The following is a 60,948-nucleotide window of genomic DNA, read 5'->3' on the forward strand; positions in this document are numbered from 1 at the left end:
CTGATACATTCTATCGTTTCAAAAAGCTTGGCAATGATGATAAAAGTCCAGGAAGTGAATAAAAACGTATGATGAACACTTTCAATAGCCGTAAGGTTATCAAAAACCGAGTTCAATGAAATTCGCTTATTTCCTTAAGAAGGATCACTCGTGAACTTGGAATAAAGGGCCGATCAGTGCAAGGAACAGCAAAATCAGAAATTGGACTAAAGTCTTACAAGATCCAAAAAATTCAGCTTCTCGCTGAAGAAAACAAACTCGTACGGCTCCAAAGACGCCGAAAGCTTTTGAAACGGGCTGCAAGTCAGCGTTGAGAGAGATTCCTTTTCACTAAAAAGAAGCTCTTTAACGACCAAAAGCTCATAACTCCTAGAACTATAGAATTTAGTCTGTAGACACTCCAGACATTTCAGCAATTGTTGAACATCGCAAATATCCGAAGTCGGTAATGGTCTAGGGCCGAATTTGCGCAAGCGGCAAAACATCTCAGTTTTTTTTTTTTTTTTTGTGGATAAGGGCGTTAAAATAAATTAAAAACTGTACCAGAGGGACATTTTAGAAGCTATTGTATTTCCGTGGGTAAAACGCACTTCGGCAATGTAAAGTGGGAGTTTCAACAAGACTCCACACCAACTCACAAGGCTAAAAGGACAGAAGAGTGGTACAAGGCGCATTTTCCGGACGTGATATCATCCGGAGAGTGGGCACAATACTCGCCGAATCTCAATCCCATGATTACAGTATCTGGTCCATTTTGGAGTCTACAACTTGCATTAAACCACTTAAAAGTTTGGATTCTCTAAAACAATTGCTTCGGCGGGAATGAGATTGATTAAAGGCAGAAGACTTGCGGCCCATTGCTGAACATTTCAATAAGCGTTTGCGCCTCTGCATCACTGGAAAAGGCAACAAATTAAATTTATTATTACAAATTATTGAAACAAATTAAATTTATTTATTAATAAAAGTCTACTCTTATTATTATTTGCTACAATTTGTTAATTTATTTATTTTTAATCAAGTTATATGAAAAATGGTTTGTCCGTATTTTTCTGCCGCATATGCAATATAATTGATGAAGTTGTCAATGGCCTCATCTTGCAATAATTTAAATATTTTGTATTGTTAGATTTTATCGTTTAGTTAAATTTCAACTGCACAATATTTGTAGGAAATTCATGCTTCGATTTTATGCTTTTCCAGTTTTATTATTTTTTATGTAATAATAGTTTCGCTTTGATGAACTGTATAAGAAGTATAAATTAAATTCTCTTATTTTGAGGATTCATACAATTGACATTTGTATGAACTTTTAATTAAAATTTAATTATAAATTTGAATTTAGGACACTAAACATCCAATTTGAAAACTATTAAAAATCTTTTTCTGACATTTGTCAATGTTTTGTAAAATTTTGTGAATTAGAAATGATAAGAATTTTGCTAAAATCTTCTCATTATATCTTCTAAAATGTTGATCAAATCTAAACCTTGGAAAAAATTCCAATCAAACTCGAATCTATATTAAATCTAAGGGGTATTAAATAACCTTTTAGTGCGCCATTTGTTGACTAGGACACAGCTGAAAATTTTGATATTTTACCTTCGATATTTTACCTTTGATATTTTACCTTAAATTAGTTGTACGTCATTATATCTCGGTAATATAAAAATAATAAATAACTGCATATGTATACACATAATAATTTTCTACAAACTAAATTTGCAATATAACAAATTATCTATTGCGGCAACTCGAATTGTACAAACTCCTACTTATTACAGTAAATACCATTTCTTCCGATTCTTGGTAAATTAAAAATGTCCTATATCAAGATATATATATATATGCCAAATTACTATCGTGAACCTTTTCTCTCTTTTCTCTTCATTTTATCTTCTGATTATGTAAAACCTATATTCGTCAAACAGAAAAACCCTCTTTAAATCTGTTCCTGATTTGTTGGGGGCAGACGTCGTAAGTATGGTTTTTGTTAATAGATAATGCGATGGCCTTAATTGAAATTGAAATCATTAACTGCTTGACTTCCTATTTTCTTCTCAATTTGAATATTAACCATTGACTTGCAATTTTTTTTAATCTCTACCAATTACAATACTTTCAAGTCAGTAGGTTAAACAAAGTTTCCTTCATGAAGCAAATATCCCATTAAGATGCCATCAAGTAAATTTTCAAGTCTACTGTACAGTGTTGATGTAATACCTTAATATGATACTAGACATCTTAATTTTAGGCCATGGCCTAATGATGAAAACGATTCTAAAAAGAAATAAGTTCACGTAAAAGAGTCGTAATAGTATCTATCATTCCATGGTACATCACAATCATATGAAAAATGTAATAGTGATTGTCGTCTAAAATTTAATTCCACATTTTCATAAGTTTATTGTGATGCCATGCCTTTTGCAAGATAAGCACTGAATTTTAATATTAAATCTCTGATTCCTGGAGAGTTATAATACAGTTATGGGTTTTATAGTACAGTCTTGAGTACAGTTATAGGTTTGTTGACAAATGGTTCGGTGAAATGTATTCGTCCACTGAGAATTAGAAAATTATTTTAGAATTCACCAAACTTAACTCGTTCAAAATTTAACTCGTGTTTCTATCCATTATAATATGAAACTATCTAGTTTCTAAGCAATTCGTCACTGTCAAAATGAATAGCAGACATTTCTCCCTCTAATCCACCCTTAATGATAGTAACTTACACCCCTCCTTTGAATAATAGACCATCCCAAAACCATTCCACCAGTATAGAACTTACTCGGCCGGGTTAGTATAAAAAAAGTTAAATTATCTGAATGCACTGAATTTTTTCAAATGATCTTGAATTGCATCAATTAAGAATGATACAGATGTTCATTAAAAAAGTGGAACAACTGTGAAAATTTCTTATTTATCACTGCATATTCACATAATTGGTTTCGATGGAAATGACATCGAGAGCATAGGTATCAACAAACTGGTTAATCTAGTTAATTGCATAGTTCATTAGTTACTGTCTCTAAATTCTTCCATTACTTCTTTTTCTTTTTGCTCAATTGATTTATTACCATACTAGCCGCCTTTGGCGACCAGCCGGTTCGCCAATCTTAATGTTCGTTAAAATTTTAATAATTAAATATTTTATACAATTTCTACTTTAATAGCTTCTTCATTAAAATATTTTAAAACTTCAAATTTTGATTGTCATATAATTCATTCATAATATTATAAAGGCCTTCAGTCATAACGTAATATGTATCTCTCTCATTTTCTGTTAGCACCCGTAGAATTTATGCTTTAAATTAAAGTGGAAAGAATTAATCTTCAATTAATATAATAATATTTTTTACTGAAAGCAAGCATTTTTTTATAATCTGATTACTGAAAATCGAGTCACTGAGCGTTTAAACTTTATGGGCACTAAAGAATATCTTTTTTAATTTATGTAATATCTCAAGAGTTTGTCAACAAAATTTTCTTAGATTCATTATGAGCAGATCGATTAATTAACAATGTTTAAATTTAAATGCATCAAACACTAAGAAAATAAAACGAATCGTTTAAAATAAACGGTTGAAAACAGGTTTTAAAAAAACTACTTAAAAAACGATGTACTTAAAACTGTAAGCATATACAAAAAATATATAACTAACATAAATACAATTTACTTACAAAAGCATGCGACTAACTCAAAAATAATTTAAATCATCCATTGATAACGGTTGTCATGGCAACAATCAGAACAGAATGCGCATGCGTGAATTTTCTTCCCCAGTTACGTAACGCAAATACGTGATTTTTTCTACGCCAGTTGGGGTAACGCTATGCGGATTAAAATTTTTAATTTCCTTTATTCTCTTTTATTTTAATTCAAAAGTACTTCAGAATGAATCTGAAAGATCGATTAATTAACAATGTTTAATTTTAAATGCATCAAACATTAAGAAAATAAACAGAATCGATTGAAATAATCCGCCGAAAAATTTTAACCCTAGCCTCATTACTGTTGGGAGAAAAAAAAATTGAAGCCTTTCTCATTTGGCGGTGGGGAAAATGGAAGATTTTTTTGGCGGGAAAGTTAGTTTTTAATTAATAATTAAAATTCTAATTAAAAATTCGAAAAAAGGAACCCCAGGTGCACATTCCCAACCTCTAAGGTATACATGTACCAAATTTGGTAGCTGTAGGTCAAACGGTCTGGCCTGTAGAGCGCCAACACACACATTGAGCTTTATTATAAGTATAGATTATCATTACTCTTGATCAGCAGTTTGCAAGTAAATAAAACAGAAATCTAAAAAATAATTCAATATAATAGTTAATTTAGTTTTTTAAGAAATCAATTTATAATTCATTTAAATAGTTAACTCCATTCTAGTAATTAATTACCACTCAATTAATTAGTTAATTCATACTTTAATGTAGAATTAATTCGTACATGTTATTTATATATTCATTGGTTTTATGCTGAGTGTTCAATCTTAAATTTCTTTGATTACGTAGAGGATATTTTTCGAATATCCTTATAATGATTCCTTCTTTTTCCTCTTTGCTGTTATGTTTATGTAAAATGAGCATTTTGAGCCTCTGGTTAGAAAAATCGCCATATGATAATGTGCCAGACACAATTCATTTGCATTAGTTCGTTTTGAATATATCAGCCATTGCGTAACAAAATGGCTGTTCATCATTCGGTTTTTCGTACAGCAGTTCTTATTAATAGTATTTTTTGTGTCAATGAGTGATTTTCATATGCCTCATCACGCAGTTTATAGATCGCATACCAATCAACAAATACTGGCATTTCAGAAACAGGACTTAAAAGTAATATGCAGTCCATCAAGAAGTTTCAGTCAACTCACGATTCTAAACTTCACAATTTTTCCATATGCTTACAAAATTTGATTCTGCTCAGCTTCTTCGTTTAAAAAATACATTTCAGTATTTTTTTTCAGTATAATTTATTATTTCTTCAACTAATAAAGTCTAAAATTCGATAATATTCTATTATCGCATATATCGGTATATTTTCTCATCTAAAATTCGATTTTCTCAGTTTATTTATCAACACTTTAAATTGAATTTCATATTCCTAGCATGTTGCGTTTATGTGTAATCACGTTTTAACATCTAAAAATAGAGAGGCTGAAATGCACTATCTTCTAATAAAACTGGAATTTCAAAATTTAACACAGACATACAAATCTTATAATTAAACATGTACAAAATTTCATCCATTCAGCTTTTTATATTTATGGTGTAAATTGGGGGATAAAATAATCAGACCTTTTTTAGACGGATTTTATCCAAAAAATTTTTCAAATTAATTATTCTAAAGTAAAAAGCTCAAAATAGTTTTCAACTTTCTAACACACTGCATTTTTCAGTTAGCGTGCTCGCAGTCATATGAATACAATTTCAAACATACTTTTCTCCCCCCCCCAGCTTAGAGCGGTTTGAATTGTGAAAATTCTCTGAAATCTTGAAGTCAATTGATTTGAAGACTACAACTCTTTGTCCTGTATAATTTATATAAGGGCCAAATAAAAAAAATGTTTTCCAAATATTATTTTATCATCATAAAAACTAAGCTCGTTCAGTCCTTTAATCAAATAAGCGGAATTTCATCCCATTAATTAACTTTTACTTGCGTAATATTTTTGTAATTTAAAAGTTTATTATTATCTTTAAATTTATTGCCTTATTAAGTTTAAATTATAAAATCAACAAATAAATTTTTTAATATTGAACTTTTCCTTAGAGCATTCAAATAATTAAAATATTGTTGAAATATAGGTGAAAGTCAAATGTGTAAGGTTTTTTTTATTATAAGAAAATCACAATAAATCTCCCATCTGATTAATAATCGTTTCCTCCTGAAAATAAAATTTCCTCATTTTAATGAATACCTTATTTAAATTTATAGGCTAAAATGTCTTTAAAATAATCGCATCTTGCTAACCAGCGATAAAAAAAATTGTCTAAATAATAACGTATTTCTTTCGCCATAAAAATTGAGATAATTTATTTCTTAGAACAGGACTAACTAAAAAGGCGGAAGGATTGATGAATGTAAAGGCAATGAAAGAGTTTCAACATTTCAATAAAAGGAAGACAAAAATACATATTCAGAATTTGAAAAGTAACGCTTATATTAAGGATAATTTGAATCGTGTTCTAAGAACCTCAATCAGATTTATTCTTCCGAAAGTCCTTTGAATAAAAATGGCTTTTTTTATGCTATTAGTAAGCTGATTCTCTTTGAGCTGTTCCTTTTTTGAGTGGAGTTTTCAACAAACAATATTAAGTATCTCTCCACAACTACTGAGAATTTTGGAAAGAAACATAAGAAAGGCCTGCTGGATGAATTTATTGAAAAATCTTGATTTCTGTAATGGAAAATTTTCTAATTATTAGTTAACTAACTCGACTAATCTGTTTTTCTACTAAAACAAATCTGTCCTTGAAGGTCATTTCCATCGATACCAAACTTCCGAAGATGCGATAATAAATAGCAAAATTATAATGGTGTTCTTTTGTTGTTGTTGTTGTTGACGACTGTACAAAATTAGTAAAATACATAGTAAATAAGCAGAACAATATAAGATAATGCGACTTATATGACTAACAAAAGTTACATAAAATTTGAAAATATTAGCGAGTAATAATTCCGTTAAAGAACCAGTTGGACAGTAAAGGCGTGTAGTAAAAAATATTCTGTGATTTGTATATTGTTAACTCCTCATCTGCTTCTAAAATTAATTTATTTTCTGTTCCTCTTGTGATTGTAGAAACTTTTAGGGTAAGAATTCAAAATGATTACAAAAATATTATTATAAGTATTACAAAAGTAAAAATAGTAGGCATTTTTGAGGAAAGAAAATATAAAGTAAAAGAATATCAAATGATTAAATCAACCCATCTATTATTTGTTCCCAATTCAGTATCATCTCTTTTATATATCTGAAAATGCATGTTTCGAGGGAGTTCTAAGCAAAATACATCTATTAGAAATTTCAGGACCCCAAAAAATGATTTTATCATAATTAATTCGAAATAAGTCAAGGACCGACTTTTATAACAGGACATCTGATTTAGAGGAATTTGATTTACATGAATTCCCCGTATTAAAGCAATTTGAGATCAAATTTTAGACGAAATTCTAATTTTGTTAATCGTGGATAGTTGACAATGACTTTACTAGGGTCGGTGATCCAACTATCTAATTTTCCTGGTCACACCAAGATACAGAATATGAATTTGCAAAATAATTTCAGATTGATTCAGACTTTGATTGAAATTAAATTTTGCCGTCTAGGGTAAAGTGTAAATTGGAGAATAGTAATAGGCCGGCTTAAATTTGGTGTAATATTGCAAGGCATAGCATGGTTGAGAAAGAAGGTTTTGCATTCTATCATCTTAATCATCACTATTCAAAACCAACTAAACAGATGTGCGTTTTAGAAATTCATTCCTAAAATGCATTTAACAACGAATTGATAGAACTTAAATTGGTTGGTTTATCTCCAATGAAAACACGATTGAGGGACATTTTTTTCTCTTAGAGTTCTTCAGAAAGAAAGTTTTAGCATTCAAAAGATGCCACACTTTCCCTTTAATACGATTCACAACCTCGGTTGCAATACTTTATTATCACTTATAGTGTCTTATCCTAAAAAATATATTTATATTAGTATATTGTTATAATCTATATATTTAAAGTAATTAGCAAACAAAAAAATTAGTTCCTTAATCCCTATTATTGATCCCATTTCACTAACAATTATTTCATTTGAAAGTTCGTGACCCATAGATATGTCATCAATTATCCCCTTCTCTTTTCTACTTTTGTGAGAATCTCAAAATAAAACCTTGATACAGACTTCAGCATCAACTACTAGATCAATTTCTCAAATTAATTTTGCTGCGTTATATGACTAACCAGGATATTCTATGTTTATATAATAGAATATAATTCAAAATTAAATTTTTTGTTTAAATAAAGTGTATAGCAATTCTTCAAAACTGTTTGATATGATTAAATTAATGCTATTACTATAAAGGACTCAAATGGCAGTTAGTTTATACATGTATACTACTATGATCACAAAAGTATTGACAAAAACGTAATGGATCTCAGGTTACTATATAATTTCAATTATTTGGCTAATATTATCAAATTCAAATTTATTCTGGAAGTAGGCTTATAGATAAAAACTCAAAATCAAAAAAAAAAATTCTATTAGTTCTAAAACCGTAAAGCAAATAAGTGCTCCAAATTAAAAAAGATATGTGGAAAAAACTCTATTCATTTTGCATAAGAGCAAAAGAAAAGAAAAAAAGAATTGTGATTGTTTTCGTATTCAAGAGTTTTTTTTTTTTTTCCTGACGAAATTGAAATCATTTGTTTTCTAATGGAATGGTTTTTATCCCTGCTTTGCTTATAAATTTTGCACATAATGATGCTTTGCCGTTTTATAAGATTTTATCAATTCTATGAATTATAATAAAGCCACTTATATTGTAAGATCGCTCAATCACAAAAATTTTACTAAGAAAAAGATTAAATCAGTCGATAAAAAAATGTAAACATTTCTATATTCAATGCGCACTTTTTTTCGAAAACATCTGTTTTTAAATTTTTGTAATTATTTATGCAATTTAAATGCCTATCTACCTAGTTAAAAAACAAAGAAATTTTAATAGAGTAATTTTTTTAAAAATACAACTATTTTTGCGAAAATATTATTTATTGTGAACAATATTAAATAGAAATAGATAATATGATTTACCTATTAAAGTTTCATTAAAAATACATAATTTGGATACTACAAAGCTTTTTATAGGAAATTCCCATTTGGCAATGTCATTCAATGAGCAAAAATTCAAATTTATCGAAAATAATGGTCTTATCGAGTATTTAAAAAGTAAGGAATATAAATAAAGTAATTTTCACTAAAGAACAAATTTGATTATTTATTTATTTATTTATTTATTGTAGTCGAAATGAATATACTGAAAAATGAAATGCCTGTAACATTCACTGAATCTTAGAATAAAGACACAAAATATCTTAACCTTATCCAGGATTCGAAAGCTGTCACACAAGCCAACACTAATAAAATCGGTTGACGTTCTTTAATGTAGCGCCACATTATAAACGGTCAAATAAAATGTCGCCACCAAGAAAATTATATTCTACCTATATTCTAAATTTTTAAGAATAAATATTTTAATTAGTATGTAATATTTTAATAATATTTAATTTTAATACTTGTATAAATATTTTAATTTGTAATGCATAAATAAAATAGTCGAATAGATTAATTTATATTTATATTTTATTTAATAATTATACGTATTTAATTTAATAATTATTTTTTTAATTTAAATTTATATTTTGTTATTTTAAAATTTTAATTCGCTTTAGTAATATTCCTATTCTCATGATATTTTTTTAATCGATTTCTTTTTACAGTATTCTTAATTTAATTAATTTTTAACCTAAAACAAGGACGAAACAAAACTATAGCAGCGTCAGATTCTGATAGGTATATTCTAAATAAATTAGAATTTTAATCACATATTAATATAAATAAAAGTAATTGTGTATGTTTATACATGCATGTATATTCTACAACTCCTCCAAAACGACTGGACCAATTTTTACACATTTATTCTTAAAGAAAGAGAACAAATTCTCTCACCTTTTTAAAGTTCAAAAGTTAATTAAATATTCAATTAGTTATAAATTAATCGAAATTTTGCCATTTTTCTGTACTAGCTTAAAATTCAAAATTCAAATTAGTCTTTAAATTAAAAAAAATTCCATTCCAGTTATATCAACTTCATTTTTGCACACTATTTTTCTCAATTAATTTTAAAAACTAAAAGCCTTAAAACTGATAACTCTGAACTATTTTACCACTGCTTTTTTAATTTTTGCTTCATTTTAATGCTTAGCTTTGCAACAGAGTCCTGCTTTCTTAGCAATAGTTATTAAATAGTGTTTAAAATAAGCCGTAAATGAACTGGTCATGTGGAGACTAGAAAAGTAAAGCCCTTGAGAGCTAATGAAATAGATTCAACCACCTCAGGCTGTGAGAATTTAACTTTTATTTTGCTTGCTTAAAAGTGTGCTTTTTTAATGATGCCAATTTTATTTTTGTGCCATTTTTCTTTCGATTGCTATTAATTCTTTGAAACGTCTAACGCAGATTATTTTGAAATAAGGAAATATGTAAGTATTTCTTTATTGGGTAACGTTAAGACTTTGGACTATTGTTTTAATTTCTCATTTTTTTCATTCATATTTTTAATGTTGATTTTAACAGCATTCAAGTAATGATTTAACGTTACTTAAAAGCGAGCATAGATCGCTCAGACAGTAGAAAAAATGATGCCCATTTTTCTCTAATAACTTTGGAGAAAGTTAGTCCAGAAAAAATATTTTAGCATCATCTTAAAAATCGAAAATTTTCTTTTTCCAATGATATCACTTTCTTTTCAGTACAATTTTTAACCGATATAAAAAAAGAAAAAAAAACTTGGGGCGAATGATTTTGCAATAAAGGCATTTATAAATGTTCCTTTGCTAGACAATGTTAAGTCTTTGAATTATTCTACGATTAGTTACTTTAAAAATTTCACTTTTTATGTTAAAACATATCTGCATCGTTTCTGTTTGCTTTAAATAGTTATTTAACGATGAACGAAAGAAAACATAAGTGCTCCTCTCAAATTCAATCGAAAGTTTGGAGAGCAAATCTTTCGTAAGCAATTGAAATGGTTTCTTTTTGTTGTCGATGAACAAGAATACATATGAAAAGCTGTTGACAAAATACAGCAAAATTATAAAAGAAAACTTTAGAAGCAGATGCGATCAACAACTTGTATCAGAAAAACTATAAATTTATTTCATTTTCAAAAATTTCATTAATTATACATTTAGTACTATTAATCAGTTATTTAATTAATAGTTTTTTAAACCTTTCTTATATTTCAGCACTTCTGTACAAAATTTGCTAAACTTATATAATAAATGTTCCAAACTTCTAGAGAAATTCAACAGTTTTAAAATCGTTTGCTTCAATTTGTATTTTAATAAAAAAAAGCTTTTCAGAAATTAAAAAGATTCTTTTTATATTAGTACTGCAAATAAATAAAAGGATTATAAAAAAAGACAATAAAAGGATTATAATCTTAAAATAAATAAGTCATTGTAGCTATATTCATATACAAAAAGACACTTTCAATATTTTTAAAATGCCAAAAGTTTATAACAGATCACGATGAGATGTTTGTATATATTGTTTGATAAAAACTAAATATCTCTTCCTCCATTTTTTATCTTACCCTTGTTTTGGTAAAATTACAATCACTAAGCGCAAGCTAAAATGGCGCTGAGCATTATCGTGTCTGAAAAAAAGGACAGTACCAATTAACTTCATTTTATGCTCCGCAGTATTGTGACTGTAATATGATGTCATTTTCTCTTTCCTTTAGAAAGTTTTGTTGGATTCCCAAATTAAATTAATATTCGACAATTAATGATTGTCCTGCGGGTATGAATACATTGAATTACGATTTTTACTCCTGGAATAGATGAGGAAATTGAAAATAAAAGATACTGATAAGGGATGAAAATAGCTTACTATAATACGATTCTAGAACTTTTTACAAGCTGCTTATCATTTTTATTTTTAAAAAGGGACAGAAATTAAATTGCTTATTTCCAGATTTATTAATTTTTTTATATAAATTTTTCCGTTTCCCTTATATTGTAAACTCCGTAGAATCAGGAGAGTGAAATGACAAACTGACAGAAAATGTTTTTCATAATTGTTCTCACATTTTAAATTGAAATATTTTAATCCTCTAACTGGTGGTTTCTTAAATGTGCATCCCAGTACCTTGTCTCTCGTTGTTGTCTCGACTTCCTTATAGACACATTGCAAGATATTCTATAATGTTTCTAATTCTATTTCTATTTCTACATTATTTACTTTGCTTTATTTGTGTGAAATAGGATTTTCAGAAATTGTTGTGACAAAATAAAAAAAAATATCGCGAGGTAATCAATGGAAAAAAAATGCGAGTAACCTTGTAAAGTTTTGATTTGAGGTCATTTTTAGGGATCAAAAATTCATCCACATCAATAATTACAATATTTATGAAAGTTTGTTCAATAAATTTCACATGACGTTTCATTCCTTTTTATCTGATCTATGTTGAATTTATTGATTATTATGCAAAAAAAACCTTGTTGGAATTTTGCATACAGGAACCTTGAAAAAAATCTGGAATCTCCAAGGGCGACAGGAATCGAAAAAATTTGGGATTATCTGAATTAAACTTCATAAAAACCAGATTTGGAAGTTTTTAGAACAATTTATTCTGATAAAATAGGCTTAAATAGAACATTGTACCATCCAAATCTGGGATGAAGCTTAAAAAGCATTGTGTATGAAAAGATATAAAACAATTCACATGCCAATGAAGACTATAAATCACATCAGAGTCGCGCCTCTTGCCAGCATATAACTGATCTTAAAATGGGACATTTCATCCAGACTCATTTAAGGTATTCCCTCAGATTTCTCCAAAACAGTATCGAAATAAGATTTTTTTAAAAATGAATAAAAGTGAATGATATTATAAGAAGCTTCTAATAAACAAGTAATACATAAAAACAAATTTAAGTCAATTTCTACTTAGGTCAACAATTTTTTTTTTATTTTAATTACTTTTTATTAAATAATTACAGTTAATATAAATATGTATGAAAATATGAGAGAATTACAACATTAAGTAGCAAAATAGAGCTTGTGGACAAACTTGGCAACCATTTGGCGACATGGCGACGGATTTGGTGAATTTTGCAACCAAATAGAAATTACTGGACCAAATTTAATTAATTAATTAATAATTGAAAAAAACTGCATTAACATCAAGTGTCATGCACTGCACGTTTTAAAAAAAATGCATTTGAACTTCAGTGGATGAATAAAAAATATTTTATTAAAAATTGAAAATTTTGAACAAGGCATATAGAGAGAGAGTGTGAGATAATATTGGGTTGGCAACTAAGTAATTGCGGATTTCACTCATAGATGGCTTCAGTTGAATTTTTAGGTTTGCAGACGTAGTACAAATGTAAAACACATTTTGTTATTTGATAGTTGGCAATTCAGCTGTCAATCAGTAAAAAAAGTTTTTTAATCGGTTGCCTAGTTTTCGTTTGGCGTTCGTTGAAAAATGGAAAATCAAAAGGAACATTTTCGTCATATTTTGCTTTTTTATTTCCGCAAAGGGAAAAACGCATCGCAAGCTCATAAAAAGGTATGTGCTGTTTATGGTGACGAAGCCTTAAAAGAACGGCAGTGTCAAAATTAGTTTGCCAAATTTCGTTCTGGTGATTTTTCACTCAAAGATGAAAAACTCTCTGGTCGTCCAGTTGAAGTTGATGACGACCTAATCAAAGCAATAATCGATTCGGATCGTCACAGTACAACACGTGAGATTGCAGAGAAGCTTCATGTATCACATACATGCATTGAAAATCACTTAAAACAACTTGGCTATGTTCAAAAACTCGATACATGGGTTCCTCACGAACTGAAAGAAACGCATTTAACGCAACGCATTAACAGCTGCGATTTGCATTAACGCATTAACAGCCAACTTTGTCAAAGGTTAATTTGTTATTGTTCCCTCAGTTTGCGCACATGTAAATGCAGTATTTCAAAAACACATCAAATTCTATAGATAAAATTTAACTTCTTGTTTTAACTTCAAAATTATTAAAATATATTAAATTCTATACATAAATTTATAAAAGGGAAGATGTAATATTTTAAAAGGAATTATCTATTCATTTTACTGTACAGCGCAGTTAAATCACAAAAGAAAATGAATCATACTATCATTAATTGTTTGAGTGTAAATGATATTATACAGCGAATTGTTGTTTCAAATTTTGATCAAAACATGTCAATCTTTCAATTCATGTATATGTAGCAGTAACATATTCCGCAGTTAATAAATTTGGCGTAACATTTGTTTGCAGTAACGCAACATTGCAGTTCCAATAGCTTTTCATCGGAAACTATATATGATTTATAATACAGATTCCAAAATCCATAAATATATTTTCGGGTTGTACAATAGCATCCTATTTAACACTGTTTTAATATAAAGAAATAAAATATTAATATTGTTCTAAGAAGAGAACACTGAATCTATTAACACACATAAATTAAGTGATAAGGTGAAAATAAGCAAACTACTATCCGTGAAAGAACAGCTTAAACCGATGGAATATTAAAAATTGAAGCCAAAAAAATGTATTTGTAATGTCTTTTTCCCGAAAAAGAAGTGGCGAAATTTGTTTATCCCTTTAATAGCTTTACTTTTCCAAAGAATTTTTTCTTAAGAGATCTCTGCGTGAGCTTTTCATTCTCAAAATCGGACTGTAGCATATAGATTTTAAAATCTATTGAACTCTTTTACTGTGTTTATTGAAAGTTGTAATTAACTGGCTTTTAAAATTAATTAACTGATTTTTAAAACAAATTAACTTATTTTTTAAAACAAATTAACTTATTTTTAAAACTAGTTAACTGATTTTAAAAACATCATTAAACTCTTTTTTTTCCCATGAAAATAAATTAGCATTAACCATAAGTCAAAAGTTATTTATGTTTTCAGTTGTTGGTTAGTTAAAACCATGTTTATTATTCAGTTAATATTAATAATATCTAAACATTCAGTACTGAAGCAGACATAGTATATGCGTTACGTACAGTAACCATAACTGTAAGAGAGGAGAGAGATTTGTGAAAATTTCTGATCACTATTATAAGCAGCATAAAAAAAACAGGATAGTCTTTGTTTTATATTTAAATTATTCGATATCAGCAAAATCCGATAATTTCTTTTTTTATATACTTCGGAAAATTTCCGATTTCTGTGCCTATTTATTTATTTAATTTACTAAATAATGAAGTATAATTATATTGCCATGAAGTACATCTTAAATTATCATTTTAAAATCTAGCATGTTCTTTTCAGAAAGGGATTTCTACTAAAAACCGTCTATCACCAGGAAACATGATATATGTCAAAACATATATCAACTTGTTGCAAACTTTGACTCATATATTCCTGTAGAAGGATTTTCTTAAAATTTTTGTTCTGCGAAGTATCTACGAGCATATAGGAAATATATTTTATTTAGTCAATAAATGATGCTACTATTGTTACTACTATTTTTCATTTTAAATGGTGATTGTAACAACACAATTTATTGATGAGTTTTAATTAATCTACAACTTTGAGCTAAAATATTTTTTCTTACTAATATTAGATGTCGCTATGTATGCATATAACTTTATATAACTTCCACTAAGTCTTAATATTCTTTCAGTCGTCGTATTCAACCGATGATGATAATTTAATTCCTCTGTGGCCTCTCCAAAATCAAAAATTAGAAAAATTAAAACTCAGTATTGAAAAGTGAAATTAATATGAATATAATACAGCCAGTGTGAGTAGTCTCACAAAACTTTCTCGCATTCTCTCTAATAAACTTTCCATGCCAGAGAATGCCTTATGTGGTATTGGCATGTAATAGTTACGAAATATTTTTATTTTAGCACTTGGCGTGAATTTAGCATTTTTACTGAATCTAGTGATTGGCGAGTTATTTGGCGATTCATCTATGGCAAGGTTAACATTGGTTATCCAAAAATGGAATTTATGTTTTAGACACATTTTTCTCAACCGATTGAAATAAAAATTTGACACAAAACTGTACTTGTAGTCACAAAATCCCATATCAAATTTTATATATTTAAATCATTAACATTTTTGAATTATGTGTACATGTTTCTGAAAGCACAGACCAGCGAACAATCAACCCTTAATAGGATTTGGCTTAAAGTTGGACAAGTGTCTTCACTATAGATGTTAAATCCATGTAACAAAGTACACATCGGCTATCTAGCTCTCTTCATTTTGTAATTATCATGCTAATTTATATTCGAACAGGGACAGGCGGACTTCCTCTGAACAGGTTTTACTCAAAATGTGACGAAAAATTGCAAATTTGGTGTAAAGAACATGTACCAAATTCCAACCACCCAGCTCAAAGCGTTTTTCAGTTACCTTTGTCAAAGACAAACAGATGGCCATTTCTCAAAAAAATGTGTTTTTCGAATTGAGGGAGATCTGAAATGTGATTCGTCAAATTCTCGAGTTTCAATTTTTTGACAATTACTAGGTTTTCTCTATATTATGTACACGAGAAAGTAAAAATTAACATTTATGTGTTGAAAATCTTTAAGGACACGGTCCTCAATATTCAAAACCCGATGAAATCTTTCTATATCATTATAAAGAATCTAATAAAAAAAAATTGAAGGTTTGGTTAAGTTCAAGATCATATCAAGGAAAGGAGTTTTTTTCCTCCTCGGCTGTGCTATTGTATTATTTCTGGTACTTCTTATTTTAAAAACATCATTAAACTCTTTTTTTTTTTTTCATGAAAATAAATTAACATTAGCAATAACTCAAAAATTATTTGAGTTCTAAGTTGTTGGTCATTAAAACCTATATTTATTTTTAAAAAATTACATTTAAATAATATCTAAACTTTCTGTTTTGTAACGGACATAGTATATCTGTCTGGAAAAAGACCATAACTGTAAGAAACAAGAGAGATCTGTGAGAAGTTCTGATCAGTATTATCAAAAAAATAACAGGAAAACATTTGTTCTATTTTGAAATTATTTGATATCAGCATAATCCAGTAATTCCCAAACTTAAAATCACACGTAATATCCCTACTTAAGCGATCTGACGTAACAAATTGAATGATTGTTGGTTTTGCGTCTTAAAGCTTATTATTGCAACTGTTTAACAATTGGTCACCTAAATCACATATAAATGAATACAGCATTGGATTGAATAAGAATATCAACACGTATTAATTAGCTTGCAATCAAAACCTGTTGTTTTTATTTTGTTTGTTTTCCTCCTGATTTCTCCGAATTCGAAACTGTTTTGTAAAGATTCTACTGTGATAAAGGCTATAATAAGAGCGTGGCCTGCTTATCAAAAGGGTGAACAAAAAAAATATAAATTAAAATGAAAACGAAATGACAGGAACTTTCTTACGAAATTCATACAGGTTTCTTTTCCCCCCTTCTCACGTCACAGCATCACGGAGGACCGGTTGCGGATCCCACAAGGTTAAATGGTGTGCGGATTCTAACGCACTGGGCACCACGTGACTACTTTTTCTCAGAAATTGAGAATTCTTCCACATATTATAAACATCTTAATCGTCACTCGGTCAGGAAGTTCCATTCAGTAAACAAAAAGGAACGATATGATCGTCTAATTGAAGTATTTAATAGCTAGCTCTAGTGCTACTACTTGTCATTCAAAGGGTTCATCTTCAGGAGAATTCATCTTCAGAGTGATATCTTTGCATTTATTGTTTTATAGATTGGATATTTGCCTACTTATTAGGTGAGTATTCAAAGCTAAAGAATGTTTTTCAAATATCTTTTAAGTTAAATTTAGACATCTTTTAATATTTTCTATACCAAACTATGCAATTTTCTATACTAACTACTTTTTTTATATTAAATAATATTTTTTTATTCTAAGCTAATACAATACTATATTTTTTATACTAAACTTTTTATACAGATTTGTCTTTGTTTCACAAAGCCACTCTTTATTAAAAAGGAATTTGGCTTTTAAATTAATAGCGCAATAAAGTATGCCAGAATATATAGAATACTGTTTACAACTTAGAATGATTTCTACAGTTTGTTTATAAGCAAGTCATTTTCGTTCTTTCTTTCTTTGTTTCTCTTTCCTCGATAAATTTAGAACTTTAAACAGCATAGCGTTTTTGCAACGCTTCAATTACCATTTTAACGCTTGCGCTTCAATAACTCCTTATTTATCGTTTTCCCGTTTTCTACACGCAAAGCTGTAGTAAACAGTCAGCAGATTATTGTTCTCAGCTGTTTGAACATAAATTGTTTTCATATCCTTGTTCATTTTTCACAAAATTGTTTTCGTGCGTATTCATTACTAGCACCTTGTTATTATCTTCTGTGGTAAAAACCATTAGAAAGAAAATCTTTTTGAGTAAAAAGCGTGCATTTAAATAACAGATTAGAATAATTATATAGAATGAAGCATATTTTTTCAAGACAAAGAATCCGCAAAGATTTTAGCCGTCTAAGCATATAATATTCTTCATAATTACAGAATTAATATTCTTCTATTTTAAATTGCAATACTTTTAGATCACATTTCATTTTTATATTATGTTTTTGACTCTTATCTCTCTAGATATGTACATTTCGGTTTAAATTTGGTGATCAGGACTTTATTGGCCGCCAATTATTCAAGATCCAAAGCTCCTCAACCAGACATTTAATGTAGATATCCAAAGCGAACATAGGAATTTGAATGCTTAGAATTGTTATCGTAATAAAATAAAATAATATTGCTCCCGTTACTTTAATTTCTGTTTAAAATTAAAATTGTCTTTCAAAGTATTTTAAATGAATAGAAAAATCCATTTTATTATTTATAAACTCTAAGTTTTCTACTCCTAACGCCAACATTACTCCACATATAAAATCGTTTCAGTGTCCTTCTAACTTCTAAATATTAAGTTTTGTTGTTGTTATTCACGCCATCTTATATACATCAGGAAAAAAGTGTTAAATTTGCTCTCAACTATAAATAGAACATGATCCCGGTAAGATAGATGACTTCACCAATGACTTCGCGTTGGGAAGTACGTGTTGTTTGTCCATTGTTCGTTACATTGGAGAACTTGTCATAGTCTGTAACGAAACAGAGGATATTTTTTTTTCATTGAAATCTGTAGAAATTTTAATACCATTGAACACTGAATTCTTGGTAAATTTTAGGGCTAATAATCTCCGATTACATTAACGTTGCCGCACTGATAATTCTCATTTGTTTTCAATTTCATTTTTCAGTTTAATATTTCTTATCAAATTATAAGGCCTCAAATGGGATGATTATACTTATTGATCGGCATTTTTAATTGATTTTCCCTTTTTATGTCGCAAAAAAATGATTATTTCAGATTGCCACTCTATTTGTTTTTTTTTTTTTTTTTTTTTTTTTTTGCATAACAGAATTTTTTCACAAAGTAAGTAAATGTAAAAGCCCAGCGATTTTTGAAATGTCACCATAATTCAAGGATTAAAAAAAAACATTCTTGGCTGAGAAATTTTGGAGACAATTTTAAAGTCAAATTTATCAGAAAAATGTTTAGATAGCGTATTCTATTTCTGCCAATTTATACTTTCTTTTTTAAGAAACTAAAATACGGTTAATCAATCCACAAGAAATAAATTATTCTTGTTTTACACAGAATTGAAAAAAATGGCATGAAAATATCATAATTAGAAATGTTTATATTTAAGAAATAATACACAGTCACTTCTACAAATTTTTAAATTGCTTGAATTCTACGGCAACTACTGCGCAGATTTTTCAAAAAAAAGTTATCATCTTATCTAACATCTGTAATGTATTAGAATAAGCCAAAGAATTTTAAACTCTTTTTTCTAACATGCAGACGATTTTTCCAAAGACAGATTGATCCTGTGATTAAATATGTAAGTGATTATTTCCCCTTATACAAGCGTTTAGGGTTTCACTGATAAATTTGGAAGGGTTTTTTTTTCGACCTTCTTATCAGCAATCAAAACAGACTACCATGTCATCTTAACAAACATTAACAACAATTATATTTAAATGTTCCGAAACATTTTGCAGTCGACAAAATATGGCATAAATGCATTTTCTATTACCAAGCATTCAGAAGCATAAATTACTATAAATGACCATAGCTAGAAAATTCTACTTCTTCAGAGGCAACAATTAAAAAAATTAAGTACTAACTATTGCTTTAATTAATATAGCTAGTATAATTTTTACATCTCTAAAATTTATAAGAAAAAATGGAATATGTAAAAAAAAAACTATGCGCTAAAATTTTTAAAAAGAATTATTTTACTTCAAAATATTGTGTGAAAGTATCTCTGAATGTGAATCACATTATATAGTTTATGGCTGGAATTAAAGTTCTTCGCAATGCCACACAATAATTAAAAACGTATTGAAAAACTAGGCGATAAAAACAAAAAATATCTCTCTGGTTTAAATATAAATGCATATGTTATTTATAAATAGAGTAAACTGAATCTTAATTTATTTTTATCTTAATTATTCATTTTTGGCTAACTAAAAGTAATAATTTCTGAAAGCTTATATAATTTCGTTAAATTTCCTCTTAAATTTAATTTAATATTACCTATTCGTCATACTATTAGACTTTAAAATTCCATAATCTTATTATATCAGATTATATGTTGTATGTGACACTGAGAAAAGTAAAACAAAATCTTGTTCAGTATTTATAAGGCTTTATAAATGCAAAGTTTCAGAGACGAATATTTTAATTGTTTCAAGAATCAACTTATTTTCAAATAGCAAATATTTTTTAAAAAATGACAATATTTATGCAAAAAATTGGTCAATATCTTATTTTACGAAAAAAATTATCTGTAAATTTATAAAATTATTTTAAAATGTTTTATCACATTTGTTTTAATCAGTTGCTTAATATTCTTTTTCCTATCAAGATATAAATGAAAACCCATAGGCAAAAAAAATCGATCAATAATATAATATAAACAAAATTTATAATATAAACAATTTTTCGTGGGCAAAATATTTTCCTTTTTTCAATTTAATTTCTAAAATCTTTTTTTCAAAGATAATTTAGCATCTTGTTAATAAAAAAGCCATTGCCCAAATCCACCGAATTTAAAGATTTTTTTCGACTTTTATTTTATAGCAATGAGAACTATAAAGAATATAAATCCATACGCCCTACTTTTATCAAACTAATTTATATTCAAATTATCTTTTTAATAGCTTGTTAGAATAATTTGAAAAAAATTGAAGCCTACTTTATTGAAACGCAAGCAAACCTGATAATATTTAATTATTTCTAACTTACAGAACCAATTTTTATAGTTTGAAAATAATTTAGGCAATAGCTTATAAATATTATTTAAAATGGGTTTAAAAATTTCACCGTATTCTTTAACATAGACTGTAGGACAGAATTTTGAAATTAGTTTATGTGATTGATTAAATTCTATTTTTCTTTGACTTTATTCATTGGTGGGTGAGAGATTTGAAATAATATTTTCATGAAAAAATTTTGCAAAATTTCTTTGTACTTCATCTCCTAATTTCTTTCTTAAAACACTAAGTAAAAGGATGCCTATTGATGAAAGAGCTTGAAAAAAATATCTAGTGCTTTTTGTCTTATTGTCAGTTTTATATTTTCGATCATTAAATTCACATGAGAAAAGAAAGTATTGTCTAATCTTCAAATTTTTTTCAGTTATATTTAAAATATAATATAGTAATAAATATCTGTCCACAAAAAAAAAAGATACAAATGCATCTACAAACTAAAATAACACTTGGAGTGTGTTTTGTACTTTTTAATTTACCCTTTGCCTTTTCTTTTATTTGCACAGATGTTACCAATATTAAAATCCTCTAAATATTTCAAAGAAAAGATTAGAGAATATTTAACTTATTTATCTATATATTTATTTTTATATTGAAATTTTTTTGCATTTTTAATATTTTGTAATAATAACCGTTTAACAGATATTTTTTTTTTCCTTTTTAATATATTTCCTGCGTAATAATTGTAAAGGAAAATAGACGTCATATTGGATTAATTCAAATGATCCATCATGAAAGTTCTGAAAATATCTAAAGATCCTTGGAAAAATTCGATTTAAATACATTTGAGATAAAGACGACATTTTACTAACAATTACTTAATGTTTCCTCATAAAAAATAGCAAGATTGCTAGGAAAAGAATACTTAAATAGATAAAATCATACGATTGTTATATTTTTGTCATTTCATTCTATTGCGCATTTTCGTATCCATAATTTGCAGAAATAACATGTCGCTAATTTCTAATCTCTTAATGCGATAATGTAATACCTCTTAAATTTTAAATTTCATTCCATGCTATCAGTTTCCAGTGAAATTTTTTCGTATGAATTAAATAAATTTTGCGAATGACGCTGATTCAGTTTGCTAGGAATCTGTTATTAGAATATTAAGTTATCAATATTGCGAATGAATGACGTCAATTCAGTGATTATTATAACACCGATTCAGTATAGTCTATATAACCATGTTGAAGTGCATTATGTGATGCAAGTTCTATTGAAAACTTCCTAAGGCTATAAAATTGTCACAAGAAGTAATTTTATCCTTAAATATAAAATACAGGAAAAGAGAAATGATTGCAGATATGCCAGCAAGCATTTGAATAAAACTTCAAAGATCAAAGCTTAGTTTCTCTGTAATACGCCTTATATATATTTTCTTTTTTTATATTAGAGCGTTAATTGCTATATAATCCAGTCGAATCATCATCAAAAGTATCAAAATATGAATAAAAATGCATAATAAACTTGTTATTCCTTTGTTGGGTTATCGCGCCAAAGCGTGCTACTAGAATTTATCAGGCATCAAGACATCAGACTGAATAGCGAAGGGGGGAAACGGAAGATTGAAACATCGGTTTTGCGATAAAACGGTAATAAAAAAACAATGAGAATGAGATAAATAGCTTAAATAACAAATGTTATAGATATTAAAAAATCAATAAAATCAGCTGTCGATCTTTAAAATTTTTTGATTAGATCAATATATCAAAAAAGAAGAATATAAATTTAAAAAACATTTTAAATTCTTTTTAAGGAGCGCAAAACTGTAGCAATCACACTTAAGTACGTACTTTATAGAAGGAAATTTCTGGTCAAAATTTCAATTTGATATTTATTTTTTTAAACATTCAACTTTTTCACAACAGATTACTCAAAAACTATTTATAATTACTTCTTTACCTATCCGAATTCGCGAAACGGGAAAAAAATCATATCCTAGAATGTTATACTATAATTTTAATATGGTTGCCTATGATTTCTATATGATAGTTTTTCAGTAAAAAATGATATTACTTTAATATTTAGAACTTTTTATCACTTTTATTTCACCTGAATGAATTTCCCTCATTAACTCAAAATTTCTTGATTAAAGTCTGTTTCATAATTCTTTTATATTTGAGTTAAATCCCAAAATATAAATAATATGACATCAATTGAGATTTTCGAAGTTACTTATATGCCACATTTAGTTTCACGTTTAATTTACGTAATTTTCTTAATATTCTTTCCACGCCACTTTTCTAAATCATTTTTTGAAAAAACAATATGGGGATTTTCATTATCATTAGTTTTAAAAGCATCATTTTTTATTATATTTTAAAAAATTAATTTCCGCAAAAACAAATGCAAATTAAGTGGTTTGAAAATTCCTTGACTTTTATATAATCTCTTTATCATGGCAGTTGTTTTACAAGTAGATAGTATACGGATTATTTGGTAAGTACACGAATATGAGGATGGCAATTGTGGAATGCAGATATATTTGAACAAATATGTGAAGACGAAAATACAATAATAAGGAAAAAGATGTCATTGCGAGCATTCTTGAACTGCATTTGATATAAGTCTGCAGCATTTTGAAATTTCTCTTTCAAGGAAAAAATTTGTGTGATTAGCATCCACTTTATTTCTGAGATACCATTTTAAATAGTCTTAGACTATTGTGCAAATGGGTTTTATTTCCTTAAAATTAGGAATTTAAATAAATTTCCTTGTAATTGCTTTCTTACTTTTTCTTCTCATTGTGCAAAATATATTAATTATCATAGAAAAACCAATCTCTAAATTTTCGAACTCTGTAAATTAAATAAAAAATTCTTTCTGAACTTGTTTACTTTTATCTAAGAACACGAAAACTCAAAAATGCAAAGATATTGACAAATGAAATTTGAACTACAAATCAAAATCATAAATCTGTATACAATTTCAGTTGAAATCTTTTAATGAAAACTGTTAGCCTGTCTTTCCGTCTGTATGTGAGCCTGATAATTTTAGAATAATAGATCTAAATGGGAAAAACTTTTATTTAATTTTATCATAAATATCATAGACAGATATCAATCAGATGTTCAAAAATTTGATTATCTATTTTCTATAAATTTTTGAATATGTAAAAGCAGTCATTCGAAATCACAGTGGATTAAATAATCGAATTTTGCTTTTATAAATGCACTAAATTGTGTATCCAATCGCTAAACTCTAAAATAACACATTTTAATTCTTTAAATTATTCTATTATGATAAATATAAGACTTGGAAATATATATTAAAAATGTGAGAATAAACCCTCTGGCATTGATATAGACTAAATAAATCTAAGAACATTTAATTTTGCTAAAATAGATATTTAAGAATCATATAATTAATTCCAAAGAAATTTCTAAATAAAATTCAGTTTAAAATCCTTGTTAGAAAAAATAAATATTTCTTCATTCATTAATATGTAACTTGCATATAAAATTAATTTAGAAACTATATTATAAACAAAATAAGTTATTTTCATTCAACATCAAATATTTATAAAATGATAGACAGGCATACTAATTATTAATTGCGTAAGACCTAGAGCTATCAGTTTTACCACTTATTCCATTCAAGGTTATTTATTTCATAACATAAATGCATTAGCAATGCAATGACATATAATTAAATTAATATTATGTATAAAACCTCTTATTAATTTATTCCATTCACTATAGAAAGATTGTTCGCAATAAAGTAAATTAGATTATTGTTGAAATATTTAATGCAAACTGTAAACACTTTTACCAAAATTCAAAATAATTCTTTTTTACTTCTCTTTTTTTTTTTAATATCTTACAAGAATAAACGATGCTGCAAAATTAATAAATACTGTGGAATTTTGAATACATAATATAATAGTGGACTCGAAGATCAAAGCAAATTCAAGAGTTTAAAATGAAGATTCAGATAAATTATCATTCGTTATAAACATCATATAAATAATATTTAATTAACTTACCTAAAAGTTCATGTTCAATTTTAATCAGCTTTCTTTACAAATAATATAAATCCACGTTCGAAAATTGCATTTTCTTTGCAAATAGAATTCTGAATTTATTTGAAACAAACATAAGAATAAAAAAAATATAAGAACAAACGATTTTCTCAAAACGATGGAAAAAAATGTTGCCAAATATAAAAAATAAAAATAAATAAATACTGAGCTGCTCTTGTTATATTTTCTCTTGAAGCCGATATTTTTTTTTCAGGCGATATTTTTTACATTTTATTTATTTATTTTCAAGTATGCTTTTCGTTTTTACAAATAATAACATTAGTAATGTTACAATAAATGAAAGATAAATTTGTTTTCTATTTGATTTTAAAATATTGTTATTGATAAAGTTGTTTTTCATGTTATGTTAAATCTATTAATGTTATAATCATTATTTTATACTTCTAATATAGTATAATATATCGAAAATTTTAATCTTTGTGGAATTTTAATGTAATTGTTTTATCGATTCTGATGATAAAAAAAAAACTAGATAGAAACGTGCTTTAATTTTTAGATTTAAGTAAATATTGTGGTAGTACTATATAATTAAGAAAATTAATATGATAATTATGGGTAATTAGAATAAAAAATTGTGTAAAAAGCCTTCGAAAATTATCACGAATGCGTTTTAACGTAATGAAATCTCTCGCTATACGTATTGGTTAAATTGCATAGCCTTCAAACATAAACTACAGTACTTGAAACTTTGCTATAGCTTCGGGGAGATTTCACTATGTTGACCCTGTAACAAAAGACGACTTTTGTTTTGTTTTGTTTTTAATTTCATGTTCTTATGTCGTTAAACACAAGGTTATTTATACCAAATGACGTTGCTTAAAAAGAGAAGAAAAAGAAGAGTGTGTTGGAAGAAAAAAAATGAAAAAAAAAAAAAATCATCAGAGGGGCAAAAAGAAAGAGCCAAAGAACATTCGAGTTGTTCAGAGAACGATTTGGAAAATATGAGTGTCAAAGACCGCTATAAGAAATGTTTGAAAGACGAAAGTTATTTAGAAGTCATGCCACATTTTCTTACGTGAAAAGAATGCATGATGGCTTTCTTGTATTGGTGCATTATATAAATATTTCATGACAACGAAATTTCAATATCGTCCTTTAAATCATTAAAAGGAATTCAAAAAAGTATTTAGAATAATATGGAAAATGTCAAACATTTATTTATACTTTGTTATTTATCCTTTTCTTCCTAATTAATTCATTCGTTTCTTGAATGAACTGAGTGTATTGGGAAGTAACGTTTTTTCGATTTTTCTCAAAACTGGAGGGTGGTGAAGACTCCTGAAACATCTTGATGACACGTGTCGAGGTCAAGAGCTTTCAAATAGAAGTGAAATTGATTGAATTGAGCAAGTAATTGTTGCTGGAGGACTGGATCTTTGGGGGGGGAGAGGGCTACTGCTTATAATAAATATGTTGATTTCATTTTAGTTTATTTCTAGAGAAATTCCATAGAAATTTAAATTTAATGTTGTCGATGTTCGTTCAAAAAAAATTTCTAATAATTTTTAGAAATAAACTATAACGTTCAGAATACTTATAAAATGGCGTTAGAACGGAAAGTTTTTCTAGCACTATATTATGATAAAATAAATGCATAAAACCAAAACATCAATGATTTGAGAATACAAATTATTTAATAGTTTTTATTTATTTTGAGAACTTTAAGTTTAATTTCAAGTTTTAACTTTTATATATTAATTACAGATGCAGTGGAAATTCTATACAACGAATGATTCCCGCAAAAGAATCGATATATAGAAATTTCGATATACAAAAATATTTAATATAAATTTTTCATTTTCCTACTAAAATGATATATTATTAATTTTTGAATAAAGTTATCAACTAATTTGTTTGAAATAAAACTATCAAGGAAATTTTTTTAATGTACAATTGCATACGAAAGTTGAGAATTCATAAGAATGTATAAAAGTAAGAAAATAAGAATTTTACAGAAAGTATAATCCCATAAAAAAAAATGAAACATAACTTTTTATTTATTTTAGAAAAAATAGTCAATTTTTTTAGAACACGGTATATAATTTATAAAATTTTTTTAGAACAACTTTGATCTCTGGAGCACGTACGGTACTTATCGGTTTGGAAAAAGGAAAAGGAAAAATATTATTCAGCAATCAATTGCATAGAATAGACAAATTACAAAGTATAAAATTACACATAAAATAGACAATGATAAAAAGGAAGAATATATAATGTCTTAAGTACAAGAATGCTGTAAGAATGGGCTATGTGCAATGGGAATAAAAATTTAAAACAATGTGCAATTTCCTTTACGAAGGAGAAAGTGGCAAAAAATTGCTTTATAATGTCGAATTCGAAGGTTAGGAAATAATTATATTAAAATGATGTATTAAAGAAGAATTAAGGATGTATTATGAATACATTGTTGAGAACATTAAAGCTAATGCTCAAAAAAAGTTAATATGATTGTGTTCATCGAACAAATTTATTCATTATCCATTATAAATTTAATAGTGTTTTTTATTCTTTTTCTTGAAGACGAATTGCTAAAATCTTTTTCATGTCAGGGATTTTCTTTTGAGGTTGAAGATTTTCTTATACATCAGGAAAAAGTAAAAAGGACAATATGTCGCATAATGGACTATAAAGATATATAAGCCATTGACTTATATATCTTTTAGAACATAATGTTTTATTTAAGTTTTATGCAAATTCGAATACTTTTATTGAGAAAGGTGAAAATGTCTTTGGAGCCATTTTTCAAGCCCTCTTGGACGATTTGCAAATATTTCTATTGCTTCTTTTCAATTTTTTTCAACTAATCTTCAATGCCGCCATTGTTTTGGTCAAAACTGTTGCCGGGTATGTCTTGATCGGGGTAATAATCAATTTCAATTTAATTCTTGCCCACATATAAAAATTGCTCACATACAGTAAGTATTAGGTAGATTCCTATAGGTAGACTGCCTATTGAAATGATTCTCATGACAAGACTTCCGGAAAATTTCTTCAATTCGTCACCGATTATAGTCCCTGATACCCGAAACCACCCTTCGTTTAAAAGATTGTGTGTGTGTGTGTGTGTGTGTGTGTGTGTGTGTGTGTGTGTGTGTGTGTGTGTGTGTGTGTGTGTGTGTGCGTGTGCGCGTGTGCGTGCGTGTGTGTGTGTGCGTGCGTGCGTGCGTGTGCGTGTGTGTGTGTGTGTGTGTGTGTGTGTGTGTGTGTGTGTGTGCGTGTGCGCGTGTGCGTGCGTGTGTGTGTGTGCGTGCGTGCGTGCGTGTGCGTGTGTGTGTGTGTGTGTGTGTGTGTGTGTGTGTGTGACGTTTTGCCCATGTTATCTTGTGAATAGGATGACTAGAATAATTTTATTTGGATTTTAACTGATTTGGAATATGTTGTGAGAGATATAAAAATCTCGTACGAGTTCGTAAATGGCCCATCTAGCTCAAAGGGAGTGAAAATGGTGGGAAGGTTGAAATTTTCATTTCGTTATAACTTCCTTAATATTGAAGATAGAAAATTAAATCCATTTGGCAAAATTTGAATTTCATTAAGACGAATAACTTTTGTATTTAAGATTTTTCTATAACTGCAATATCTTAGAAGTTAGGGGCTGAGAAGTGAATTTTCAAAAGCTAGTTTTCATTGTCTCTGACTTCAACAATTTATGTCGCCAGATAGTAAATAAGATGTAAAGGAATCTACCTTTGCTTTCTAGCTTGCCGAGATGAATTGTTTTTTATTTATTATAAGAATCGAAATATATCCCTTATTATTTATATTCCTTTATTATTACAATTATATTCCCTTATCCTTTATATCCCTTATTAAAATTATATTCCCTTATTTGCTTTATTATTATTTTTTCCCTTATTATTTGTACCATTTTTTCCAATATATCGAAACTGATATCTAAAAAAATCCAAGATTCTTGACAAAAATTTGATGAACAGAAAATTTTGAATTGGGGACGTTTAATATATAACGTTTCAATTTTAATTTTAAGCAGAGAGATTATTAAATTTCCAAAATTCATTATTTAACTGTGCTAATTTATTAAAGTTCTAAAAGCTTCATTTTCAATAAATACAATTTTAAGGCAAATTGTCACGTACACATTCACAATAAAAAGGCTAATTAGACCTTTCCTACATAGCATAAAGATTTTACCTTCAATTTCAGATTGACTTTATTGAGAAAAATGAAATCATGAGTTCTATTTCCTTTAAATGTTATCTTGAATCATTAATCATGAATTGTAGTAGATGCTATTATTTTTGAGCTTAAATGTAAACATCAAAGATTTAATCAAATTATCACATCATGGGTCTTTGAGTAACCCTAACAAATATAGATAATTTATCAAATTACTCATGGAGTTATTATTGTTTTCTTCTTTTCCTTGATCTCAAAATTTATATCTTATTAATGGACTCAAAAGCATAATTTTAAAATTATAATAAGATGTTTAGAACATAAAAACAATCAACAATTCGAATGATTTTACTTACATATTTCGCCTTGAAATGATTCTTTCCTGTTTAATGCTATGTAAACTGAATTTAAAAAATGGAATTTATCTTTATGCTTATTTAAAGAAAAAGAGCTATTAAATCTTTCCCATATGTTTTCATAAATTTACTATTATTTTTACCATAACTATATACGTCACCAGATTTTTAATATTTTTTTTCAGAATTAATTCATAAAATAGTTCGGGAAATTTCATCTTTGTCCTTGAACAGTATCCTAGTGCATCTCATTTCATAAACAAGGAAAAATCTTTTGAAAAAAAAAACTAAAGAAAGAAGTGAAATGCCGAATAAAACGCCTGCATTCTTTGGTCATCTACCCTCTAATTTCCTGTTGAGGAAATAAAAATGCCCTAATGAACCTCTGTTTTGAAAATGGCGGGAATGGATTAACGATGTGTAATGTAGAAAAAAAAATCAAGAAGCTTTCCCTGTCTTCTTTTCTTTCTCCTGGAAAGTGAAAACAGGTTAATTCAAGGCAGACAAGAGAAAGTTAATTTAATGATGGTACTGACACAGATTTTTGGTCAAGGACAAGAAATACTAAAAAAAAAATGTATGGCCAAGTGTTGATTGATTTTTTTCTCTCCATCGAATACTATAATGTAGTAATATTTTTCCCGATATACAAAAATGAAGTATATTATCTTAAAGAAAGAAATTGTGACGATTGCCAGTTTATTTTAATAATGGTATTTCAAAATCGTTTGGCATTTGCATTTGCTTCCTTCGCGAAAATTTAAAGTCGAACAATTAAAATAAAAAAAGTATTTGTTTTTAGATCATCTATTTAATTCTGAATAAAACCTAAGAATTTTTAACCTATTCATTATTTTTATAGAAAAAAAATTAAAACTAGACACGCAAAAAAAAACTGGCAACGGAAACATTTAGAAATTGAAATTTTAATAAATAAATTCATTGATAAAAATATAGTCTGCTGTTTTATTTTTCTCTTCTATGGTGTAATAACTCTACTAAATAAATAATAAAATAAATCAATACTTATATATAAAGCTCAATGTGTGTGTGTGTATGTGTGCGTGTGTGTTGGCGCTCTACAGAAAAGACTATTTGACCTACAGCTACCAAATTTGGTACATGTATACCTTGGTGGTCGGGAATGTGCACCTGGGGTCCCTTTTTTTGAAATTTTAATTAGAATTTTAATTCTTAATTAAAAACTAACTTTCCCGCCAAAAAAATCTTCCATTTTCCCCTCCGCCAATTTTTCCGCCAAAAAAAATCTTCCATTTTCCCCACCGCCAAATGAGTAAGGCTTCAGGTTTTTTTTTCCAACAGCAATGAGGCTAGGGCTAACATTTTTCGGCTGATTATTTCAAACGATTCTGTTTATTTTCTTAATGTTTTATGCATTTAAAATTAAAAATTGTTAATGAATCGATCTTTCAGATTCATTCTGAAGTACTTTTGAATTACAATAAAACAGATTAAAGGAAATTAAAAATTTCTAATCTACATAGCGTTACCCTAAGTGGCGTAGAAAAATTCACGCATTTCCGTTACCGTAACTGGCGTTGAAAATTCATGCATGCGCATTGTATTCTGACTGTTTACATTTCAACGGAAGCGGACTCGATTTAAATTATTTTTAGGTTAGTTGTATGCTTTGTAATTAAATTGTACTTATGTTATTTTAAGTTCATCGTTTTTAAGTAATTTTTTAACCTGTTTTCGACCGATTATTTTAAATGATTCTGTTTATTTTCTTAGTGTTTGATTCATTTAAAATTAAACATTGTTAATTAATATACCTGCTCAAGATGAATCTGAAAAAATTTTGTTGACAAATTCTTGAGACATTACATAAATTGAGAAAGATATTCTTTAGTGTCCATAAGGTTTAAACGCTCAGTGACTCTGTTTTCAGTAATCATATTACAAAAAAAAAATGCTTTGTTTCCTTAAAAAATATTATTATATTAATTGCAGATTAATCATTTCCACTTTAATTTAAAGCATAAATTCTACGGGAGCTAACAGAAAATTGGAGAGATACAGATTACGTTATGACTGAAGGCCTTTATAATATTCTGAGTGAATTGAAATTTGAAGTTTTAAAATATTTTAATGAAGAAGCTATTAAAGTAGGAATTACATAAAATAGTTAATTATTAAAATTTTGACGAGCATTAAGATTAGTGAACCGGCTAGTCGCCAAAGGCGGCTAGTATAATAATAAATTGATAATAATAAAATAATAATAATAATAATAAAGTAATAATAATAATAATAAATCTTCGCTCCTCACTTTTGTCGCTGTATATGTCGTTATATATAACAAATTTTTGGTCTTAGAACCACCTAATTTGGCATTTGATGATGAAATGTCTATCTCGGAGTGATTTTTTTAATTTTAAATAAAATTGTAATTAATCAGTAATTTTGGAATATTAATATTTTTTCGCTATGAAATCTTATTGCTTTATATTCTATTCTACGAATCTGTTTCGGTTTTTTTTTTATTCAGTGGTTGAAACTATCATTAATTGTACTGTAACCAGGCACTACTTGTAAAAAAATTGCAAGAATTAAAAAAACACAAGTATTGCATTGCAAATTATCTGAAGAACATAAGTTTCGTTGTTGTATTTATGAGTTTTTTTTAACACACATTCATGCATCCTTGTATTACTTTTTGGTTTATCTCAATAACAAATATTTTGTCAAATCAGTGGGTGATGGAGAAATTAGATTCGATAGTTTATAAACAACTTCATCACCACGCACCTGTCACAGAAAAACATCTGTCATTAATCAATTTTAAAGACAAACAAAAAAAATCGTTTACTAAATGCATCAATGCTTTACATTTCCTTCCTTTTCTCAAGGTCCATTCGACTTTGCCAGATTAAAAAATTTCTGTCGTGTTCTGCATTTTACACAAATTTTTAACGCGCGATCAGCATATTAAATATAAGTTACCGGTTTTTAAATTTTCTTCTATAAATTCTTGTTGAATATAATTGATGAACAAAAGATTTTTTCCATCGTTTTATTTAAAATCATACATTTATAGTTTTCAAAATAGTAAATGGTAAGTCTTCGTTTCCATGGAAGCAAATTAATGAAATTATTACTAGTTTGCTTTTTTAAAACATGTCATTTCTCTACATTTGTTCAGATTACTTCGCCACTTCCGATTATTTTTATATTGACATAATTATCAATTCATCAGTAACAAGAGGAACAGGAAATCTGTTCAATACATGTATCTTTTCGCGCTGATAGTATAAAATATTTGCTAATTTATTCCCAAAATATCTTTTACTAATTTTTGAAGGGTTTTTTTTTTTAATATACAACTCAACCCAGTTGACCTACAAATTTATTTAACATCCTACACATTTAATTTCGAATATTTATTTTAATTCCACTCTTTCCGAGATTACTAGATGTCCGGATTAAACAGAACAGAAACAGAATTTTAACCTGGAATTTCAGAACAGAAACAGAATTTTAACCTGGAATTTCAGAACAGAAACAGAATTTTAACCTGGAATTGCAGAACAGAAACAGAATTTTAACCTGGAATTTCAGAACAGAAACAGAATTTTAACCTCGAATTTCAAGTTAAGATTCTGGATTTATCTGCGTTTTATCCATTGTTTGATAGTCAAAATTAAAACTTACGAAATAGATATAACTCTCAAAAAATAAGATAAATTATTGATTCATTGAAAAACTTTGATGGGACATACAAAATGATAGGACCTTCCAGATTACCAGAGTAAATCTTAATTTTCTATTTTTTATTCGATTAATAAAATTCCCACATTTGAATTAAATGTACTTTATTTTTTATTTCTAAATAAATCGATCATTTTTTTTAAAAAAATAAAATAAAATCTTAGAAAAAACTAGCTTCAGAAGAGTTCTCTTTCTTAATTTTTCTCAACAAAGAATGCGGTCCCTTTAATATAACCAACTTTAAAAAATAGTAGAAGCAATATTAAAACATATTATTTATGCAATTTTATTTCTACCAGATCTCAAACAATAAATAATTATTTTTTAGTCTTTTTATTTTATTTCATTTGTTTATCTTTTTTTTGTTGTTGTTGTTGTTGTTTATTTGTTCATTCTTCGAATACTGCAACAACCATGCAATCCAGCTTAGTACAGATTTTATACAAATACAACTTAAAAGAAATGCATGCCATAGCATTTTTTATAGAACATGACATCTCTCTTACACTGCAGAACCCTTTTTGACCCCAGCGTCGCTAAAAGAAGAAGAAGAAGAAAAAAAAAGGGTTAACGTAGCGAGACCTATTTTTGGCATTATATACCGCAGAATAATCATACCTCCTTCCGCGATGTTACATAATAAGAAATCTGAAGTTGGTTTCGTTTTTACCATTCACTAGTAATGCATTAGGGTTTGGTTGTTTGGTGCTTTTTGACAAAAGAGCCAACCTTCGCTAAACTGCATATTAATCACGTTAAAATTGCGTTAGGGAATTAGTGCTTTACATTAATACCAGAAGAGTGCTTATTTTAGCGTAGTTTTCGTAATGGTTCTCTCTGAAGTTATGTCAGGTATGTTTGCATTCTCTAAAAATTATAAATACATGAAAAATGAATATTCTATTAGTTTTGTATTTCTTAAACTATTACAAGTTTTCATTAGTCAAATATTATTTCTGAAGTTCTCTCAATTTTAGTTTTTTTTTCATTCAGTTGATTGTGATTTTGAGATTATATTATTTAATTAATAATTCTATTATAAAAATTTAGTACTTCATGAAATTAAAGAAACCTAATTAAAAAACGAAAATTTTCCATATTTTCTTTTCAATTATCATATTTTAATTTTTTTTCCTTGAAATTTTGAAATTGCTCATAAAATTATGATATATTTTATGAAATCTCTATATTTATTTCTGATATAATGAAATAAGCATCTCCTAATTTTGTTTTTCGATTAAACTGGGAAATTCAGAACTTCTGAAAACTTAATGCTTCTCTGTATCTTGTTGCATATGTATAGAAATTAATATGTTATTAGTTAAAAAATAATTTAAAAAAATTTTGATATAAATAAAAGAAGTCAGTTTTTTTTCTACAAACCTACATATTTTCTTTATTGAACTATAAAAATATTCACTATTAATTTTTATTATTATGGTTTGGCTTATTTTTTGAAGCGTTTTGCCATTATTTTAAAAACCCAAATTATCCAGGATAACATCCTTTTGAAAGGCTTTATTTTTTTTCATTTATTTTTCGTAATCAGCAGTGTGAATGTTCAAAATTAACAATGAGGAATTTTCTTAATTTTTTTATTCTAATATTATTATACAACCAAATGTATTTTTCTCTCCTCGGCTTTCATTTACATATTTACAACATTCGCATTTAATGGTTCTTAATAGAATAAAGTAACCGAATATCGGATCTCACTTGGTGACTAATTAAATCTCAATTTGATACCAATTAATAATTTTGTTGGCAACACCATCCAATTTCATTTATCAAAAACGCTGCGTTCTTGATTTTTTTTCACATTTATATGAAAATGCAAACCAAAATTGAATAAAACATAAATGGATTTGGTCAAAAAAATTTGTCGGATCTATCTTACACCAAACTTCATTTATTTAATTCATTGTATGTTTTGAATTTCTCATTTATATGTAGGGCCCGACTTAGCCTAATTGGGGCCCGTGGCAAAAACTTCTTTCTCCCCAGCCCCCCTCTGCTTCACTACTTTAGTAATGAAGAACCAAACTTTATGGAGGTATTTAAATGTTTCACCTCAAAACGTTCGATTCGATGTGGGGGCCCCCTCTGATGTGGGGGCCGGGCCAACTGCCCCGTATGCCCCCGTATGCCTGTGTTTACATGCACATTAACAAACTGAAAGATTTCCCTTTGACGAATTTCGTCCAAAATTTGAGATAAACATGCAATATTTGTGTAAAACCCACGTGCCAAATTTCATCAATCTAGAAGATTGCGTTTTTTTAATTATCGCGTTCAGTGACTGTCAGTTGGAATTCCAAAAATAGTTTTACCTTATTGAGTAAGGTGAAATGCATGGAGAAATAAAACATAAAATTCATTGTCGATTGCGTTAGTACCTTCTATATTTTGCATACGGAAAGTAAAAATATTCTCTCGTTCTTTTTTGAAATAAATAATTTTACGAAAGGATATGATGATTCTTAACTAAAATTTCCATTATTTCTCATAAATCACTGATAAAATTTTTTAAAAAGCTTCAAGAAAAATGTGGTTTGTAATTGTTATACCTTTTAGTTGGTTGTTATACCTTTTAGTTGGAATATGTGTTACACGTTAATATATCAATTTCTAAGTTCTCATAGGATTCATACAAACCTGATGTTTTCAAAAAATATCATGGATATGTATTCTTCTATTGCATTATTGTATTATGTAGTCTTTAACATAATTTCTAACTTAATGCTAGAATTTAACGCATCTCTTTAGATAAACTTTTGATATTAGGTGATGCAACTAATATATATATATTCTTTTTCTTCAACATTCAATCACCTCTGTTTTGAATTTTTTTTCCATTTCTGTCTCTAACGGTACGATAAAATTTTATTTACATTTTTTTTTACAATTAATTGGGTTTTTTTTTTAATTTTTAATCTATGCTATGACAGAAAAAGTATTGCAATTGTTGAAAGAACTCGAACTAGAGATTTCAAAAAGAAAAAAAATCCACGTCTAAAAGAAAGAAAAAAACGGTTTTGGAATATCTATCTGTGAACGTTAAAACTCAAAAGCGCTTTGAGCTAGACAGGTGAAGTTGGGTTTATAGCCTTTACAACATATTTGTAAATTTCTATCAAATTATGAACAAAACCCTTTCATAAACAAATAGCTTTGTCCGAGGGATTTGTTGAGTGCTATAACTACAAAATATAAAAAGTCAGATAAATAAAATTTAGTAAAGTTTAAGCATCTAACTTATAGATCTGTGTCAAATTTTGAACTAAATTTATCAAAGTATTCAGAGTCTTTAGCATATAAATGGGATAACTAATATATATTTAAGGTGAATGGAATTTGGTAAGTGATTTTGTTATCAAAATTCTAATTCTGCACCAAATTTGGTTTTTATCAACCGAAAAAAAGGCTTCTAAACTGCATACTAAGTTTTTCATCATTATACTACTAAAATAAAAATGTTTATATATGGAAATCTGAAAATAAAATTATGAATGCTCATTTTATTCGTGGTCTTCGCCGATATTCACTTTTATTAACGAGAAAGTTTCGTAGAGACATCTCTTTTAGATATTTTATTTAATTCATTATATCTTTTTCAGTTGAAATGGCTGAAGACGAAAGTCGCAGCAAGAAATCCACAGAGAAAGCAACCTCTAAACCAACAGTGGAAGTCAAAAAGAAAGACAAAAGCAAGAAATCTTCATCGAAGGAAGCTGGAGCTGTTGCGAACGGATCGGTTGCTTCAGCGCAAGAATGGCAGCTGCAACCATCACAACCGCCAAAGGGTTTCCTACCGTTTAGTCATAATATCATTACCCCTGAAATACAGAAATACGCAGCTGAAAAACTCAACGAAACCGAAGAAACCAAAGCAAGAGCTCTCAAGGAATTTCACGAGCTCGTTGACAGTAAGTACATAATTTGAACTAATTTTTGGAATTTGTACTGTAACGTTTCCATGAACTCGCGAATAGCAAACTGAACGTAATTCCAGATATCAGTTATTACTTTTCTTATATTTCCTACTTGTGTAACGCCAGGTCATCCCTTTACCATTGAATGAAGCAGTATCAACAGTATTTGTTGTGACTGCTTGTTAGTATATCCAGCTACCTTGGCAACCAATCCCCCAGACTTTACTTTTGACGAGATCTGACCACTCCCCTTTGTCCATAGACAGCCTAAGTCGAAAACAATTGTAAAGTCGAAACAAACGATATCTTGCTTCGTTATCTACTATTGGGAATTTACAACTACTCAATAGATAATTACATTGGTAATTTCCGATAGCAATACCGCTTTGGGAAAATAAATAAGAAAATATTCACGAATAACCTTTTGATGTAATTTTTGTGTATTCATATTAATTATAAAAAACAGCATCTCTGTTTGTGCAGTGACTCTCAATAAAATAAAACTAATCAGACCTAAAACTACAACATTTGAAAGAAGGAAAAGTGCATTTTTTTAAAATGTTTGTTAATTAAAAATAAGCTAGATTTTGACTTTCATCCACTGTATTTATCAAAAATATAATTGCATATAACTAATTTTTATACCATTTTAAAATTTGGAGAACTATCTTTTTTTTTGAATAAAATAACACATTAGTTGCAGTCAAATCATTTTTCCTGTATTTTGATTATTTTTTAAAGCTACATTTGCTATTTTAAACTGTTTGAATTGTTGTTGCATAAATTGAATTAATTTTCATTGTTGCTTTGATAATTAAATAGTTTTCATAACTAAGATAGAAGGATTCTGCTGACTATCTGCACAGTTTACAAAAGGAAAAATTAAATTCTGTGCAAAAATATGTGCGATTTCAAAAATTTTGTTCTATGATGTACGATGCATCTAATTAGACCGGGATAGCCTGGTTGGTAGGGCGTTGGATTCGCGTCCCTTGGGTTGCGAGTTCGACCTCGCCGGCCAGAGACTATCTATGTGTGTGTGGTGGCTGGAGCACGTATAAATCTGTCGTGGTTACAAAGTCCTCCATGTCGAGAGTAATACCACGGGGGGCACTGGATCAGGGATGATCGTTCTCTGATTCAGGTCTAAATGACGATCTGCGGTTGTGTGAACGAAATGCATGAATGAAGTCCGCCCCGTAAAAAGGGCTGTGATGTGTGTGTAGCTAAGTCGTAATCTTGGCCCTTGATAGGAATACTGAAAAACAAGAGACGCACAATTGATTTAAAATCACAGACTTCTAAAGTCAGTGGGCTTGTCTATGAGAAGTGGCATTAGAAACAACAACAATACTTCTAATAGCTCTATGGTGTCATGGAATTTCATTCTAAAGACACAGGTACATAATAAACAAAACAAGTGATAAACTATTTAACTAACAGGGTTTAATGTCTGTCATAATTTGAGGTACTTGACGGTTATAACGGCGACCAAAAAGTGGCAAGAAAAAAATTTAGTCAATTTGGCGATTTCTGTGTTCACTAATGACATGTAGTCAACATGAAAAGTCCGCCAATGACATGCTATTAAGAGATAATTGTATGCACTTGAGTTAATTTTTACAATTTGGCGAAATTTTTGTACAATGGATTCACTCCTTCCATATTTCTGGACCCAAAACAACTTTTCTTGGATTATCACGTTATTTTACTAAGACTACGTTAAAAATTCGATTTTTTTCGAAATTATGAATTTTTTTTTAATTTAATATTCTTAACGCATGAACATGCATGAACGGGTTTCTTTATAAAAACCAGTAGAATTTCATTTCTAAATCTATTTCTTGTGACGTTATACTTATTTTTATATTTGCATTTTGATACGTTTTAATGTTATTTTACATCTTTAGATGCTATTTTCTCAAATTATAGTTTTTGATAGAATAGAAGAAAAAAACTTCATAAATTAAAATCTAATCCATAATTTTTTTATTTAAATTTGGTATAATAATTTCTTAATATATTCTGCTGTTGCTGTGTTAGAGAATAAATAAACTATTCGTTAAAAAATATTTTACAATTGTTTCATTGCTTCCCAATGAGCAAAAAAATTGAAAACTTCGTATTATCTATCAGTTGAATCCAACACCTAAAGAATGGGTTGAAATACAGCTTGCTTATCCTTTATTTCAAGTACCTGCAAAACTTAACTTAAGCTAACTGCAAAATTTTAAGCAAATTATTTGATAAATCTCCAAACTAAAGAATTTTTGCTTCATACCTCTTTTTTTAAGTCATTTTTATCATGTGAGAACATGATATTGTTTTGGTTAGGGGCTTTTGAAGCTCTAAATCGCGTAAGCAATGAATAAAGCATAAATGGCAATTTTCATCTTCATCTTTTAATTGCATATATTTTTTTACCTGCTTTTACCAGTATTGCATTTTTATTATATATGCTTCTTTGAAAGCAGATGTGTTTTAAAAGGTTGGTCTGCTTTTATCAATATTGCTTTATTATTACGTATGCTTCTTTGATAGCAGATGCGTTTTTTAAAGCTTGAAGTAGAACTATGACATCATAGCTGTTATTTCATCTCAAAACCGGTCCAGCACCAAAACTTTGTTTGCCATTCATTCATTAGAATTAAATATTTTTACTCTACTTTTTCTTTTTAACAATATATTTCTTATATATTACATAACATCATATTTCTAACTGCATTTTCATTTATGTTGAAATTTATAATTTTTGAAAATATCTTTAATTTTTGCCTCTTTTTTTTTATTTCTAGACGATCCTGATTTACATCTAACAGCCGAAGACAACCTTATTTTAATTTGGTTGCGAACGAAAAAGTTTGACGCCAAGAAGGCGTTCGATCTCCTAAAACTTGGACTGACTTATGTTGAATCTTACCGCTACTTACTCGAAAGGAACGAGCCTGAAATTGTCCGCAAAGTAAACTCATGCAACATGTTTGGGTTCCTCCCTTATAGGGATCAAGATGGAAGAGCTATTATGTATACCAGGGCAGGTAAGATTATTCTTCTAAAAAAATAATTGGTAGATATTAAACATTTTTGAATTAATGTAGTCTAGAAGCTGATTAATACATTTTAATTATTCAAATAGTTATATTAATTAAACTATTAATAAAAACTCACAAAATATAAAAATTGAAATCTGCTGCCACAAATTTCAAGTTATCAAATGAGAACATTATTATTTGTTAAGTCATTGTTTGTCTTATTTAATTTAAATCATTAACCTGTTACAAAAACAATGTTTATTTCTATCTTAAAATGAGTCGATCTCCATAACTTTTTTTTGACAGCTAGAAAATTTTTTAAAAAAATTATATATATTGTTGGCGATTTGTTATTATTTCTTAATTACCCTGGAAACGAAAAATTGATGCCTCAAAAGCTATAAATCGCCACTTTTCTGCCCGTACATTTTAGAGCTTAAAAAACTCCAAACGAAAAAAAACATCATATTCTCACAATAAAAAAAGAAGCCATTTTAGACCCGTAAAACTTTTTCAGTTACTTTTCGGTTAGCCAACGCAAGTCGAAATTAGTTATTTTTAGTTAAGTTTAGTTTAGTTACTCCAAATTAGTTAAGTTTAGTTATATTAACGCATCGTTTTTAAAGCAACATTACGGCTATTTTGGGACGGACCTCAAAATTTTGAAGAGAGACCAGACGACGAGGAGGACACCTGAGCTGGCAACCCCCCTCTCCAAATTTTCATACCTCACCAGCGGAAGGACGTTCTGCCTCGATGGACTTAACGATCTTTGGTGGAATCGGGTCTCGAACTTGAAACCTTCGGTTCCGTAGTCGAAACCAGACCACCGCGGTCGTACCTATGCCTAAGTTGTAGCGTTGAGTTACTTCGCAGGTTGTCAGAATTTGCGACATTTTATTTTATGATCTGGGGACGCAAATCTAAATTATTTGGCGACATTTCGCTTGCGCCTGATTTACCGAAAATTAGCCTTTTTCAAATCAATCCTTTAACTGAAATAATCTGAGTCATAAGTTTCCAAGGCAATGTCTTGAGTCCCTGAACATAGAAGACCCCTAATTAAAGAAAAATTATCTTAATTTTTCAAAATTTTCGAATTTGTTTTTAAAAAATTAAATTTGTTCACCCATATTTATACTTTCACTTTATAAACTCCGAAACAATTTATCAAATAGAAATAAACTTTATTTCAGAGTAAATAAAAATAAGTATGCATGGTAATATGTTGATAACTATTAAGATCTGTCCAACCTGTTACCAGAGGGAGTGCATATATGCAAGTTTCGAGGAAAAAATTCTAGCGAAATTAAGGATCACAAGAAAGTAAGAGGGAGAAGGTTACACTCATTCTAGAAGAAGTAGAATATTCTAGAAGAGCTCTTCAATCGAATGTTCCATAAATGATTCCAAACTTTTTTGGTAGTGATTACAAAAAGCCTGCAGTGTAAAAAAAAAATCTTGAGGTCTAAAACTAAATAAATAAGTGAAAAAATACAAACACATATCCTTTATGTATTGCCTCATCGAAAAAAAATAATGAAACTTCTACAAAAAAAAAATAATGTAACTTCTTATTTTAAGAAATGTGGACTGATGTTTAATAGCTGGAAGCTAAAAAGATGATTAAATGAATAAAAATAAAGAAATGGTAACATTCCATCGTGTAGAGGTTGATTGAAAGTTTCTAGAAGCTGCACCTTCTTTTCTATTTAATTTTGATATTTAATCTTTTTCTTAAAGCAATATTGCGAGTGCTTCATTTTGTTGTCATTTTCTTTTACTTTTCAAAATAAACAGAATTATTTTGTTTTCTTATCGATCATAAAAATTTTATCCTTGGCAATATTAAATGCCCGCTATATTAGAAATAATTAAAAGATATTCTAAAAGAATTCAAAATAGACTCTTAATAAAGTAAAAAAAATGTATTAATTATCTGTCGCAATTTAAGAAAATTCAAAAATGCTCAATTAGAACTCAAAATAAATAAATAAAAAAACGGACGGGATCTTTGACGTAGTTTGTCTTCCATGAGTGAACCAATATCTGGATTAAAACTTGATAGTTTAGTCCCCAAATTACTTTCTACACTCAGTTTCACTTTTATCATGTGAGAACATGATGTTGTTTGAGTTTTAAAGCTCGAAATCGCGTAGGCAAGGATTATTGAAGCTCGAAATCGAGTAGGCAATGAATCAAGCATAAATGGCAATTTTCATAATCATCTTTTAATCGCATATATTATTTTACCTGCTTTTACCAGTATTACATTATTATTACGTTTGCTTCTTTAAAAGCAGATGCGTTTTTAAACGATTGACGTAGAACTATGACATCATAGCTGGCTTGATGCACCCTTGGCTTAAAATCACTGGCTTCTAAAATCAGTGATTTGTCTATGACAAGTACCATTAGAAACAACAACGTCTATCGATCTTCGCATTCGCATTAAGGTAAATGCGAAAATTCAGAAATATAGCGCTTTTGGTAAATGAAATTTGGCATGTGATATCAGCACTAAAATTGCATTTCTGAGTTCAGTTTTCAATTCAATTGGACGAAAAAGGGCTTCCAAAATACATACTAGGTTCCCTTCACTATTCTACTGAAGCACAAAACAATCATGTGCAGATTCTGAAAATAAAAATCCTATCACTCATGGCAATTACAGCTATTAAGAAAAACTTTTATGTTTAAACAAATCTCTCGAAAGATCCTAAACAATATATCTTGAATTAGCAGCAAATACATTACTAAACCAGACTTCCTCTTAATTGGGAAAATTATTAATAGAGAAACTAGAAATGTCACAGATGAAATAAATAAATGTTCTTTTATTCTTTTTCAAACTCTTCTTTATGAAATAAAATTCCCGAACTCTCATAATGAACTTAAACCTTGTTTATTTCGATAGTTTGAATGAGGCCTAGTTTATTTAGACCTTTGAAATGGGCGTAGTTCTATCGGGTGTTTGAAATGCCATATTGTATTTTAGGCTTACTTATTAATGTGTTTTATTCTTTAATTAGCCTTCGCCAAAATCACTGAAATAGCAAAACAGCTTTTCCCAATCAGAAACTCTACAGTTGTCATACATTTATGAATTCAGTTCGTAAAATGCGCTTCCACTATTTGAATTCGTAGTTGCGTGACCATGAACTTTCTTAGACATTTAAAGGAGAAGGATGGATTCACGATTTAGTCCTCCCCTTTTTTTTTTGCCTGTCCAGATTGATTGGCAGACAGAAAAAGGCCTTTAATTAAATTTGCAGAAACTAACATTTATTTTTTTGTATTTTTATTTTTACTGTTGAAGACGTTTTGTTGCATCTGAACTGTCAAAAATAACAGGAATCAAAAGTGCCAAAACAATATCAGAAGCAGTCTTCACTAATTTTTATAATGAATCTTCTTTGTCTTTAAAATAACGCCACTTCCTAGAAATGTCTTAAAATAAATACATAATTGAAATGAAAGGTACTTATTGCTTTTACCAAATGTATTCTTAATTTTAAATGAAAAATCAGAAGGAAAAATTAATGAAAATAAAATGGTTCTAGAACATGCTGTTTTTTTTAGTATATACTAAAAAGTAGAAAACTATCTATCAAAAATCAGGATATTAATAGAAAATTATAAAATCATAAGGATCTGAAAACGATACTCTTACTGAATTATAATTTTAAGATCATTTTTCAGATGTTATTAATATTTAATTAATATTTAAAAATGTGTTTCTAATGAATATTTGTTGGAATTGATTTTCATATAATTTTGTTTTTACCATCTCATGCCTATAAGATTTTTTTTAGCCATCAGAACTTTGATAAAAAAAAATTATTTTCTTATTAACATGCTAATTATAATTGCATTGGATTTTATTGACGCAAGAGCCATGGTGTTGGCTATGCTGCACCAAACTGGAGTTTTTAGGATTAAAATATTAAATTTCAGCTATAAAAACCTTTGAAGAAAGACGAAGAATACTTAAATATGAAGATAAAAACCTATTGATTTTAAAAAAGCAAAAAAATAAGCATGTGATATTTTATCAAGCAAAAGAGCTTTCCTGTTTGGAAGACATGACCAAAATTCAACAAGCTGTTTAACGCTACAATGTTTGTTTACTGTTAATAGATCCCATTGCGTCTGCCATTTTGAGAAGAGCAAAGTTATGTTTTTTTTAATCACTCTCAGGGATACTAATATTTGCTGTAGTAGTAGCCGCAGGTATTAGTCAATCCGTTGGAAGATTTGTTCAAAATCTGAACCCATCTTCGCATCAAATGTTAAACTTGAGTATTATTTTTAATTCATTTAACTCCTTTCGGTTAGTAGTTCAAGTGTTACTTCGTAATGGTACACCTGGACAGACAGATTTCTTCTTAATGTTTTTCGTTCAAATTTTATAGAAATCTGCAAGCTTCAATGCAAAGACTACATAGAAAATTTTCTTCGTTTAGCTAAAGTCGTTTTTTTTTTAATTTTCTTGTTCACGGACAGACAGACATCATTCCAAAAATGTGTTTTTCGAATTCAAGGAACTCTTTTGAAGATTTGCCAAAATCTTCATATTTCTCATATATATTTTTGACGATTACAATACTTTCCCTTTATATACTTCGTATATGAAAAAGAAGTATATATGAGAAAGTATATATTCCATACATGTGAGATATATAGTTTCGTATTGATATTTCATACATGAAAAAAACGAAAAGAAAGCTAGGTTTCTTCATTGTTAAAATGGATGAAATTATCCATACACAATAATTTTTATTGAACATTAAGGTTTTAATTTCTAATGCATTTAATAATTATTTAATCTTCAGTGACTATCACTTGGAAACCGACAGTTCAATCTTGATCAATGAACAATCAATTGATCACTTAAAATATATTCAATTGATTGTTCGTTTTTACATCATTTATATTCCAAAGAAAATCATTCAGGTATTTATAATTCTAATCTTAATCCGTGTTATTATTTATAGATAAATGGGACCCGAATGAGATACCCGCTGCAGACGCCATTTTCACAGGTGTCATGGCAGTTCAAAATGCGGGTCACAATCCAGTCAATCAGATACTCGGCTTCGTTGTCATCCTAGACTTGAAAGATCTGAAAATTCAGCAAGTCCTGGCCATGAGCCGGTGGATGATATTTGGAACGGTTTTGTTACAGGTAAGATATCTCTATGCATATGCATTTTCCTATAAAAATGTACAAGAGATGAAAATTTAATAGTAGAAACCATACTTTGACAACTGATACTATATTGGTATCACATTCAATCTCTTATCGTTTCTCCGATATCACTTTTGTATACAATTCGTTTCAACCATGGAGCTATAGCAATTCTTTTAATTTTTCGATGAAAGTTGTGCATTGATTTAAGTATATTTGTAACTGCTCGATATCAATTGTTGTGAATTGCTTCCATCATCTTTAGAATTAAATAACAATCAATAGGCATAAATTCGGGGAGTACAGAAACAAAAAAAAGAGTTGCCAATCCTTTGAACAAACATTCGATTCAAGTGAAAGGACATTTCTAGTTCTTATACATCCGTCTTCAGTGTTATATATAATTTATTTTCGTCCATGTGGAAATTGTAGAATATCTGAAGTACTTCTTTTAATTTTCCAAATGGAGTAATCTATTGTTTTGTCTCTGGAAAAGTTCGGTATCAAATGCCGTGAAATACATCAGTCATCATTGAAATTGAATCGCTATCAAGGGGTTTGAATCCAGTCGGTTCAGGAGGATGTTTGAGAATTCCCAGCTTCAGAAACAAACATTCGATTCAACATTTCTAGTTCTTATACAGCCGTCTTCAGTGTTATATATAATTTATTTTCGTCCATGTGGAAATTGTGGAATATCTGAAGTACTTCTTTTAATTTTCCAAATGGAGTAATCTATTGTTTTGTCTCTGGAAAAGTTCGGTATCAAATGCCGTGAAATGCATCAGTCATCACTGAATTTGAATCGTAATCAAGGGGTTTGAATCCTGTCGGTTCAGGAGGATGTTTGAGAATTCCCAGCTTCAGAAACAAACATTCGATTCAACATTTCTAGTTCTTATACAGCCGTCTTCAGTGTTATATATAAATTTTTTTCTTCCATGTGGAAATTGTAGAATATCTAAAGCAGTAACGCTTCTTTTGATTTTCAAAATGGAGCGGTCTATCATTTTGTCTCTGGAATAGTTCGGTATCAAATGCCATGAAATGCATCAGTCATCACTGAATTTGAATCGCAATCAAGGGGATTTGAATCCAAACGATTCAGGAGGATGTTTGAGAATTCCCAGCTTCAGAAACAAACATTCGATTCAACATTTCTAGTTCTTATACAGCCGTCTTCAGTGTTATATATAAATTTTTTTCTTCCATGTGGAAATTATAGAATATCTGAAACAGTAACGCTTCTTTTGATTTTCCAAATGGAGTGGTCTATTGTTCTGTCTCTGGAAAAGCACGGTATCAAATGCCGTGAAATGCATCAGTCATCACTGAATTTGAATCGCAATCAAGGGGATTTGAATCCAACGATTCAGGAGTATGTTTGAAAATTCCCAGCTTCAGAAACAAACATTCGATTCAACATTTCTAGTTCTTATACAGCCGTCTTCAGTGTTATATATAATTTTTTTTCGTCCATGTGGAAATTGTAGAATATCTGAAGCAGTAACGCATCTTTTGATTTTCCAAATGGAGTGGTCTATTATTTTGTCTTTGGAAAAGTTCGGTATCAAATGCCGTGAAATGCATCAGTCATCACTGAATTTGAATCGCAATCAAGGGGTTTGAATCCATTCGGTTCGGGAGGATGTTTGAGAATTGCCAGCTTCAGAAACAAGCATTTGATTCAAGCAAGAAATCTTGTTTTGGTTGTTTGGTCTATCTCCAATATTGTATACAGTTGATATTTATCCATATAGAAATAGCTTAATAACGGAAGTAATATCAGTTTTGTTGAATTTTTTGGATACAGCAGTGTTTCGTTTTCAGCATCTCTGGAACGATTCGATATCAAATGTCATGAGGTACTTCCTTCATTCCTGTAATCGAATCATATTGAAATGGATTTAAATCTAGATGGTTCAGGAGAGTATCTGAGAATTCTCAACCTCACGATCAAGCATTTGATTCAAGCAAGAAACCTTTATGGAGGTTTAGTGTCATCACCAATGCTGCATACAATTTTCCTTCGGCGATGTAAAAGTAGCCGAACATCTAAAGTAATATCAGTTTGGGCTGAATTTTTGTATGGAACTGTGTATCGCCTTTTGTATCTCTGTAAAAGGCGATACACAGTTCAGTATCAAATATCATGAAGTGCTTCCTTTATCCTTTAGAATCCAATCATAATCATGAGAGTTTAAATCCAAGTGATGTAAAAAGATAATAGTGAACACCATTCTTTATAGCATTCGATTAAATCCGCCAAGCATTAGATTGAAGCGAGAAATGCCTATAGTTACTTCGATGTCATCACACGTGTGAAATACAAATTGTTTTCAGCCATGTGGAAATCACAAAATACTTATGGCAATACCAGTTCAGTTGATGTTCAGGTGCATTAATCAATAGCTTTAAGTATATCTGAGACAATTGGTATCAAATTTTCTGAAGTGTTACCTTCATCTTTAGAATCAAGTCATAATTGAAATGAACTGAATCCAAGGAATTTGGTTTGGCTTTTATTGGCCCAAAAGCCAAGATGACTATGCTGCGCCAACCAGTGAATTAAAATCATAGCAATATGAGAGTATAAAATTTGACTAAGAGAGGTTATAAATATTTTTTTAAGAAAATAAATATATTTTAAATGAGGGAATAAACCTTTATGGATTTTTAAAAATCAAAAAGATTAACAGGAGGGATTTTGCCAAGTAAAGTTCATAATTGAAGACGTTTGAAAAAACCTCAAGCGCTGAACATTGAAGCACGGACATTCAGATAAAATATGGTGAATACACATTTGGATGAGTGAATGGATGAGTGAATATTGTATGACCAATGCATAAGCGTGTTAAAAAAGTATCTACGTTTCTATTTTTTAATGAAGGCCAAGACTGTAAAAGTCGTTTGATAGCTTGGAGTTTGTTCTCTATCTCAAGATCCCACTCTGTTGCCATTTCGAGTAAAGAACCATTTTAATGTGTGTTTTTTAATCGATCGCTTGTCAAGTCATATTTAGGGAAGCAGTTGCCGATTTGGCGGTCTTGTCCGCTTTCTCATTGTCTAAAATTCACACATGTGATGGTACCCAACAAACAGTAAAACCATGAGAATTCAGGTTCTTAAAAATATCTAAAACTCTTAAAATTAAAGGATAATTATGAAGATTGGGATTAAAGGATTTTAGTGACATTAAAACACTTAAGAAATCAGTATAAGTATTTTGTTTTTTTTTTTTTTTTTTGCAAGTCATGCGAAATTTCTTCTAGTATATATAAAATAGCAGGTTTGGTTTGGTTATATTAACGTCCCGTTTGAAGCAACACTAGGGCTATTTTGGAACGGATCTCGTCATTTTGAACCGCGGTCAGATGACGAGGACGACATCTGAGCTGGCACCCCCCTATCCACACCACACCTCACCAGCGGGAGGACGCTTGGTCAGGACGGATTTAACGTGCAACAGACCCCCTTACACGTCGGTTCTTCGGTGGAATAGGGTCTTGAACCTGAAACCCTCCGGTTCCTAAGCCGAGACCTTACCACCAGGCCACCGCGGCCTATATAAAATAGCAATCGCCTCCGTTGTGAAAACTGAACAAGAATAATGAAGCCTGTAAGAAAAACTTTTCCATTGAAAATAACAACGAAAGACGCATGGCGAACAGATTTTAATCCCTCCGTGTATACTGGTGTAAAATCTTGATAATAATGCCTGTGATCAAGAAATTTTTAATGATCAATAATGTCTGCTACGTCAGATTTGGTAAAAGTTTAAAAAGGATTCAAATATTGCACATTAGGGATTTTCCAAGGGGGAATTTTATTTAACGACTGCGGGGCTACATATGTATTCAGTAAATTTAAATCTGCGAGGATATTAAAAATCCTAGTAACAAATACGGGTATAAATGAATTTCTGGCATCGTGCATCGAACTAAAAATGGGGCTAAGTTTAAAATTACGGAATGGATGATTCACATTTGATTCATTTCTAAAATAATAATTGAGAGATAGCATCTTCCTTCTTAATTCAAGAGTAGGCTCATAGCATTCGACATACAGGCTCTTAACAGGTGATATTCCAAAAGCTCCTGAACAGAGTCGAAGAGCTGCGTGATGAATTGTATCCAGCTTTAATAAAACATTTTTTTCGTGCAGATCCATAAATTTCACAGCCGCGATCTAGTTAAGAGAGTACTGTGGCTTTATATATTTTAAGTATGGTTGGTTGGTTTCTTGGGGTTTTATGGCGCAAATGCTATATCTGCCCATACTGCGCCATATATATTTTAAGTATAGAACTTCAGTCTGCTCCTCAGTCTGTAGTTGATAGAACTTTTAAAATATTTAGTGATTTTTCACACTATTTCCGCCGTGTTTTCACATGAAATAGAAAGTTGAGTTTCCTGTCAAATGTAATGCCCAAAGAATACAGGCGATAGTAGAAAACTCCCAGTCTTGCCGAACTAGTAAATGAATCACAGAATGCTGAAGAACTGTTCAACAGATTCTTAAAGAAATAGAACGTCATCCTGTTTCGATCAAATTTAGTATAAACAGGAACCACATAAAAGGTGGGGCCTTGCTAATCCGTCCCAATTCTAAAATTTTACAACCAGACTACCGTGACATTTTTTTTTCAAATGTAGAACATTTTTAGTAGAAAATAATTTTAAAAAATACACAAATACTCGAATAATGAAGGCAATCTCCATGAGTAAAGTTTAAAGACAATTGAGTATTTTAATTATATTGTAAAAATTGTTGAAATTATCATCAATGTTTGTTTTTTTAAATCGATGTTCATTTTATTTCTCAGCGTGCCTGCCCATGCTTCCTGAAAGCATTTCACGTGATCAACATATCTCCATTTTACAAAATTGGTTGGAAGCTCGTGAAGCCTCTTCTAAGCGAGAAAATTAGGAAACGAGTAAGTCGTATCGTTCGATTTTTCTTTTGCATGAGAAATCTGTGAATTAGACGTTTCATGTTATATTTATAAATTGCTTTGATTTATTTAAATTATTTGTAGGTTTGTATACTTTCCTATTTAATTAATTTCTAACAATTGATTTTGAATGTATTGTTATGGAAAAACCCAAACGTTGTACAGTGATAAATCCAACAGGATTATGGAATAACGAGGATTTATTCTGTATGAAAATGTGATATACAAATAATACAGCTCAGAGGAAGCATACACAAAACAGCACTTGCAATAAACAGCAACGCAAAAGCAGCAAATCGATAATAAACAACGGTAGCAGTAGAAAGCGATAAGAAAGAACTCGCACAACAACTCGCTTGAGCTTAATTTCAGTCATTAATGTTAACTGAGAACATCTCTGCCTTTTGATTTTTTGTAGCTTCAGTGTCAAGGCAAAGAAACTTCCATAAAAATATCATATATTTGCTTCTAATTGAGATATAGCAGAGGTTCTTGATTATTCCGGGTCCTTCATTCCAATCTGCTGAATTTTTAGAGAAGGACGAAGGTGATTGACTCGTAATCCTTTCATTATCTCCTACTGTATCTGTAAACTATCGTCTGTATCATTTCTATTTACAGTACAAAGACATATTGCAAATTTGTAATAGTACCAATGTTGCTCTAAAAATACAGTTAAATATCAATGTAGAATAGTTGATACAAGCTAGACTTACATTAAAAAAACAACATGAAATGAATTGGTAATTAACAAACAAAAATTTACATCATGCAGAAAGCATGATCATCCCATTTGTAATATTTTCATTATCATGACAATTTATGTATTTGAAGCTGTTGGTACAATTACTTCTCTTCGATCCAAAATACAGGGTGGTCTAAAAAAAACTTCCCCTATATATGAAACCCTAGCGGCCTATCCGCTCAAAGAATCGCACCACAATTTCAGACATGGTTGTTTGAAGGTATGCGCTGGAGATTGTGATGATTCTAAACAACGCAGAGCTCACGGTTACAGTTACAGTGAGAGAATTTCGAAATTTTCGAATGGCAACACCCAATTTTTTTTTTTTTTTTCCTTGCGCAAATTGATCAGCGTATTGAAAAACCACAAATGGGGTTGGAACGATTAGCGTGTGACGAAAATTGCCAGCGTAAAGCATTTGCAAAGAAGAGCATTATAAAGGACTAATGACAACACAGAGAGGAAAGAGAAGAGTTATGCAGATTTTTCCTTTCATGCTACGTTCGGCATTGTTGTCCACAATCTCCCGAATGCAATGCGTTGTCGCCTGCGAAGATGAACACGTTGAAAACCTGTAATTATAACTTTCCATTAAAATATTCTCTTCTCTTTCCTCTCTGTGTTGTCATTAGTCCTTTATAATGCTCTTCTTTGCAAATGCTTTACGCTGGCAATTTTCATCACACGCTAATCGTTCCAACCCCATTTGTGGTTTTTCAATACGCTGATCAATTTGCGCAAGGAAAAAGTGGGTCTTGCATTCGAAAATTTCGAAATTCTCTCACTGTAACTGTAACCGTGAGCTCTGCGTTGTTTAGAATCATCACAATCTCCAGCGCATACCTTCAAACAACCATGTCTGAAATTGTGGTTCGATTGGTTGAACGGATAGGCCGCTAGGGTTTCATATATAGGGGAAGTTTTTTTAGACCACCCTGTAAATATTTTATAATATGTGAAAAAGGCCCATATCTAACAACATTTTGAAACTTACTCGAGTTGTCTAGTGGTAGACAGAAACAGAAATTTTAAAACATCGTGTTTGTGAAAAATGGCGATGTCTATTATAGGAAAAATTTATTCAGTGTTTCCATTGAGAGGTAAAAAAACAGTCACGTTTCCATTCTATGATAAAATTTCGCTCACTGTAACAAACATAATGTATCGGATGAATGTTAATTACTGAATTAGCATTCTTAAAGGAAAACAGAAATTTCATAAATTTCCGGAGGCAAACTACATATTCAACTGCATAAATTGCTCAATTTCGCATACGAAGTATACAAGCAGAAAAATAAAATCGTATAAAAAATTCAACCTAGAGATTTTGATAAATCAACCAAGTTTCAGATCTTCTCGCAATATTCTCCATGAAAGTATCTCGCATTCTCTCTAATACAGATAGTTTTTATCTATTAAAATTGTAAACAATGGACAAGACCGTAAAACCAGAGGTTTCCAAATCTTTATTTTTTCATATGCGAAATATAGAGGAAATATTGCAATTTCCAAAAAAAAATTCGAACTCGAAATTTAACGAGTTTTTACGCTTCAGACCACTCTGAATGCGAAAAAAAGAAGCTTATATCTGTCTGTCCGGAAGTCTGTCAGTTTAGTTGCTCAATTAAAAAAGAACTCGATAGCTCCAAAACTCAATGACCTACGTAGATCAAATTTGATTCACAAGTTTAACATTTAAAATATCGATTGTTATCTGATTGTGAACCAACTCTGTCCTAGGGTCGACCATCTCTAGGTCTGTATTTCCACATGCTTGTAAACGCAAGAACTCAAAAACGGAATGACATAAACAATAAAATTCGTTTCGTTGTATCTTCTATCTTGCAATTCGGTATTTTGTGACTACATTTTTAGTTCCATGCCAGATTTTGCTTTTTATTTGATCCACAGAAAGACATTCAAAATGCATATTTTATAGACAGATTCAGTAAAAAGGCTAGATTCATACCAAAGATCTATATTTCGTAACTATCGCCAGCTAAAAACATGAAGGACGTTTTCGGCCTTACCCAAGGTTCACTTCATGTTTAAAAAATAGGATAAGACCTTTATTGGAGATTATATGTGTGATCCTGCTTCCATCAAGATGACGTCGCAGTTTAAGCTAAGTGCTCGTTCAAGTGGATCAATCATTCGACGTCATCTTGATGTAAGCAGGATCACCACAGTACTCCCCCCCCCTTAATCCGCTTGCACAAGCACGCAACTTAAACTGCGACGTCATCTTGATGGAAGCAGGATTACCACAGTACTTCCCCCTTTGGTACTTCCTTAATCCGCTTGCACGAGCATGCAACTTAAACTGCGACGTCATCTTTATGAAAGTAGGATCACCACATATAAAGGTATATTCAGAAAACCACTCCATCTGGTTATTTTCAAAATTATTGCTTTGCAGTATAATAAAGGAAGTCGAATATATAGACTGGATGTCTTTTTTCTACAACTTGAAGCAAAAATTTGAAACAGAGCTGCAATGTTAATCGGAAGATCCCATTGCAAATTTTGCTGTAGTAGAAGCTGTATGTAATATTTGCTGTAGTAGAAGCCGATTTGCCGGCACTGTCACCTTCTCATTGCCCCCAATACCTACATAAGAAGGCACCCAACATAGAAAAACAGTAAATCCACGAGAGCAATATAGAGATAACTCAAAAAAACTCGAGGTCAAATTTTTATGACGATTGCGATGTTTTTTTATTTGTATACTTGGTATACAATTAAGTCAAAGCAGGAAATTCCATTATAATTAACCAATCACATTAAATATTCAGGACAGAAATACTCGGATTTTTTTTCCCTTCAAATGGGGCAATTTAGAAGCTTATGGCATTTATTTAAATCAGCACAAAGCACTGTTTTCATTATACAGATTAACAGTACAAAGTGGGTCACTTTCCTTTTCTTTGCCGTTTCAAGGCCTCGCATACCAAAAAGCGCGATCACCTGTTATTATAACGAGCGTCCTGTCATTAGCCTTGACCATTTCTTCCACTACGCAGACATCAATTTCTGTCGTTATTTTTCCCCGTTCAGACGAACAAGTTTTTAATGAAAAAATTTGATGGTATCGAAAAAAGTCGTAGGACATCGTGTTCAGAACTTAGTAAATATATTCAATTATTGCGCAGTGGTTGATTTTCATTAAAACATTAGAAAAACACTTTTTTGTCATTCAAGTAACTGAATACATCAGTATGACAATGGCTATGTTTATGTTTATATATATTATTTATGAATATGTTTACTTTTCCGTAATCTTAAAACGAATTTTATATGTAATCATGTTGTAGCAGTGTCTGCAACAAAATTTCAACCAGGGAATGTGTCCTTCCTCTAGACTTTCTCATATATTCCTTAATAAAACTTTCTCCCTCTCCCATCCCCATGTGAAAACTGAGGACCATGGATAGACAGGAGTAATCAGATTATTATTCTCTCGAAATCAGAGATCAGGTCAAGGTATAAGCGTCACAGCATAATAGAAAATATCCTCCCTTTTTTCGACTTTTACATTTATTGATACAGCATTGCACGTTTTGCGCTCTGTTTTATAATCATTAATTGACTACTCCGACCTGGCCTAAGGTACAGCATTGCACGTTTTGCGCTCTATTATGTAAGCATTAATTGATTACTCCGACCTGGCCTAAGGTACAGCATTGCACGTTTTGCGCTCTGTTTTATAATCATTAATTAACTACTCTCTAATGCTCACAGATAAACCTGAATGACCAGACCAACGAAACAACAACATTGGCGGAAAGTGTGGTTGAAAACGTAAGGGCCATCACCGGCCAAGGTGCAGTCCTCCCCTTAGGAAGCACGCCCCGTCATCGATGGGAGGTAGCAAACCCTCACTATTTCTATACCCTCCAGGGCGGTAAAAATCAACCCCCATACCGGAAGTTACTCATTCTCATTTTTGAGAATCCCCCCACCCCCTCAGTCGGTGGCTTTGTTATATAAAGAATAATACAGTTTGCGTTTGGGACGTCTTTTTTCAACCAGTTTGGTCCAAAATTTGACGCGATTCTACATATTTGATTGAAAATCTAGATACCAAATTTCATTTATCAAGATCTTTGAGTTTCAGAGTTCTCGCGTTCACATTTACATGAACATACAGATTGGTGTAAAGATAATTCGTTAATAGAACGCTCATTATTTGAGATATATCTGCAATTTTGTTGATAAAACTGTGCCCAAAATTTTATCCACTTAGCTCTTTGTGTTCAAAATTAGATACAGATTTGCAGTTTAGATGCTCAATCTTGTTTTAAATTTCAGATACAAAATTTCACCTTTTCAGCTGAAAACGGCTTTTAGTTATCATATTCACAAATAGGCGGAGTTCGAAAAATATGCAATTTGGGCTCGGAAAGCTGTGCAACGTAAAAATTTGTAAAATCTTAATTTTGAATTTTTTTGCCTCTTTTGGCGATTACAATAGGTAATTTTCCGTTAGCCGGGCGCAAATATCGCCAATTGTGAACCAAACGCAAATTTGGCGGAATTCTACATTATTTGGCGATTTTTCGCTTGAGCCCGGCTAACGGAAAACTACCTTACAAATATTTTATCTTTGTTTGCTTTGCATGTGAGAAACTAAAAATTAGTGAATTTGAATCAAGTTGAATACAACAGGCACCGGCCTTTTTTCTTCTACTCATCTTTGGACCGTAGTATTTTAAGAATGATTCGGAAGTCCTTTGCATTTCTAATCCAGATGTCGCTTGCATTTTTTTTTTAATTTCTTTTCACTTTAAAATTAAAGGAAACTTTTCCTGCTTATATAACATCAGAAATCAGAAAGAAACGTGAGAGCATGCCAGGAGCGATGATCTAAAAATAACTATACGGAAGTTGACAGAAAATTCGAAAAAAGAGATTAGTCATTAAACTAGTTAAGAGGAAAAGCTGAAAAAGTATTCATTATCCATTTTTATAAATTTAGCTTTCAACTTGATACTTTTGATGTTTACATTCTGAAATAATACTTTGTTATTGGACATTCAAATGACTGCCATTATGATCTTAAATTGATATGACATTTTCTTTCTTTAGTGTATAGGAAACACATTATAATATTTTGAAAATGTCAGAATTAAGACATTTTGCTCCCACAAAATAAACGTCACATGTGCTTCAATAATTTCATTGAGGTAAAACAAAAATCATAAAAGCAGAAGGAGATAAAGCAATAAAATAAGGAAAGTAAGACGCCAGATATATCATAAAAAAAATTATGCTATAAACAATGAAACCCACAGTGTCTGTCTGTTGGTCCTCTAAAGACCTTTTGAACTACAGCTATAACATTGGTACAAGTATATTTTGAAAGTGAAAATGTGCACTTCTCAGCTTTTATAGGATTTGAAATTTTAATTAAATTTTTTTTAAAAATTAAAAAATTAAAGGTAAATTTGTAATTTTTTTCAAGATTACTTCCAAAAATACTATTATTTAAAAATTAATTTTACATCAAGTTAAAACTCTAAAAATTATCTTTTTAAGTTCAACTATTCTCAATTGAGCTGTCATACAATTTCTTCCTGGATTTTCTCAATTTTTAAAAAATATTTTTCGGTATAATTTTCAACAATGTACGTTTTTATTGCGATGAGACTCGATGGTTTTCAGTGTTTCATCAAATATTAACACACCAGATTTTCTTGTTTGTTGAAAACTAAGAAAGAAGGATTCTTTTTAATACCTAATTACTTTAGATGAGAAGTTAGAGTTTGATTTTGTTGGATTTTATTGGCACAAGTGCCATGGTATTGACTATGCTGCTCCAAACTGTAATGAGAAGTTAGAAAATAAAATCTGAAAACCATCGAAGACAATATGCAACTAGAAGATAAATTATCCAGATAGTTATGTTTTTTATAGCACTCTGACGTCATGGGACTCGACTCCACTAGATAGGTTTATTTGCACGAAAAAGAGTACAAGTATAGGTTATTAATACAACGCAGATTTAATGCTTGTTTGATGCTTAAAAACAATTTATTGAAAAAATCACGTATAAATTATGTATTAAGAGATTTATCTGAAATCAAACGAATCCAACATTCAGGCGAAACAGCTGATTTCCAAAACGGTTTCTTATAAATATGATTAACTCTTTACTAAAGTATTTCGATTATAGTTTAGCGTTTTTAGGATTTTTATTTTCACATTGAGATTTTAGATGAAACCAGCGGAGGTGGTCTCCCTAAAACTTTCTCGCATACTCTCTAATAAACTTGTCATGCCAGAGAACGCCTTGAATGGCGTTGGCATACAATAGCTACGCAATATTAGTTTTTGGCGTGAATTTGGCATTTTTTCTGAATCTATTATGTCACCCCTGGCTAGTTATTTGGCGATTAATAGAATTCAGAAATGTTTTTGGCGCATTTTTCTCAACCGATTGAAGCAAAAAAATTGACATGAAATAACACTTGTAGTCACAAAATCAAATACCAAATTTGATGTGTTTAATCACTATGCTTTTGAATTATCATGTTCACGATTTTCTGAAAGCCTACACTGACAGACAGTTAATCCGTAGTTGGATTTGGTTCAAAATTTAATAAGAATCTACACAGCGGATTTTAAAATCTGTGGAACAAATTTTACTCAACATTTGATAGTAATCGGTGAAATTGGTGTATAGACCGTATACGAAATTTCAGCCGTCTTGCTCAATGCATTTTTGAATTATTTTTATTACAGTCAGACAGGCATTTTCCAAAACTGTGTTTTTCGAAATCAGGGTGGTCTAAAGCGTGGAGATTCGTCAAAATCTCGAGTTCGAATTCTTTGTCGATTCTATACTTTCTCTATACTACATATACGAGAAAGTAAAATTTGAGCACTCTTTTCCCTTTCCTCGTGTGCAAAGAGTGTATATTGGTAATATTAAATCAGAGCTGAACAGAAGGATTCGACTGACTGCTTCTGGTCAGTTTCCCTTCGCTTTTATAACTTACTTAATAGGATATCTGGGGGCACGGCAGTCGAGCAAAAACAAGCGGCACGGCCTACCATCCTTTTCTCGAAGTAGTTCAGGTCATTTTCGACCCCCTATAACTTCGTTGTGGATAAAACTAGAAGCCTGAATTTTCAATAACCACGCAGGCATTATATAAACACGGTATATTTCAAATATCATTAAATTTGATTCAGTAGTTTAAGAATTATAACTAGTCAAAGTTTGTGAATTTTGTCACTGACTGACTGACAGATCATCAAAACTCTAAGGCACTTCTAGCAGACATAGAAGCTTCAAATTTAGAATACAATTACTGTTTAGTGTATAAATCAAGGAAAAACTAAAATATTTTGCAATTTCGATCTAGTTTTCTAGTAAACTAGATAAATAACTTCATAAATAACTCCTATACTGAATCTATCGTGTCATCCTTGGCGAGTTATTTGGCGATTAGTCTCTGACACGCATTAACAGTAGGTATCCAAAACTCGAATTTCTGCTTTCAACACGTTTCTTCTCAATCGACTAAAACAAAAATTTGACATATAATTGCACTTGTAATACCATTCCAAATAAATTTAATAATATCATAAAAAAATTTATAAATACCATATAAATTCGGGACCGAGTTTTGTTATTGACTATATTCGGACATATAAGGAAGTGGCTTTGAGAAAAACTGTAGCTGAATCTCAAGAAGTAGTACCGGAAAAGAAAAAGGGGAAGACTACATACAAAAATAAGAAAAGGACTGTCTACAAAAAGAAATAAGATGCCATCAAAAACATAACTTGTAAAAGAAAGCAAGTCTTGCAACTCAGTCTATCATAAAAAGTTGTGAGATCCATGTAATACCAAGTCGGTCCATTTATTCAGTCCCTACTTAAGGGTCCTTCTATCTTAAGTTATTACGTAATTAGCTAACCTAACAACATCTTATAGTGACCATATCAATATTAAAAATCTTTATGGTTTAAATAAATAGATTGACTTGGCCATCGCATGAAAACACAATGTATCTTTACATTAAATTAGATTACATTAACATATTATATTAAATTAGATTGTTTAGTGCGATTGCCAAGTCAATCTATTTATTTCAACCATAAAAAATTTTTTATATTGATATGATCACTATAAGATGTTGTTAGGTTAGCTAATTACGTAATAAGAAAGAACCTTAAGTGGGGACTGAATAAATTGACCGACTTGGTATTACATGGATCTCACAACTTTTTACGATAGAAGAACTGAGTTGCGAGACTTGCTTTTTTTTACGTTATGTTTTTGATGGCTCGAATATTCTTGAACTATAAGTTCCTATAGGCTCAATAACAGATACCGACATATTATTCTACATAGAAATATGAAACAATCGCCATAACTCAAGTCCTAATGGAGATTAGGATTCGAGTAATCTTTAAGATTCTAGAATATTCGTGATCCTTCATTTTTATTATTGCAAAGGCCAGGAGTTATTGGCCTGGCATCGATTTGTAAATCTTGCCCTGGAAAGCAAGATTGCAGATTCATAACATTATATCACTTTATTAATTATTTCTAAATTATATTAAAATTCATTTTATTCTACATAAAAAATTATACAAATAAAATAAACATTAAATTACTAACAAATAAAATTCATTTTAATAAAACAAATTAATACTAGATAACAGCATTTTATGATCCAACTTTAAAGTTAAAAAATTTCAAATAAAAATTTGTTCTGTTCCAGTTCATCTTCCACAAAAGCAGCGATCTCAGCACCCTCTATGAATACGTACCAAAGGAAATTCTTCCCCCTGAACTTGGTGGCAACGTGCCGTTCACAAACGAACATTGGGCCAAGGATATCGACAAGATTGAGAGGGACTACTTCTATTACCTCAGCCAGAACTTCATGAAGTCCAAAAGGAAGAACAAAAGCACCCCTAGTAGAAGTTGAAGTGATTGAATTTTAGAGATTTCAATTGCTGCTTTTATACAAGAACTTGCATATTATGTATATTCGTTGTGAATATTGTTTTCGTGCATGAATGTCACTTATTCTAATATGTAACTTTTATTTTATTACTTTTTTCTCTAATTTTTTTTATGTCTTTATAAGTCTGTTCAAAACTGTGTTTGTAATGATAGTACACTGTGAGACTGTTTTTTTTATATAAAATAAAACTTTTATATAAAATAAAACTGTTCGTTTTTTTTTTTATCTAAAATAAAACTATTATTCGAAGTTTAGAGGGTGTGAGACTTCACGAAAAGATTTTCCCCGAACTTTGAATAAACGAATGCATTTTTTGCGATCATTATTTAATTTCTTTAATTTTTGGAATTTCATAATCTTTTATAAGTTCTAGAATTTCGAAATGTCTTGCTTTCGTACGGTCCTGATGACAATGCAGTATTTTAATACTTTTAGAAAACACTTATCAATTAATCGAAAGGTTTACATTAAATTTTGGCCTCTTATAAAATTAGCCGCTTATTAATGAATTTGAGAAAAATATTTATAATAATTAACAATGAAATGTATCAAAAATTTTTTAAAAATATATAGCAAATTTTATATTAAAAATCTAAACGTCAAAACAAAAGTTGTAACTATCAGTGAAAACAAACAATAAGGAATTTAAACTGCAATGAATATAATAAGAGAGACAATTAATAAGCAATCTTTAAAGCTTTAGCAAAT

The 60,948-nt window shown here is 29.7% G+C and overlaps 1 protein-coding gene across 1 annotated transcript; it reads left to right on the top strand.

Moving 5' to 3' along the window:
• The first annotated feature begins 17,352 nt into the window (after positions 1-17,352).
• LOC129975731 (retinaldehyde-binding protein 1-like) lies at positions 17,353-60,446 on the top strand. The gene is made up of 6 exons (XM_056088915.1): positions 17,353-17,544; positions 37,017-37,325; positions 40,127-40,369; positions 45,361-45,551; positions 50,380-50,490; positions 59,992-60,446. The coding sequence occupies exons 2-6, from the start codon at positions 37,022-37,024 to the stop codon at positions 60,199-60,201; spliced, it is 1,059 nt and encodes a 352-aa protein (XP_055944890.1). The 5' UTR covers positions 17,353-17,544; positions 37,017-37,021; the 3' UTR covers positions 60,202-60,446.
• The last annotated feature ends 502 nt before the right edge of the window (positions 60,447-60,948 follow it).

The sequence above is a fragment of the Argiope bruennichi genome, chromosome 7, assembly GCF_947563725.1.
Source record: "Argiope bruennichi chromosome 7, qqArgBrue1.1, whole genome shotgun sequence".
Taxonomy (NCBI): Eukaryota; Metazoa; Arthropoda; class Arachnida; order Araneae; family Araneidae; genus Argiope; species Argiope bruennichi.

Bases quoted from the DNA above. Each gene is read 5' to 3' on its own strand.
- LOC129975731 (XM_056088915.1), top strand. From the start codon at position 37,022: ATGGCTGAAGACGAAAGTCGCAGCAAGAAATCCACAGAGAAAGCAACC. The intron at 40,370-45,360 runs GTAAGATTATTC...TATTATTTATAG, and splicing joins TATTATGTATACCAGGGCAG to ATAAATGGGACCCGAATGAG. The intron at 45,552-50,379 runs GTAAGATATCTC...TTTATTTCTCAG, and splicing joins TTGGAACGGTTTTGTTACAG to CGTGCCTGCCCATGCTTCCT.